At 51.3% G+C, this 51,879-nt stretch overlaps 3 protein-coding genes across 12 annotated transcripts; 1 reads left to right on the top strand and 2 right to left on the bottom strand.

Moving 5' to 3' along the window:
* The first annotated feature begins 20,088 nt into the window (after positions 1–20,088).
* Positions 20,089–26,626, top strand: TMEM9 (transmembrane protein 9). Of its 5 annotated transcripts, none has more exons than XR_005703960.2 (7): positions 20,089–20,144; positions 22,437–22,538; positions 22,633–22,724; positions 23,146–23,254; positions 24,111–24,242; positions 25,535–26,213; positions 26,314–26,626. XR_005703960.2 is itself a non-coding variant. In XM_040085316.1 (7 exons), exons 3-7 carry the CDS (start codon positions 22,446–22,448, stop codon positions 25,682–25,684), a joined length of 576 nt encoding a protein of 191 aa, XP_039941250.1. In that variant the 5' UTR covers positions 21,957–22,069; positions 22,198–22,346; positions 22,437–22,445; the 3' UTR covers positions 25,685–26,626. The 5 variants fall into 5 exon arrangements, 4 of the variants coding, with proteins under 4 accessions (XP_039941249.1, XP_039941250.1, XP_058279404.1 ...); XM_040085316.1 differs by lacking the exon at positions 20,089–20,144 and adding exons at positions 21,957–22,069; positions 22,198–22,346 and having other exon boundaries at positions 25,535–26,626; XM_040085315.1 differs by having other exon boundaries at positions 25,535–26,626.
* A 30-nt stretch (positions 26,627–26,656) lies between these two features.
* Positions 26,657–37,973, bottom strand: LOC120762679 (alpha-1,6-mannosyl-glycoprotein 4-beta-N-acetylglucosaminyltransferase-like). 5 transcript variants are annotated; one of them, XM_040085309.1, is made up of 5 exons: positions 36,998–37,973; positions 34,162–34,262; positions 30,413–30,542; positions 29,972–30,116; positions 26,657–29,051 (listed from the first exon to the last, which is right to left on the bottom strand). In XM_040085309.1, the coding sequence occupies exons 3-5, from the start codon at positions 30,521–30,523 to the stop codon at positions 27,910–27,912; spliced, it is 1,398 nt and encodes a 465-aa protein (XP_039941243.1). In that variant the 5' UTR covers positions 30,524–30,542; positions 34,162–34,262; positions 36,998–37,973; the 3' UTR covers positions 26,657–27,909. The 5 variants fall into 5 exon arrangements, with proteins under 5 accessions (XP_039941243.1, XP_039941244.1, XP_058279403.1 ...); XM_040085310.1 differs by lacking the exons at positions 34,162–34,262; positions 36,998–37,973 and adding an exon at positions 33,217–33,340; XM_058423420.1 differs by lacking the exons at positions 30,413–30,542; positions 36,998–37,973 and having other exon boundaries at positions 34,162–34,203.
* Positions 37,974–38,125: 152 nt separating this feature from the next.
* On the bottom strand, positions 38,126–51,432 carry TMEM183A (transmembrane protein 183A). 2 transcript variants are annotated; one of them, XM_040085312.1, is made up of 8 exons: positions 51,304–51,432; positions 50,517–50,606; positions 47,461–47,616; positions 45,171–45,330; positions 43,578–43,758; positions 40,310–40,390; positions 39,508–39,663; positions 38,126–38,606 (listed from the first exon to the last, which is right to left on the bottom strand). In XM_040085312.1, the coding sequence occupies exons 1-8, from the start codon at positions 51,398–51,400 to the stop codon at positions 38,421–38,423; spliced, it is 1,107 nt and encodes a 368-aa protein (XP_039941246.1). In that variant the 5' UTR covers positions 51,401–51,432; the 3' UTR covers positions 38,126–38,420. The 2 variants fall into 2 exon arrangements, with proteins under 2 accessions (XP_039941246.1, XP_039941247.1); XM_040085313.1 differs by having other exon boundaries at positions 45,171–45,327; positions 51,304–51,405.
* Between the last annotated feature and the right edge of the window lie 447 nt (positions 51,433–51,879).

Here is a 51,879-nt window from a genome sequence, read left to right as displayed (position 1 = left end):
TTGAAGTGACTCACACCTGAGGCACATCAGGTGCTGGAGGAGGTTCAGCGAGCCCTTTCTGCTCACCAAGTTTATCGCATTGACCCCTCTGTTGATGTCACTGTTTTCATCACCACTCCAGATTTGCATCCCACAGGGATCATTGGCCAATGGTCCAATTCCTTGCACGTCTTGGAATGGGTGTTCCTGCCCCATCAGCTGCAGAAGACAGCAACTGCCTTGTTTGAGCTGATCGCTCATTCAATAATCAAATGCCGGCAACGGTGTTTGCAATTGATGGGTGCAGATCCCGCAAAGATCGTACTCCCGATACAGCGGAAGGACTTTGACTGGAGCTTTGCAACAGTATTTCTCTGCAAAGTGCTCTGGAAAACTTTTCTGGACAAATCGCTTATCATCTGCCCAGCCGCAAGCTGTCGCACATGGCAAAACTCACAGAAATTTCTTCGTGGCTCAAAATTTGTCAGGAGCCTGTCCAAGGACCCACTGTCTTTACTGATGGTTCGAGAAGGACAGGGAAGGCCATTGTTACTTGGAGGGATGGATCTGAGTGGCAGGTTCTGGAAGGTCATGAGGATGGGTCAGCCCAATTGGTTAAATTGAGGGCTGCTGTCATGGCATTTCAAAAATTTTCCCAGGAATCTTTCAATTTGGTCACGGATTCTGCCTATGTGGTCGACATGATGCAGCAGCTGCGTCATTCAGTTTTGAAGGAAGTCAGCAATGCTGCTTTGTTTCATTTGCTGAGGACCCTGTGGTGTGCCATTTAGGCCCAAGTTAATTTATACTATATTCTGCATGTAAGGAGTCATACTAGCTTGCCAGGGTTTGTAGCGGAAGGTAATGTGAGCGCTGACAATTTGGCTAACTCGGCATGGGTTACACCTCAGCCTGATACACTCACGCAGGCCAAGGCATCGCATGGGTTTTTCCATCAGAACACACATACGTTGCAGAAGCAGTTTCAGCTGACGCCAACTCAGGCCCGTGACATTGTCAAGTTGTGTGATGACTGTCACATGCTTGCTGCGCCTTTGCCGGCAGGGGCAAACCCCAGAGGCCTTCGGGCCTTGGAGCTTTGGCAGACCGATGTCACCCAGGTTGCCGAGTTCGGCTGGCTCAAGTATGTGCATCTCCCTGTCGACACTTTCTCCTCTTTGATGTGGGCTTCTGCTCACACTGGAAGAAAGACTCGCGATGTCATGGCCCACTGGAGGCAGGCCTTTGCTGTTCTAGGCATACCTTCTGCTGTGAAGGCCAACAATGGTCCTGCTTACACCTCACAGAAGGTATGGCAATTCCTGCAGTTGTGGGGTGTGTCACATAACTTTGGCATCCCTCATTCTCTGACTGGTCAAGCTATTGTAGAACGTGCTCATGGTACTCTAAAGTGGGTTCTTCAAAAACAAAAATGAGGAATGCAGGGTGAGACCCCACACAGTCGGTTGGCAAGGCTTTGTATACCATCAATCACCTTACAGTGCTGCAGAATTCCAATAATCCTGTCATTTTGAACCATCATCTCTCGTTGCAGGCTTCGGACGAGATGCATCAGCCTCGAGCAAAGGTTCGTGTGCGGAATTTAGTCACCAAACAGTGGGAAGGTCCCTACGACCTTATTGCTTCAGGGAGCGGGTATGTGTGTGTATCCACAGATACTGGGGTACGCTGGGTACCTGCGAAGGGTGTTCGTCCTGACCTGCGACCGCAGAGGGAAAATCTGGCCGATAGGCAAGCTGGAGACCGTGACCAAAATGAAAGTCATCAAGTGGAGGAACCATCGAGTGATGACTCAGATGGAGATGATGCGAGTGATCACTCTGATGGTCCCTCCACAAGCAGACACTGAACATTGTTCATTTTTCTTTTTTCTTTTTCTTTTATTTAATGGAAAAAGGGTGAGATGTCATCCTGATTTTCAGCCTTCTGATATTTTGCATTTTTGTTTCCGAGTTTCTCACAGATTGTAACATAAACAAAGTGATTGTTTTTGCATTCCTCTCTGGAGGAAGGACAATTGATGGACTTCTTGTTTGACCAGTGGGGTCGGAGAGGTGGCAACCTCATTCTCCAATCCCTGGTCATTGTCCAGAATTGATATAAATCGAGGTCAAGAAATAAACGCCCCTTTTTTGCTCTGACAACCTGACTGTGTGAGTGTCATTCTTTTCTTGTTTGTCTAGTGATAGGAGAGTGTTTTGAGTTTCATTTTGATTCTTATTTTCTTCTTCTAGTGTTTGTTAATAAATCTATCTTTAAGTTGGGCCTGCCTGCCTTTTTTCCTAATCCTATCTCACAGCAGAAAAAAAATATTCAAACCACTATACTAAATTTGGCAGACAGAAATAGGGGAATGTGAAACCACTACACCTGACCATTGCACCTGGCAGAGACACTGCAGCTATCCTAGTTGAGTTCACATGGAAAAAAAGGCCATCAGCATAAAAAAGGCCAAAAGCGCAAATAATTTTTCTTCAATAAACAGGTGGATTTATCCAGGCTCTGATTTCTTGTAGGAGCCATGTGCATCAGCTTACACTGCTGCCCCCCCCTCCCTCCCCCCCTGCTTTGGTTCTCAGGGTCTTTAGGAGATTCCAGGCTTGTCTGTGCTGGCAAGAGCTGAGTGTCTGCCCCTCTAGGCTGTGGAGATGTGCCAGTGGCATGGGCTTCTCCTGGGACAAGAGAAAATGCCGTGTTTTTTTGTTGGCAAGTGAAAGGCACAAGCAGTCGCTGTCACTGATCTGGCCACTGCTGTCACTGATGGAGGACACTGCCACATTCACACCGTGGGCTGCACGTAGGATTTGTGAGAAAGATGACAAATAGGATTGGTAACTACTGTTAAAGGCCCTCAGCAGTTACCCACCCAACAGCACAGGGACAGTGACTAGAGGAAGGCAACATCATATCAGGATTTGCTATCAGCATCCCCCAAAACTTTCCAGGTTTAGCAAAAGCTCTTTGGCCACAGCCACCTGCTCTTCCTATACCCAGCTGGGTCCTTAGCTGCACGAGTGCTGTCCAGCCCTTGGGATCATGGAAAGGACAGTTCTCCCGAAGAAAAGGGACAATAGGACTGGGCATGCCTAGGATACCTCCCCTTCTTTCCAGGGTGGGCAGCCTCCTTTTGCTTTAACAGTTGTAAAAGGGAAACACAGAGGCAAATTTTTCTTTCTACAAGAACAGAGTGTACTGAGAGAGCTAGGGGCTACTCCAGCCAGCAGAGCTCAGTAGTGACACACACAAACACACATACACTCGTCTGTTTTTTCAGGTGGGACAGCAGCCGGACGCACAGAGCGGTGTATCCAGAGCCATGTCCCTGGGCATGCCTAGCCCATGTGTGCACCCAGAGACATGTGCAGAGCCAGTGCACATTGGCACCTACAGGCACAGCACGTGCAGACTCACACATGCTGGCACACAAACAAAGAGCACTCCCCAGAGCCCTCCTGGAAAGAGAATAGCCAAAGAAAGACCATGATGGATTCCTGCTTCCTGCCTCTTACCTTACAAGGCGGGAGGGCACAAAATGGAGCTCCTTTTTGCTGTCTTGTCTTCTCCAAGAGCTTGACCATCACGAAGGGGAGGATTAGAGGGATTTATTGAGGATCACTGTCAGTGGTTTTTGAGAAGAGGCAAAGGGGAGGTATGAGTGACAGTAGCTAAACTGTTGTGTTTTTCCCTTTACTTGAAGGGGGGAGTACCTGTGATCCTTATTACTGTGGAGGGCAGCTCACAGTCCCCTGGGGATCAGGAACACAGGCACACATGGTAAGGAAAACTCCAGGCTTCTCTGCAGGGATGACAGTGACTTTGAAACAGCGTTGTTGGGGATTAGGTTTGTTCCTTTTTTTTTTCTTATAGAATTTTTCCCCATGAATTGCAAGGAGACTAAGTACTGGTATTAAGGGGTGCTTGACAAACACAAAAGAGGTGGCTGAAAGCCAGGAGGGGGAAGATCATGTGAGTTTTGGGGCAGGAAAAGGACAGAGCTGGGGGCAGCTTCACTTCTTCCTGCTTTCAGCATCAGAGGGAGGATGGCCAGGCTGCTGCTTGCTGCAGGAGTCCGCTGTCAACAGAAAGTCCGGTCCTGGGAAATCTACCATCATCTTCTCGTGTGCTCAGGAATTCTGAGCTCCTTCGCCTGCCCTGCTGGAGCTAGGCCGGACTTGTCCAGCTGTCTGACTTCTCCAGCACTGCTCTCTTTTTGCTATGCTGTAGCCCTGCACTCCCCTGCCTGCCAGGACATCCTGGTGTTCCAGCCACCAGCCCGGGAGTTTCCACCGTTCCAGCTTGGTGTTCTCGGAGTCCCAAGAGATCAGACTGCCCTGGGCTTTGTGAAACAAAGCCCCTCGAGGTTCATGGTTCTGTTTATTATTAATGCTGTAGTTGTTGTTGTTTGTTTGCGTCGTTATACTTACTAGTAAAGAACTGTCATTCCTCCCCACATACCTCTGCCTGAAAGCCCCTTTAATTTTCTAAATTATAATAATTTGGATGGAGGGGATTTGAATTCTCCATTCCTAGAGAGGCCCTGCCCCTCCCTAACAGATACCTGTCTTTCAAACTGAGACAAGAGTTTATCAAGATATTATCTTGGACTGAAAGAGGGAAAGGTAAATTACTGCATATGCATGGAAAACCATCTAAGCCTTTGACACCTAAGCTCCTCAACTTGAAAGAGGACTAGTACTTGTTAGTGTTAAACTTGAGTGGAGAACAACTGTTCTGTGTTACACTTGATTAAAAATCAGTGTTAACAGTGAACGAGGAAAAGGTGGGAGATGGCAAAAGGAAGGAGTAAACCAAAGCATACTCTAAGCTAGTGTTTTTCTCAAATGTAGGGTTTATTTTGAACAGAGTGGAGTGTAGAGTAGCTGTAGCAGTGTGGGTAGATGGTGGGTTACCGCTACCTTCCAAAAGTGCCTTCTCAGGAAGCTGTTCAGGCAGGCACACAGACAGTCACTTAATACACATGCAAATACTACACATGGGTCAGCAAAGGAAAGACAGGAAGGGTCTTCTGTATAGAGTTTCAGCAGGGCTTATTGCAGCCACATGGAAGGGGTCCTGGGACAAAAGACAGAGATCAAAGGAGGATCCAAGTTTAAGTACAAAGACAAGTGGGGACAGAGCAGAGCATCACGGGCCAGTGATGAGAGAGCACAGGGGTGGTGCACAGGCAGGGCAAAGGGCAATAATCAATAGGGAATATGAGGGCGGACAATCAGTGATACTAAAACCAATGTGAAACAATGAAAGGAGAACCCTCTAGAACTGGGACATACATGAACAATACAGGTGGGCAAGGCCAACAGGCCAATGGGAACAGCATAACTGAGGTAATTAACATCGTTGCTGCAGAGCACCATGGGGGGAAGCCCTTTTCTCTGTCCCTAAGTAGTGAGACATTCTTGAAGCCCATGGTAGATTCTTCCAGGCCATTGCCCTGGAGGTTCCCCTGATGGGCTCAAGGGCTTCCACAACTGCTTTCTTTTGGGATTCATGACTGAGAAGCTAGAGATAGAAGGCTTGTTCAGTAGGAAATCTCTCCCTGGTCTGTACTGGGGTTGTCATTTAGCTTTTACATGCATGTTTAAAACTTGACACACCCATTCTTCATCTGATTCACACCACTGTAGCAATATGCTTTTTAGGTGTGGAGCTGCTACCCATATCCCAGTAACCATCTCCAGTGGAAAAGTCACTTGGGAGGAATTCAGGCAGAGGAGTCAAGGTCACACATCCACACAAGCTACTGCTAGGCTCAGCAAAGAGAGGCAAGAAGGGCCTTTTGTATGATAAAATCCCTGTGAGGTTTATTTCGGGTGCTGAAGGGAATCCGGAATAAAAGACCTGGCCACGTGCTGTGCACGCACTTAAGTATGGGGTCAGTGGCCAATGACCTGCAGGCACAGGGGTGGGACAAGGGGCAGGGCAGAGGTCAGTGGCCTATAGGGAGAATGGGGCCGGCCACCCAGGGTGCCACCAGCAATAGGGAAACAAGGAAAGGAGAAACCACAGGAACCAGAGGCATGGGGAGAGAAGAGACTGGGGCAGGCCACCGTATGCAAAGCACCATTGGGAAGATTTTCTCTTTCAGGCTAGGCAGGGAAGAGTCTGTGATACATCGTTCCAAGGCAAGACCCTGGGGATTGTCCTGAGGGACAATCCAGGGACACCGCACACCACAGCCAGTACACGTGATTGAACTTAATTTCCTCCTCAGTACGCTCTATCACACAATACTGTATAACTTTATCTTCATCCTTGGTGTTAGGGTCACATCTCCACTAGGCTAGTCTTCTTCCCAGGGGGCTGTTTAGGAGTATCCTTTAATTTCTCCCTCCCTCTGGGGATTTTTTATTTGCTCTTAGTCCCATTCTTCTAGCAGCTCTTTACTACAAAAGCCTGCCTTCCTAACAGCCATGATGTTATAAGTAAGTTCTATTCGAATAATCTATGTTTTAGTTACTTAATTGTTAAGTAATTTCATTAAGATTGTTAATGCTAGTTCTGTATAAAGAATTTGCCTTATTCCTGCTTTAATATTGATTTATCACCTTATTTACTTGTTTGTTAATTAAGAATTCACCTTATTACCTGTATCTCTGCTCCCATTCGCTGGATAGTGTCTGAATATGCAAATAAAAAGAACACTGGAATTCTGGGAACAACTCAAGAACAAGAGACTCTAAAAAGCAGAAAACCAAAGTAAAATCCAGGACTGAAGTCGCACTTCAGACTAGTGCAAAAGGTACGGGGGTCTGCCGAAGCAGTTTTATTTAGTCGCCGTGACCTGAGAAGGAGTCCCCCCATCGCTGGATGACCCCTGATCAGCGACGCGAAACGGACTCCCCGGCAAGGAAAAAGCCCGTGAGGGGGGGTGGGAGTCCCCAGCTTTGCTGTGAAGCGAAGCTGTGTGTACCTCCTCCTCTGCGTCGCCAAGAGAGCAGGCAAGCTCTCCCCCAAGGCCGAGCTTGATAATAAAGCAACATACAAAAAGAGCAAGTCTCTGAATCTCTCTCTTTTTTTTTCCAGAACAATGAGAAGAAAAATAAAAGGAAAAAAGAAAAAGAGAAAAAGGAACCTTGCCTTCTTCTAGGAGAGCAAAAACAAACTTGGCAAGGTTTGGAGAACCAGCAAGGGACTAAGGCTATCTCTGCCCCGTTCTAATCGCTTACTGCTCACACTAGCCCACTCTGCCCCTCTCTCTCTACTCACAGCAGCGCCTTCAAAGCCATCCTTTGCTCCCCCCCTCTGCCACTGCCACTGCACCGTGGCAAACCTGGGAAGGGCAAGCTTCACCCTAGCAGCTCGCTCTGGAGCGCAGTGGGGCTTGCAGACAGCTGCCCGTGCCAGGGACCCCGGGGGCTAGGCCCATGCCTCACCTTCCTCTCACCCTCTATCTCTCTCTCAACCCACCTGCAAGGGTCACGGCTGCTGCCCTGGACTTAGGACCTCAGCAAGCTGGGAGCCGCACCTGCATGCTGCCCCGCACACTCGAGTCTGCAACAGGCCAGGAGCCATCCCTGCATGCAGTTTGGAGATTCCTGTACAACTGGGCTGGTCCTTGATCGCCAGCAGCGCCAGGTGTAGCTACGCTTAGTACATCTAAGTTGCTGCCACCCCCTCTAGCTGGGCTGGCAGCGCCAGAAGTTACCACTCCGGGTGCACACAAGAAGCTTATCGTGCCAAGCACGCACTGGAAACTTATTGCCCCAAGAGACGCTGTGCACCTCTCCCCCACATGGGTTAGTCCCTGCCTGTGGTCTGGGGACACCCGTACTGCTGGGCTGGTCCCTAACTGCAGGCAACACCATCTGCAATCACGCTCAGCACACCAACTCGCTGCCACCCCCCTTCTTGTCAGGTCAGCAGAACAAGAAGCGCTGAGCATGAACCGGAAGCGTATTGCATCGAGGGCCGCTGCACACCACCGCTGGGCCAGCAAGTGCTGCAAAGTTTGGCAGCACCACGCACAACCATGCCCACCACTGCTACCGCCTCTGCTGGGCCAGCAAGCACTGGAAAGCTTGGCAGCACAACTATACTGTGCACAACCATGCCCAGCACCACTGCCATCTCTGTTGGGCCAGCAAGTGCTGGAAATCTTGGCAGCACCACACACAACCACGCTCAACACCGCAGCGCTGCCACTGCCCCCTCTGGCCGCTGCTCACTTGGTGCCCCTGTGGTCCCTGGTCTGAAACACTGCACAACTGGGTCAGCCCTACTGGGTGCCACCACCCTCAGCACCTCCCAGCTGCCACCAGCAGCCCTGCACAGGTGAGCCCATGGGGCTGGGCTCCACTGCGCCGAGCACCAGCAATCGCAGCCCATGTGGATCCCTGCGGTCCTGCGGCCTTATGCTGGTGGGTGTTACAGGGAAGATGCTGCAGTCCCATGCCCCAGACGAGCATGGTGGGCACTTCTTGGCTGTTCCTGGTGCCAGCAGCCCCCAGGCCCCTGTTGAGCATGGTCGGCACCACTCGTCTGTTCCCACTACCAGCAGCCCCATGCGCCCAGAACCTTCCCTTCCAATCTGCATGCACAGCCCTCACTGATCGGCGGTTCCTGCTGCTGGCAGCCCTGTGCCCCCAGAACCTTCCCTTACGGTCTATGCACATGGCCCTCACCAATCAGTGATTCCCACCACCAGCTCCCACTGCCCTCACCGATCTAACACCCCCGAAATCCTGTAACTCTCAACCTGACGTTCCCTGGTGCTTGAGTTCTGCCCCCTGCTCGTGGTTTTCCCTGATAACGGGTCCCACCCAACCATCCTATTGTCCTCAAGCTCCAACGGGGACCCCCAGTACGGATCTTGTGCAGTCCTACCTGAAGCTGGGTTTGTGGACTCAGATTACAGGTGATTAAACAGGCCAAATCAATTATGAGGATAGTGCTTTTTCTTCCAGGTTTCACTAAGACACTAACTCACTCACACCCCAAGCACACTCCCGGCTCCATCTTATACACACACAATACTCACACTCCTACAGATCGTCTGCAGTATTTCCCCAGGGGGCTTTTTCCCTTCTTCTCCCTCTTCTTTTTTCTTATTCAGTCCTCCGCTGTCCCCAGGGTGTTGACCTGCAAATCACCACTGACCCGAAGAGAAGTCGATTGAGCCGCTGAACTTGCGGTTGGATGCGCATCCCTTTCAAAATCTCTCAGGGCCACAGAGACAAGATTTTTATCCTGGGCTGAGACCCTGTTTTTGAGAAATTATGTTCACTGTAATATATGTGCTAAAGTTAATTTGTGTTATCAAATTATAAAGGGTAAATGTTAACTGTATGAATATGAGTGTCAAAGATGTGCTCAAACTAACATAGGTAAAAGTAAAATGTAAAAACCAAAAATGGAAAATTTCCTCAGCTTGGGAAGCACAGGAGGGACACGAGGAAAGTATGATTGGAATTACCAGAGAGGGGGCCTTGAAACTATCGCTGCCGGGAATCCCTGAAAAGAGACAAAGAACCACGGAAGACGGAGATACAAGTCCAGAGACCAAGATAATCACTTCAGATGGATATCTCTACTCGTCTCCGTCAAAATTAACATATCCACGACACACCCGGGCTCGGCCATCAACTGCATTGTTCCACCCTACCGGTCCATTCAGACTCCCGATACCGGGACTTGAATAATTAATGAAGACGCCTCGAAGAGGATAACGTCAGAATTTCGGACTTCACTCCGCGATCTAGTGTATAAAAAAGGGTGGCTGGAGACCAAAATTGTGAACTTGGGGGGATACCAGGCTGGCAGAAGCTGATATCCGTGTTCACCCAGCGGCGATCCCGGGCTCGACGCTGTCCTTTTAATTGTGGCTTTCTGAGACTGATATTTTGTCTCACAATAAAATTCTAAATTTTTGATACATCGAATCTGGTCCATTTATTTATAACATTCACTTTTTAAAGTTTCAAAGGTTTATTAAAAACCTTAACAAAATACAACAAAGGACTGAATAGGGAAAAAGGACAGAGCGCTGGGAGTTGGTGACCTGGCAGCCACGAGCTCATCTACAAAATGGCTGCTCCACCTTTATACCTTTGTTGTTACATCAGGCAACCCTGGCCCCTCCCAAAGTCTGTCAGTCAACTCTTCTTTGCTGTCCATCAGTGGACTCTGCTTTCTTGCCACTTGACTGGAGCTCAGGTGTTGTCATGCCATGCCTCCTAGTAACAAGCCTTCCCTCCTCCCAAATGCCAGATGCAAGGCGCACAGGCATGCCCTTCTTCCACATGTCCCGACTACCAAGGTCGTCCCTTGGCAACCATACAGGGAGAAAGGGGACTATGGGGAGAACAGAGGATGTCTAAACAACACATCACAATGACATAACTATACATCAATACATCTTCTTCATATATATCAATAAAACTTCTCTCAACATACACATATTCATCTCTTATTCATATATTCATCCTTTAATTGCGAGTGCCAACCATCGCATTACCCATCTATAACAGGAGCAAACATTAAAACCAGCAGTGGTTTGTAGGATCACAGCTCTCTGCACCAGTAAGAGCTGGATACTGTAAAGACAATGAAAATGCCTGCTCCTGGAACACCCTGCAGAGCTGGAACCACTCCTAGGGACTGTCTGGTCATTCCTGTGTTACTCATTGTGAGCATTCCCCAACGAGGAAAGCCTGGAAAGGGGCTGTGAAATCTGCCTATTGCAGCAAGGTCAGTTTCAGGAGAATTTCCCCTATAATCTAACGGGCATGGGGGCTGTAAAGATACTCTCTCCACAGTCTTTAAACCTTTCCACAGGAGACATTTGACCTATGGCTGAGTGGTTTCCCCCCCACAGCTTTCCCTTGCATGGAAAAGACAAATTACACAACTCTGGGAGATCAGACTGCTGAAGTAAAAAGGGAGTGAAGTCATCTTAGCCCTCAGGAGAAATGTTCTGATATGTGACTGCCCTCCATGCGATGATAACAGGGTATAATTTATATGGGTAGAAATCCCTCTTCCCACTCTAACATTTTGTTTGCTTTGTCCTGAATAATGAGCCCACTTGTGCCCTGGAAATGATGGTTCAGAACACATGTGCAGAGTTCCTAACCCTAGGCAATGACAACAAGTTTCATCAACTCAAATAATTATCCCTGCCTCACCAGGACAGGCTCTCATGCTTCAAATGTCACATTTCCCTACCTGCCAACATTGAAACTCCATAAATAGGGGCAACTGAGAGGGGAGCTGGGATGTGCACTGCCACCCACGAGATACCTGTGAGGCCAGGACAGATGCCTGGAGGGAGCTTGGGTAAGTAAAGAGCACAGCACCAGGCAGGAGAGGCCTGGCCCCCAAGGCTGGGGCAGCCTGGTGGATCACTGCACAATCAAGAGCTCCCTCTGGAGCAAGCTGGCTCTGGGCATTTCTCTGTTCTCACAGCACCTCTGCACTGCTCCAACACCTGCAGCAAGACTCCAGTGGAGACTTCACATCCCTGCAGCAGACTGTGGTTCAGGACATGCTCAGAACATCCAGTGCAGTGCTTGCTGGTGCCAGTCTTTCCATCCCTGCCAGCGCATTCCAAAGCAGGACATGACCACCTCCTGCCAGCACCTTCCCAGAACCTACCAGTATCTTCCAGTGCTGCACCAGATTCCTGCTGGCACAACAGCTCCCACCCCCTCTCCCAGCACAAGGGCTGCTCTGAGAGGTTTGTGATTCCCAGCACTGTAGGTCCTCCATGTTTCCACAGAAAGGGCAAGCACAGCCCTCCACAGATGTTCTTCACTCCTACAGCCATGGGCTGAATCTTGCTCTGCATTACACACCCCTCCCAGCCCTCTGTCACTGAGCCCAAAACACCAGTGGAAGGAAATGGGACTTTTGGCTCTCTCCCATTGTTCGTGAGCCCATCTGTTCCGCAGGGCCAGAAGTCCAAAACCGTCCAGCACAGTGTCAGTGATGTGGAAGCACTCACTGGTGATGTGTCCCATTTGTGCAGGTCATTCTTGACAAAGAACACCACTTGGAACCAATTCTTGAAATAATCCTGCCCAAAGAGAAAGCGAGCACAGCAGAAATGTAGAGCAGGAGCAGGTTTTGTGTCCAGGCCCTCCTTTGTCTTCCCTTCCAAAGAGAAGGCTCTTCGACAAGTAGGGAATAACCGCTATCCAATCAGGGCCTGCATGCTGGAGAAGCTGTTAATTGCCTCTTGAAGTCTTCTGTCAGCAACATTATCCTGTCCTGCCCTGCCCAGACTGGCCAGGGATTGTCCTGCTCAGTGGCTGCAGTGGGACATGGAGAAGGGGAAGGTGAAATACGATACAAGAAATAAAACCTACGGCAGCAAGCAATGCTAATCAAAAAATCGTGAGGGAAGCAGCATTCCAAGGAGAGGAGAATGCTGGGGGAGGAAAAGCATGGACCTCTCTTGACAAAGGTCCAGGTCATTTTAAAAGTACCCAAGAAATTATATTTTAATGTCTATTTTTAATACAACCTACATGGGTGCTGAGAGCATTGCCTGCCATGCCACTATCTTGTTACTTCCCAAATTAGCAGCAAAAAGATTAATTTAGACAGGAGGGAATAATTTTTAACGAAAGTGTCACTGCCTTCTGGGGAAGACGTCTGACCTGAAAAGATCATGTCCAGGGAAACCCCACACCACCGACAATCCCTCAAGGCTAGGAGCCCCACAGCTGGAAACACAACAGTTTGGGTTAGTTCAGCACAGCTGGGTGACTGATGATGATGACAGGTGAGTGTAACACATCACTTTAATTGAACATAAATATACGTTTGTCACTTCAGCTGACAACAAAAGGTGTAGAGATAAAAATGACCAGTGCATTACTGGGAGCCTCCAGCAGCTTCCCACCTGTATGCCTGTGTTTGTTTTTCTGGTTTACATTTTATTTCGTCCAAGCAATACAGAAATGAAAAGCTTGTGTTCATTTCCCTGTCCCTTTTCCAAGGGCTTCCTGACAAACCCCCAGCCTTCTCTGGGCTGAACCCCACAGGAACCAGTTACGGTAGCTGGAGCTTCCCTGGCTCTCCTCCTCCCCGAGGTTAGCCCTGCAGGAAGAGTCAAAACTCCCACCCACACTGCTGGATCCACAGGGATAACCCATTTGGGCCCCTGTTATAGATACATATTATAAAGTTGGCTTTTCACAAATAATAAAATGAATGCTATATGTATAATGTTGGAAGGCATTTGCTGTATTAATATAGTTTCTTTTATTTTCTGCTATTCACAGGGCTTAGAAATGGTGGTGTGATGGATGTATATATATAAAGTTGTAGCATAATATTAAAATAGAAACTATGTGATGTAAGATGCTTTTTGTAGCTAACTCAGAAGAATGGGAAAGATAATCAGGAAATTCCCCACATTCTTGGATTATCTGGATGAAGATAATGGGGACAGACCCCAAAGCTCCAAGGGAAGAATTTATTGATCCTCTGTTATCAGGGAGTGGGACATGAGATGACAAGCGGTGCCACAAAGAGATTTATCTGCAAGGAGTAATAAAATGTTGAATTGATGAAATGGTGGCAGGTTGGGGGGGCAGGGATTTGAAAATAAGAGAACATCTAAACTCAGAGGAATGTTTGAGTAATGCATTAGGTTCTTTGACTGTATAACATGCTGGTCCTTTTAAAGAAGTGTTCTGAGATGGTAAGGTGTGTTTTTGACTGTATGCCAGGCACCCCAGCTGAGATCCTTTGGTTTATTTCTGTTTCCTAATTTTCTTAATTTTTATTAAACCCTTGTTTGTTTGTTTGTTTGTTTTAGTTTGTTTGTTGGGTTTGTTGGGTTTGTTGTTTTTTTTTTTTGTTTTGTTTACCAAGAAAGTGAACCTTGTTTTTCACAGCCCCCAAAGTAAAGGCTGATGACTGCTGAGAAAGCACAACATTTAGTTGTACTGAGGGAATCTGCCCACCTATTAACATTCTGTGTTCTCTTCTGTGCCAGAGGAAATGAGCACATACTTTACTTGCACTGAAATCACCTCCTCTAAACACAACAGAGTCACTTCTCCAAGTCACTACTGAGGTTTCTGGAGAGCATCCTGCTGCAAGGGGGGTAAATACAGGGGGGATCCTATAACCACAGTGCTATCCTGGTCCCACCAAAGAGAGAAATTCATCCTGCCCATGGGTTTCCCCAGGAATCCTTTTCCCCTTTCTGAAACAGAGCAGCTGTTTAACAGCAATTCAGCATGGCAGGTCAGAAGATGATGAATTCTGTATCCACTTGGGAATTTTTAGGGAAACAAAACCCCAACTGTGCAAATTGAAAGAAGGCTGAGACATGTGATCCAATACTGCACTGAGCAGCCCTTCCAAATGATAAGGTCTTGGCCAAAACTGCCCCAAAGGCAGTGACCTCTATTAGCAAAGACTTCCTTGATGTCACATGCAGAATTTTCCCCCATTGTTCCTGCTGTTGGGACTTGTGAATGAATCTCTTGTTTTACTTTGTGTGCATGGTTTTTGCTTTACTTATTAACTGATTTATCTCAACCCACAAGATGTCCCACTTTCACTCCTCTGACTCCCCGCCCAGCACACTGTGCAGGAGTGGGTGAGTGTGGGGCTGACTTGGCAGCTGGGTTAATCCAGAACACCCACTGGGAGGCAGAAGTGGTCCGTGACCATCAGCTCAGCCCAACAGCTCCAAGCTGGCCAGGTTTAAGGAGCAGGCACAGCATGAGGTGTACTGGGGTGACTGCAGCCCTCCTGCACAACCTTAGAAGGCAAAACCAAGGCCCAGAAGGCCTGATGCCAAAAATACACAGGCATAATTGTTCATGCAATTCCATCAAAAGTCTTGGAGAAACTTCTTTTTGGCTGAATCAGGTGTTACAGAAAAGGGTGTCAACGGCAGTGATTCTCTGCCAAGTAAGGAGGAGCCAGACTTCCCAGGACACCCATGCAGAACAGGAATGGGTGCAGCACAGAGCAGTCCCCAGAGGCCACAGCCACTCAGCCTCACAAATAGAATCCAGCACAGCCACCCTGATTCTATTCCTTCTCCTCTCCCCTCACATCACACACATGGTAGGGGGAGAACAGCAGGGAGGGTGGCATTGGAGCTTCACAGACATCTCTACACCCAAGGAGCTGGAAGCACCCCCACTCTGGGCAGTGCTCTACACCCCTGGCTTGGAAGATGAAAATATTTTGGGTCTGGCTTTGCCAAGTCTTCACCTGCCTCAGTTCCCTCAGAGCACAATTCCCTACCTCTTCCCATGGCAGCTCCTTCCCAGGAGGCTCAAGCTCTTGTTTGCTTCACAGCAGGACTGCACCATCACACAGGATCCCTGGCTCCAGGACAGAGCAGCGGCTCTTGAAAAATACCTCAGGCCACAGAGAATTCCCTTTCCCTCTGTTTCCTTGGGAAAGCACAATGAAATCAGGCAGAGGGAAGCAGTGTGGGCGAGAGCACTGCTCTGGGGTGCAGCCACTCTCTCCTTTAGTCTCAGCACTGCAGAAGTCTTGGTTGAACCCAGAGGAGGCCCTGCTCCTCAGCCATCCTGTTTCACAGAATCACAGAACCACAGAATCACTGAGGCTGGAAAAGACCCCTGAGATTATTGAGTCTAACCTGTGATCAATGCCCACCTTGTTAACCAGACCATGGCACTGAGTGTCACTCCAAGCTTTCCTGAAACACCTCCAGGCATAGTGACTCCACCACCTACCTCCCTGGGAACCCCATTCCAATATCTAATTACCCTTTCTGTGAAGAAATTCTCCCTAATGTCTAACCTGAGCCTTCCTTGGTACATGATTTGTGACTGGCAGTGGTCTCCTGTCTAGAGGCAGAAATGATTAACATAGCACAGGTAGAGAAAGAGTCCCCTCTTTGAGAGTCAGCCATGAGTGGGTTGGTTCCCTCTCACCACCCCAGAGCCATCCCATCACCAACACTGGGAGTGTCCTCCCCATCACACCTTCATGGCTGCACAGCTGTGACCCACGAGGACCAGCTCCAAATTTCATTGTCCAGAGTCATCCCTCATGGCTGGACATGAACGGCTGTTCTCTGCCTGTCCATGCCACAGGAGGTCCTGCTGGACAGAGGGCCCTGCTCAACCCCAGACTGTGTGTGCATGGCCCAAGGGCACACACTGACACTGGATCTCCCAGGTTATCAGAGCCCAGCCGCCTGGGCAGCCATATCTCCTGTCAGCTCCCACGCACACAGCAGCTGCTCCTGCCTGGGACTGACACTGTTCATTAATGTGTACTCACAAATCTCCATGAGGCTTTTTAAGATCATCAGGTCTTTCAGGGTGAGAGAAGCCCTCAAGAACTGACCGTCACAAGCAGCTCTTGTGACCCTCATGAGCTCTTCAGCCACCCTCACAGAACCCCTCCCAGTGCTGTGGTACCATCTGACTGAGGAAACTGAGGCACGACACCACAAACCACTTCCTTGGAGCTGGAAGGGAACCGGCAGCATAAAGAGAAGGAGAATTGCCATTGTTTGGTCTAACACCCATCCTGCACGAGGAAGAGTGTCACAGCCACAGCTGATGTGAGGCTGTACAGATAAATTTGGCCGTAAGAAACCCACTTTGGCCAGCCTAGTTTGTAAAAGAATAGAAGTAAAGGAGTCCCTGGGTATGATAATGACAAGTTAGATTCAAACTCAAACCAGGGACCCCTGCCAATCCCATTCAACCCTGAATGCAGATGTAGCTCAGCCTTAGAAGTGCTAAGACCCTGACCAATCAAATGCTCAAGCGCAGGAATTTTGAATGCCCTTTAAAAGGGGGCGCTCAACAATTAACTTTGGCTGTTTGTCACATGGCCTTCGGTGAGTTCTGTCAGGTGCCTGTCTCCAACTGCAACCCTATTGTAACAGAAGAGAGCCCCGGAGGTTGGCCCAATGCCCAGGCACCCTGGAGTCTTCTCTTGTCAGTTTACAATTCCAAAAGCATTTCATTTCATAAGCAATAGAAAGACCAAATTATCTTGTTGCAGGTGAAGAATGAAATTTCTTCCCCCTCAATTACAGAATATTTTTTTTTATAATGGCAGGATGTATTTCTAGAATATTTACAAGTCAATGTGTCTGTTCACAATTTAAAATAAACTGCCCTTTAAATATGTGCCAGCTGCTGTGACCCCGGCGCTGGGCCGGAAGGAGGTTTGCAGTGTTGTCACCAACACCCATGTCCAGAGAGAACAAGGACAAGCTGTTCCTGTGTGTCCTCAGCCGCTGCTCTTGTTAACAAAAATGCCACCTGTCCTTCAGATTGACACCACAAGTGCCAGCAAGGCCTAATTACATGGGTAAGGGGACAGGAACAGGCCAGGGTATTAGCACCTGAAGCATTTCCCCTCTTTTACACATTTATGTTTGTTTCCCACCTCCCATTCCCTCTCCCTCTGTGCCACGTGAATTGTGTTTGGCCTCTATTCCCAGGGCACTGCCCATGGAAGGGCTCCTATGAGGCACCTCTCACCTTCGTGCTGCAGCAAAGTGAGAGGCAGAAATCAGGAATGAACAGCCCCATGGTGTCACTGCTAGTCCCAAGGTCTCCAAAGCCCCTTCCCAGACCCTGTGCAAGTCACAGATCCCTACAGGGTGGTGTCAGTGGCTAAAATCAACCCAAATTACTGGGAACTCAGGGCAAGATCTCTATAGGGTTTAGAACCCATTGCTGGAGAGATTTTTGAAGGGACCTGCATTCAACACACACAAAAATTCAGGAAACATGACCACATCTGTTGGATGTGTGCACTTAGGAATGAGGACAAGGCTAAGCAACAGGTAGGAAGAAATAAAGCAGTAAATCCTGCTCCCTCCAGGCAAACTTTTACTTTTCCCACTGCTGATGGGCTTTAAACACAGCAACAGGGATGACATCCAGGAGATAACTGAGCCTGCTGCATCCTACTTGTCAGGGACAAAAAGGCAGCTTTGCCAGAGGGATGTCAGCAAGGAAGGGAACAGGAAACAGATTCCTGGAAGTGTGTGTGAGATCTCCCACTCATCAGTGCAGGAACTGTACATGCAACTCACTCTCCCATCCAAGAATTCTGAAACCAGCTGCACTTCTGAAAAGGCGCTTGAACTGAAAAGCAGCTTGCAAACTCATCCCGTATTGGGTCAGTCTGTTTTTGAGGCAGTCACCCAAACCCCTGATCCCTGGATGTGGTCTCTCAGCTGCCTGGGCCATTCCTTTACTTCCTCCGTGGGCATTTCAGTCCAGGCTGCTTCCTCCAAGTGTGAATGCAGCCTTCTGTAGCCCCACAAGAAGCACGGGTATGGACCTTCGGGCTGCATAAGACACAGAAGAACAGATTTCTGCAACAGGCATGTCAGAGATAAAAACACCTCCTCACCAGCCTGAGGAAAGTCAGTCACAGAAAATCCCTGTGGCTTCGGGCTTTTAACCTGAACAAACTCAGCTGTGTCACAGCCCTGAGTGCCCCGCAAGCAGGCTCAGGGTTCTGCTCCGAAGGGATTTAGCACCAAAAAGCTTCTTCCACTCAGCAACACTGGAGTAGGAGGAAGGAATTAGAAGTCGTTTGTGCATCTAATACCCAGGATTATTCTCATGGAATATTTCCTTGGATCAGTCCAGCTGATTTAGACCACTATCCTATACAGACTCCAGTGAGTGGGGGTGGAATGCAGCCATGGCAGGGCCAGGATTTTAAACATAACAGCAATGGGGTGAGAAAATTCTTTAGAATATTATTTACAATGCTATGTACAAGAACATGCAATGACAGGACAAGGGGTGAATGAAACTGAAAGAGAGCAGAAGTATTAGATGAAGTATTGGGAAAAAATCTTCTTTGTGAGGGTGGTAAGGCCCTGGCACAAGCTGCCCAGAGAAACTTTGGCTGCCCCACCACTGGAGGTGTCCAAGGCCAGGCTGGATGGGGCTTGGAGCAACCTGGGATAGTGGAAGGTGTCCCTGCCCATGGCAGGGGGTGGAATGGGATGAGCTTTGAGGTTCAGGAAGGACATCGAGGGGCTTGAGAGAGTCCAGAGCTGGGAATGGACCTGGGAATGGAGCTGTGGAAGGGGCTGGAGTGCCAGAAGTGGCTGAGGAAGCTGTAGGAAGCTCAGGGGAGACCTTCTGGCTCTGCACAACTCCCTGAGAGGAGAGGACAGCCAGGTGAGTGGGGGGAGGGAGGGAACAAGGGACAGGACAAGAGGAAACAGCATCAAGTTGTACCAGGAAGGGTTCAGGCTGGACATCCAAAAGAATTTTTCCATGGAAAGGGTGGTGAGGCATTGGAAGGGGCTGCCCAGGGACTCCAGATGGTAGAGTCCGTATTCCTGGAGGTGTCCAAAGAATGCCTGGACGTGGCACTGAGTGCTCTGGACTGGATGACAAGGTGGTGGTCAGGCACAGGTTGGACTCGATAATCTCAGATTTTGATTTTATGATGCTATTTCTAGAAGTTAAACCGGGGGGGGGGTTGGGTTTCTGAAGCCTTTGAATCTGAAGGATTACTGATATAATCTATAACCATAAATCCGCCAAAAACATAAGCAAGGGCACCACCGCAGCCCGGGCTTTTCCCTCCGGTAGACACAGGACCACCATCGGCGTGAGGGGAGAGCAGGGCCATGACGGGAGAGCCGGGTGTGACGGGGGAATGGAGACTAGGAGAGAAGAGGGGCCACGACGGGAGAGTAGGGCCGCGGAGAGCCGTGTGTGAGGGGCGAACGGGGTCCGTGAGCGAAGAGAGGGGCCATTAGGGGCTGTGGAACTATGAGGGGAGAAGGGGCTGTGAGGGGAGAACGCGGCTGTGAGGGGAGAAGGGGCTGAGGAGTGGAGCTATCCCGCGGCTCAGCCCCAGGACGGGGCGGCGCTGCCCCGCACGGAGAGCCAGGCGGGAGCTGCCCGGGTCATGTCTGCCGAAGGCCCCGCCGCCACCGGCAACTGCCGCCACCGGCAACTGCCGCCACCGGCAACTGCCGCCACCGACAACTGCCGCCACCACATCCCCCGAGCTCTGCGGAAAGCGGGTCCGCCCTCAGTTACCGGCCGGGCTTCCTGTCCTCCGATTGGCCAGCGCTGTTGTCTGTCACTGAGCGTCCTGCTCTACAGCCAATGGGTGTGCGGGGTGGGGCCCACAGGGCGGGGCCGCGCCTGGGCCGGAGCGAGGGGCAGGTAAGGGGCATGTATGGGGTTCGTGCGGGGTAGGTGTGGGCGGGGGCCTGCGGGCGTCGGGCCCGGCCCTGGCCCTGGCCCTGCTCCGCTCCCCGGACCCGGGACGGGACTGTGCGGGACCCGGGACTCGGGGGGCGGCGGCGGCCTGCACTGCCGGAGGCATCCCAGGAGGCCGGGTGGGACCGGGCGGTGGAAGCCCCGGGAGGGCTGACGGAGCATCCGGGCCTTCCGCGGGTATTGAGGGATCCGGCCCTGCCTTGGGTCCGGTCTGTCGAAGGTGGTTCGAGCGCAGATCCGGGACGGGAAACTGGCTGGAGTCTTAGAAGGGCTCCAGGTGATGTTCACAGAATCAGTCCCAGAATGGTTTGGGTGTGAAAGGACCCTAAAGCTCATCCAGGGCCAACCCCTGCCATGGGATTCCTTCCACGAGACCAGGCTGCTCCAAGCCCCGTGCAGCCTGGCCTTGGACACTTCAGGGATGGGGATATTAAAGATGAGATGATTATTGGGCACTCCAGGGAGAAGGAGCACGGGGTGGTTGTGTGCAGCGGTGCTCTGGACAGCTTTTTGTGGGAGCTCATCCTGGGACCTGCCACACACAGCCCCTGAAAACTTCACCTAAACCACATACCCACTGCTGTGTTTACTGTGCTGGTGAGTTTTGGCCGAGATGCAGCCACTTTTGGCCACATGGCTGATGGTATGGAAAAAATAGCTCTAAGGCACGTGTGCATGTGTCTCTTTGCTGTCAAACCTGGAGATAAATATGCCTTAACTATCCTTTGTGTGGCTGAGGGTGTTCTGCAATTCATGGTGTGTGAACTCTGCCTAGATTCTAAGTTTTTGTTTATGGTTTAACAGATGACGCATTTCCCCCTACTATTATTGTGACATTCATGATATCATTCATTCAGTTCAGATATTCTGAACTGGTCTGAGAGGCTAAAACTGAATTCCAGGTACATGCCCCATTGCTGTGTTAAAAATTCAGACAGAAGTGCAGACCCACTTAAAATGGGGAATGTGCACTAGGCAGCTCAGATCAATCCTGTTCCCCAGATCTATGATGATCTGAATCCCTGATGGCAGGGGAGTCGCTCTGGAAAGGACCGGTGTTTGAGGAGATTTTTGAAACTGTGGTGCAAAACCTTAATAAATCATAGGACGAGGTGATAGGACCGGGATGCATTTTGGAGGTCTGACAGCTTGTTAGAAGTTGCTGATGTTTAGTTTAGATAAAGAAGAAAGGAACTTGGTGTTTGGAATACATTATGTGAATTTAAGGTGTTGACATAAGATAAAGCGACGGTGATGGAATATTGCAGTGATTTAAATCCCAATGGAATCAAGTCAGGTGATGGAGTACAAGTACCTGGAGTAAGCTGTGGGATTACCTGGGAGCTGATTAATGAAGGTGTAAATTCCCTTCCCCTGCCCCTGCTGAAGCAACTCTTCCATGCTGTCCCAAGGAATCCAACACTTGCTCCACCTTTTCTCTCTGAGAATGAATGCCAGCCTTGGCCAAGGCTAACTTGCCTTTTGTGGCACAGGGAATAAATTCACGTTCTTACAGATTTGTGGAAGCACACATCTCTGGAACAACTTTATCCACATACATGGGGGTTGGAAGGAGATGATCTTTAGGGTCCCTTCGAGCCCAAATGATTCTGTGATATGTAGCAAAAGGCATTAATGAATTCACCAAGCTATCAGCTTGAAGGAATTTTAAAATCAGGATTTACTGAACAGGTATCTTGAGAGGTTGAGGAATTGGTTTGGAATACTTAGGAATATTCCATCCCTTTCCCATAGCTCTTGACAGGAAAATACATCATTCCCTTCAGCAGCAAGACTTTGAGTATCAGAAGATGAATGATTTGCCATTCATGACAGTGCAGCAGGGAGGCCCCAGTGTACTGCCTTAGGTCAGTTCTGTGTCTTTTACTGAGCAAAACTGTCAGCACCAAAAATATCTGTTGCTGGGCAGTAGTAAGAGAGGAACGGGAGCTTTTGTGGAAGTCCAGTTTTAATGAAATCAGCAATATTTTTGCAGGGCTGGGATAGTTTGGATGTGTGGTTGTACAGGGTTGAAGCTCTTCTGACAGTAATGTTCTTGGGATCTGTGTTGAGTGTTTCCAAGAGTTCCTGGCTGGCATCAGCTGTGATTCAGGAACAAATTTCTTCTTCCTGGGCAAAACAGAGGCAAGTGGGCCAAAAAAAGTCTCTGACTACCTCGTTGTGGCTACTTTCAACCGAGATGCTCTATCCTGGATGTGAGTTTTGTTCCCTCAGGCTCACAGGATGTTTGCCCAGAGCTCCCAGAATTCTACGAGCCCCGTGCTGCTGCTGGTGCTGCTGGGCTGTGTCCTGTGTCCCCCAGTACAGGCCAGCAAGGTGGGTGACACAGCCACGTGTGGGGCATAGCAGAGGCGGGGTGTGAGGGGACAGAGCCGTGTTCTCTCCTTCACATGGCTCCTGTGCCCTGCAGAGCTCCGAGGACATTCGCTGCAAGTGCATCTGCCCCCCGTACCGCAACATCAGTGGGCACATCTACAACAAGAATGTGTCCCAGAAGGACTGGTGAGTGAGCAGGTGCAGCCTCAGGGGTCGCTCCATGACAGCCAAGCTCTGGAGTTCCCAGCTGGTGCTGAGGAAGGGTCAGTTTCCTGTATGTTTGCAGAAGGAGCTGCTTTGGTGGGTGATGTTCAACCCAGGCCAGGGGCATTTATTAAACAGAAATTGAGGAATCTGGGGTATGTTAACTCTTGGCAGATGTAGGGTGTGCCCTCCAATCCCTTCCACCTGGACTGGATCCCTGCAAAATGCATTGAACAGTCTACCCCAGGGACTTTGGGCCAGCTAGGCTGTGAGGGGAGCTCTTAACACCAGATCGGTGTTATCAGCCTGACACGAAAGCTGGGACAAAGTCACCCCAGTGTCCTTGCACGGAGCACTGGTTTCACCTTGTGCTGCTGCTGATTGTGGTTTGTTTGTGCTGCAGCAACTGTCTGCACGTGGTGGAGCCCATGCCAGTGCCTGGGAATGATGTGGAGGCCTACTGCCTGCTCTGTGAGTGCAAGTACGAGGAGCGCAGCACCACCACCATCAAGGTACCTGAGCTCAGTCCCCTGCCTGCACCCTGCTGCCTGACATGCCACAGCAGCCCAGGGTAACTGCAGTCACTCACTGCTTGTGCCCTGCCCCTTGCTGTGCCACAGCTGCCCAGGCACTGCCACGCTGGTAGGTTCCTGGAGAAGAGCCCAGAAAGAGAAAACTATCACAGCAAAGTACCTGGTGGCACTGCCAGGGGCTCACTCTCTGCAAGTCTCTGAAAGGAGGCTGTAGCCAGGTAGGGGTTGGCTTTTTCTCCTAGGCAGCCAGTGACAAGACAACATGGTCTTAAGCAGCACCAGGGGAGGTTTATGTTGAACACTAGAAAGAATTTCTTCACAAAAAGGGTCTTGGATACCGGATGGGGCTGCCCAGGGAGGTGGTGGAGTCACTGTACCTGGAGGTGTTTGAGAAACAACTGGATATGGCACTGAGTGCTCTGGGTGACAAGGTGGGGATTGTTACGGGTTGGAGTCCATGATCTCAGCCATCTCCAACCTCAGTGATTCAGGGATTCCGTGTCTGAGCCAGGGGCATTCCTGGTAGTGAAGAGCTGTGTGGGAGCCCAGTCTTCTTGCTGGGGATGTGTGACAGTGCCAAGCATCTCTGACAAGGGCCCCATCTCATTGTTCCTTATGTGCAGAACATGTCCTCAGTTGGCACAGTGAGAGCATCAGCACACTTTGTGCAGTGATGGCACAACCTCAGCCTCTTGGCAAGAGCAAGAGCCTCTTGTGAGCAAAATAAGAACAAGAGATCACACATCAGAGGAAGCTGCAAAGAACCTTCCTGACCTCTGTGGTGCTTCTTATCTACACTTCTTATCCTTTCCCCCTGCGCTGTCCTCAACTGCAGGTGATCATCATCATCTACCTGTCGGTGGTGGGGGCCCTGCTGCTCTACATGGCGTTCCTGGTGCTCGTGGACCCCCTGATCCGCAAGCCAGACCCCTACACCCAGCCTCTGCACAATGAAGAGGACAGTGAGGTGAGGGGGCACGGGGTGCAGACAGAGGGACAGGAGACTGGGGGACAGGGAAACAGTGAACTGCTTGTCTCCTCTGGTCCAGTGAGGGACCAGCACTGCTGCTTTGGGGGCACTTACACAGGTGAGCATTTGGACTCAGATCGCTGCAGGTCATTGAGAAGCATAAGGAATATTCAAAGCTCTGTGTAATGAGCCCAAGGCAAGCCCTGCTCTCAGAGGCAGAGGGGGCTTTGTAGCAATTGGCCTGAATTTGGTTTGTCCATCTAGAGGGAACAAAAAAACAAGATTCTGTTTATGAAGTGCCCCAAGTGGAGTTCTGTGGTGCGGAGCTTCCAGGGAAGGATGAGCTTAAGTGTTGGCTGAAACATCTTCTAGACATTTAAAACACCAGCCTATTAGGTGCTGTTTGATCCTGCTCTGGGGCTGAGCCCTGGATTATATCCAGGCCATTGGTCCTCATGCTCCTTCCCAGAGCACAATTTCATTCAAACATCACCGTTTTGTGGGATGCTGACATACAAACCATGGGCAAAATGATTAGGACCCAGTAGCAAAGAAAGAGCCACTCTCTCCCTCTTTCTGTCTTCGTCACCAGTTTTGGAGGAGAACAAATTTCTTGCTGCATAAAATTAATGCAGTTGCAGCACTGGGTTGGATTGTCCTATTTGTACTTTTTTGTGAATATAAACTATTTGGCCCAATTCCTTCATACTCACATAAGTGAGGAGCAGCTGCTCCAGTGTTCACAGTCCATCCATTGCCTCCCTCTGCTGAAAAGGAGGTCCTGCAGGAGGAGATGAATTGTATCCCAAAGTCATGGGTTTGCATCCTGCTCTGAAGCAGTAATTCAGATACAGACCCAGATGCACATGGTAAATACCTGGTGTTAGGTGAAGTTTATCTCACTCCAGTATGCTAGATTAAGTCCTCTGGGATAGGCCTTGTTCCTGTGCTATGATGGATCTCCATCCATCATCGTCCTGGTTTTAGCATGGGGACGTGTTTCACTTCGGCCCTGTGTCTCCTTGCAGACTCCAAGAGGGGGATTTCCAGCAGAGCTCTACGCTTTGTACACTTCCTCTTCTGGGGACTTTTATCTGGAGTTGGGGGTGATCCCTGAGAGCAAGGACTTGGGGGCTGGTGTTGAGGAGCTCTGAAAAGGAGGTTTTCCATCAGAACACCTCAAACCTTGAACTGGTCTTTGAGGTGCTGTTTCTCCCCAAATCAGCTGCCTCCCTCTGTGCTCAGGGCTGGGCATTGCCTGGTCTCCAGCCCCATTCCTTTCCTTGCAGGACACTCGCTCCCTGGCCACAGTGCCCACCCTGGCTGGTGCCAGGGCCAACACAGTGCTGGAGCGGGTGGAGGGGGCGCAGCAGCGCTGGAAACGGCAGGTGCAGGAGCAGAGGAAGACGGTGTTTGACCGGCACAAGATGCTGAGCTAGGCTCTGCTGGGCTCTGCCACATCAGGACACCCAGCATTGGAATGGAACCTCCAGCCCTCCCTGATTCACCATCTCCAGAGGTAGCATCAGCCCCAAAGGTTTCTCTGGTTGTGTCCCCTGCCCTTCCCCTGTCCAGCCATGCTGGCTCCTTGGCTATGGCTGCCACGTGGGGCTTGGCCAAACACAGGACTCCATCAGCCCACCCTAGCAGGGACAGGGGCTGGGAACAGAGCACTGGCAGCTGGCTCAGTCTTCTGGGATAAAAATAGTGGGACAATTTTGATGTGGGATAAATTATGTGATGTTTCTCCAGATGCAGCAGCCACTTCCTCCTCCAGTGTGCACTGATGGTCCCTGGGCATTGTGGTACTGAGCCATGTGTGCAGCACAGGAACAAAGGGGAGGGGGTTTCTGCCAGTAGGCTCTGCTGCTTCTGCTTATCCTGATGTAAACGGAGAGATTTCCATACCTCTGGAGTCTGTCCAGGTTTACACCAGCATAACTGAGACTGCAGCTTGCTTCTAGACAGGTGAATATTACAAAACCTGTTAGTACAAACTACAAACCATCAGTAAGAGTCGAACAGGTAAAAAGCTGATTTACATTTCTATCTTTTTGTGCTTTACTAGTAGATAATAACCTCCTGGGGTGAAACCTCTCCATTTGTACTCACACTGGTGACCCTTGGTGTTCTCCCAGGGTAGGCAGCTGCATTTCTGTCCAAGAGAACTGGGGCAAACTGCTCTCCTGGAGCACTGAAAACACCTGTCAGGGCCCTGGGAAGTGGACACTTCTGCCACTCTGAACACTCCAAGAGCTCTGACAGGGCTTGGGCTGTGTGGAGGAATCTGCAGTGGTTCTGCCATATGTATTGATCCCACTGAGAACATTTGGAGTTTATGGTGTAGCACCTCCGTATTAAAAGCAGACAAAGATCTACTACCTGAGTGGCTTTTTTTTAGGGGAAAAATCCCATTATGCTGGGTCTGGGGCTCTCCATCTGCCTCCCACTGCCCAGCAGGTGAGCTGATGCCACCTCAAGCCAGAGCTGTGGTTATGGCACTGCAGGAGTGTCCATGGCTCCACTGCTCCCTGCTGACAGCAACTGTCCTGCTCCAGGAGAGCCAGGCTTGGAACATGGGCAGACCAGAGTGCTGCTTGGCACAGGTTAGTGACTTAACTTCTCTGGGCCATCCCACAAGAAAACTGAGCAGACTGGAATTCTTCCTTTGCAGGAAGCTGAGAAATTGTTGCTAAAAGCCTAATTGGGAGGGGTGCCAGTCACTGCCCTGTGTGCTGGGGCCAGCAGCTGCTAGTAGAGCATCCAGCCCTCCAAGATGACCCTGCCAGACAAACCCAAACAGCATGTTTGGCAGCCTGTGTGTACCCCAGTTACCCTTCAGCACCACACTAGGCTAAAAAGGACCCAGAACTTCACATTATATGAAGGTCACATTTTCCTTGGCTCATCTTCGTTCCCTGGTGCTCAATTCTGGGCCTTCCTTCCCTTTGTAGAAGCCCCATCTTACTTGTCTTTCCCTCTCCATGTGAATTCCACATGGACTCGAGGTGAGGTCCCAGGGAACTGATTTTTTCCCTTCGAGGGCAGGAACAAGCAGCGCTGCTGGGAGGTGCTGCCCAGGGCCAGGCCGATGGGTCCATCTGGTGGCCCCGATCGGCACCGGGAAATGGGCGGGCATCAGTGCGAGCTTGCTGCTGCCACGAACCGGCTGAGCCTGCAGGGTGAGGAGTGTGGTGAGCAGCACCCCCAGACCTTCCCCTGAGCCCTCCAGGAGCAGCTAGGAAATGGGATCAGAGAGGAGGGAGTTAGAAATCAAGAGTTTTGGAAAACTTACAGCAAGTATGGTGTGGAGAGGCTGAAAAAAATACCACTGCCTGATTAATTACCTGGTTTGTTAATTAGCTGATTAGCTTTGCACTGTACACCATCCTCCCCAGGAGGAAAGGTTTTCTACTGCCTAGCCTTCAATTCCCAAGCCCCTTCTCCTTTCTGTGCCCCTCACTGGGGCATCTCCCAGCAGGAGCATCCTGATGGGCCCCACTCCCAGACCCATCCACAGCCCACAGTAGTGGTTCCCATCTCTCCAGACACGACGCTGTGGGAGTCAATGACTTAATTTCTTATGCAGAAAGGGAATGTGAAAAATAAAGGACCTCTTAGAACCAAATCCAGCTGTTTTGACATCCTGCCACAGGTGTTATCCTCAAGTGCCTGCTGTGGTCCAGATATCGATGCTCTGGATGATGAGCCACTCGGTTTGGTCCTGGGTCACCCGGATCCTCACGCACTCCACGGGCCCAGGCAGGACCCTCTCCAGGCCCCGCTGCTCCAGGGTCCCCTTCTCAAAGGAGCCCACGGGGATGTAGGACGAGCAGTCCTGACTGCGGCCCTGGTGCTGGCCCAGCTCCAGGAGCCCCGCGCGCAGGAAATCACCTGGGCGCTCTGCAGAGCCCGTGCGCACCCGGACACGGCTGACTCGGGCTGGCTGCTGGAACACAATGGAAAAAGTACTGCCAGCTACTGGGTCTTTGCCCCAAAAGTACCCCTGTGCCGAGCTGTAGGCCTTGAGGGGCTCGTAGTTCTCGAAGACTGACATGCTGGTGTACAGGGATGCTGGCGGGTTGTCCGGGAGGTCCAAGGCATCAGCCTGGAAATCCTCGTCCTCCAGGCGGTTGACGGTGCCCTGGAAGGAGGAGTAGAGGCCCATGTGCTGGAAGAGGGATGGCTGGAAGCGGATCACGTCCTTCTGGGTGAGCAGTTGGCGGAAGTGGACCAGCAGCCAGTCACAGGGCATTTCCTGGTAGAAGAGAAAGAGGAAGCGAGCCAGGCGAGGAAGGTCACTGGAGCGGTAGAGCTTTCCAATGTAGCCCAGCTTGGAGAATTCAAGGGTGGCCCAGTTGGAGCCCTCCTGGGAAGCCAGTGCCCTGCGGATGGCTGTCAGGAAGGACCTGGCACTCCACACATCATCCTCTATCATCAGGTAGTAGGAGGAGAGGTTGGCAGCAAAGTTGAGCAGGAAAGCGTAGTCTATGTTCTGCTTGGAGCGGAACCTCACCCGCTCCTCTGCATCGTTGAAGTTCCTCTTCAGGCCTTCCAGGGTGGGGTAGAACTCATGGGGAGTGTGGATGAGCAGGAGCCGGTGCAGCAGGATGTGGCGAGAGAACTTCTGGGCGATGGTGGCAGCAACACGCACGTTCCAGCTAGGATTGGTGTCAGCCAGGTGCACCACCACCACCATCTCCTGCAGCTCTTCCTCCGTGGACTGGCTGAAGAGGGATTGGAGTGTGGCCAGGAGGTAGAAACCACGCGGCCTCCGTACAGATGCCATTCCCACTGCCAGGAATTCTGCAAGGCAAAGGAAAGGCATGAACAGGCAGAGAGGCTACCTGAGATCACCACAGTGACATTCTTCCCTGCAAGATGTAATGAAAGGGCTCCAAAACCTCTTTCCATGGCCAGCCTGGAGGGTCAGTGCTGTTTGTAACCTGGTCCTTCCTGAAGCTGAAGCCTTCAGTGTCTCAGGAAGGACCCAAAATTGGCCCAAATAGCAGCAAGAGGCAGGCTGAGGAGGCAGGGGCTCCTCTGAAGAAATATTCCTGAAAAACACCTTAAAAAAGACAAACCCAGGCAAGTAACAGTGCAGAGCAAGTCTATAGAGCAGGAATGGCTTATTGGAAGTGTTCCCCACTCCACACCTGATGGAGATGCACCCACACTGGGATCAGGCACCTTCTGTCCTCCCCATGGCCCAGCACTGGCTGCCTTGGTTCAGCTTCTCTTCTGCCAGTCGGGACAGCACCATTCCTGTGCTGGCTCCAGCACAGCCTCACAGGTTGCCCTGAGCTCCTTCACACAGGGTTTGCATGAGAATTACTTCTTGTGCACCTGTCCAAGAGCTTGACCTACTTCTCCCACACTGTGGGGTTGTCCTAGTGGTCCAGCTCACCATCTCCACTGGAACCTCAACCCCAGGGAGATGGGATCTCAGCAACCCTCCTCAGGGAGGTCTGAGAAGCCCAAAACACCTGCGGTCACCCCAGTCTCAAGGTGCAGAAACTTGGACCCTGCGTGGAGCACGTGGAGCTTCCCCAACTCCTCCATCCCCAGAGCGAGCAATGAAGGTTGTGGAGGTTTTCGAGGAGGTTGTGGCAGGTCCCCCTCCAAAAAGGTTGGACACAGCCTCTCCCTGCCCCAGCAGCAGTGAGGGGGCAGGTCCATGCTCGGACATGCAGCTGTGCATACCCAGAGGGGCCAAGACCACTCACTTTTTTGGGGAGCCAGGGAGCCAGCGAGGATCTGGTATGAGACGTTGAGTGCAGAGAGCTCGACTGTGTCCCTGAAGATGCGCTGGGCTCCCTCTGGCTGCAGCAGCTGCAGGATCGTGTCAGGAGCCAGGCCTCTGAGCTCCACCTGCATGGGAGTCACAGGCAACCAGGTCACACCCCAGAGCACCATGCAGCAAGGCCGGATGACAACAGGGGGACCCAGAAGCAAAGGGGAGCCCCTGTCCTGCCCTCCAGCTCCTGGATTCAGGGGGGTAAAGCTGCCCAGGCAACCCCAGGGAGAGGAGAAGGCAAAGCTGGGGGTTGGGGGTGACATGGGGGAGGGAAGAGAACAGAGCTGAGGTTGAGGTCCATGTGGGGCAGGAAGGGAGAGAGGATGCTCCAATGGCCTCTCCAGTGGGGCATCACTGGTTGGGGACTCACCTCCAGGGGATCCTGTTCCTGCCGGCTGTCCCCATGGAGGTGGAGGAGGAGGAGGAGAAGGAAAGAGGCAGCGAGCAGAACCGTGAGGGAGCGTTTCAAGGAGCATCGCATGGCCCCTGCTGGCTGAGGCCTGGGGAGAGGGGACATGTCAGGGCACAGCCTGGGGAAAGCCACCACCCCCTGGATGGGACAGTGCAACAGCACCTGGATACAACCCTGGGACTCCAACCCTGTCCCAAACACCCACAGGTGCACACCTGAGGGCAGCCATGGGGCATCAGGGGCCACCTGTGCACTGTCCCCTTTGGGCAGGCAGGGACAGGGACATCGTAACCTGACCAGGACAAAATCAGCCAGGTACAAAATCCCCCCAAACCAGCCCCAGGACACCTCAGCTGCCCTGGGACATCCCAAGCAGCACCCCAGAGCTGGAAGCAGAAGAAATGCAGGTGACAGTGCCTCAGGAAAAACTTTTGAGTCATGGGTACATGCCAGGACCAGTCACCAACACCCCAGGACTTGTCACCAAGGCCTGGGAAACACTCAGGTCTCAAACGGGCCCAGGCTGCTCTTCCTGCACTGTGAGGAGGAATCAGCTCCCCACCTTCCTCCAGGCAGGCACCAGCTCACCCTGTCCCAGCCCCACCCCCTGTTTGGTAGGACAAGAAAGGCGTCCCTGAGGGGACAGTGTCACCTTCCAGAAGTTGCAGTGAGCTTGAGATATTTTACCTTGTAGCAGAGGTGTGGGAGGAGGCTAAAAGGCTCCTGTGTTTGCCTGGGTTTTTTCCATTATAAATATGACAGTGCTGCCCTGGAAGACAAGCAGCTGAGCCTGGGTGAATCCCCAGCCTGACAGGACAAACACCCTCAGCCCCATCCAAAGAGCTCACAGTGCCTTGGCTTGGTCAAAGCAGCTTTGAATGCAAATGTGGAGGAAAAGCCCTCCTAAGCCTTCCTAAACCAAGGCTGGGCTGCCCAGGACAGCGTCCTAAACACTTTTCTGTCCTAACCACTGCTGTGCAGGGGATGCTCCAAGCCCACCCGTGTGCCCCACAGATGGGAGCACAGCACCTCTGGGGCTGCTGTCCTGGAGCGTGTGCTGGGTTTATTTAAGGAGAACCCTCCAGTTTTTGTGCCCAGGAGTCCTTTGGAGGGGCAGTCAGCTCCTCGAGGCTGGCACCGAGCAGGTGACCCCGATCTGATCCACAGCCACTCCGTCCTTGGTCCTTGGAGCACTGACCCCGCCCAGGGACACAGGTCGTTCCTTGGAGGTAAACACTTGGAGTCAGAGAGCCACGCTCCCAGGGAGGGCAGGACTGACTCCCGGCAGAGACAACAAGCTCCTGGGGCTGCTCAAAAACTCTTTCCAGGTCCCAACAGAGAGTGAGGCCTCTCCATCCCTTACAGCTCTGGAGACGTGGGGGACCTCACCAGCTCATGGGGGGAACGGCATTAGGGATCTGTCTGAACCATGGAGACATCACACCCTAACACCACCCTGGATGTGGATTTCCAAGCCCTGAACTCTGTGATCTACCAGCTAGACCATGGGGTGAGCTGGAAAGGACGAGGCTTGGCCACATGCCAGGTTGGGCATTTGGCCACTCTGGGTGGCCAAAGGTTTTTCTGGCTGCTGGGGAATGTCTGGCTGCCAAAGGCCCATCCTTCATGGAAAACAAGATGCTGCTCAGCACCTCAGCTCTCACAGGCAGCAACTTCACCCAAGAAGCAGGCAGCCCACAGGGAACAGGGGTCACAGGCACAGAACAGAAGGTAACAAGTGCAGCCCCATAATTAACACCCTAATTGTGCTTTGGATTTCTGCCTCCATGGAGGAACAAAGCAGCCCAGGTAAGCGGGCACAACAAGGGATGCAGCATCCTCCTGCTCCAGCTCAAAGTGCCTCCCTGTACAGAGGGAGTGCCTGCAGAGTGTGGGGACAGAGTATCCCTGTCCCCACACCCTGCTCTAAGCACCTCATACCCCTTCCCCACAGCTCAGCATCCCACTGCAGATGCCCCCAAAAGCCACCCCGCTGTGGGGACATTGGCCAGGAGGAGCTGAAAGCCACTTGCTTGGAGCCAAACTCCACCCCAGCCTCAGTCCAGGGCAGGGGGAGGGAACAGTCCATTCCCGGCCTCAGTCCCACCAGGCCCCAAGGAAACTCCCGTTGCGCAGGCAGCTCCAGCTGCTTCCGCTGGCACTGGGGAGAGCAGGGCTGCTTGCACACGGAGGAGGAACAGCAAGAGCTTCCTTCCCACTGCCAGGAGCACCTTTCCATGCTGGTGGAAACTGAGGCACGGAAAAAGGCTATGTCGCCCAGCAGAGTAAACACCAGCTCTCCTGCAGCACAGCTCAGTGCCCCGCCCTGGAGGTCCCCGGGATGGAGAGGAGTGGGACGGACCCCAGCAGCAGAAATGGGCGGGGGACACTGCAAATTGTGGCAGCACAATGGCCCCCACGGGCAAGTTGTGGCCATTCGGGGCTGTGCAGAATGGGGTCTGCTGAGCCCCCTGGGAGTCAGACGAGGGTCGGGCCCCACTGTCCATGGGTGTCTCTGCTCCAGGGTTGTCCCACAGGGACAAAGGAGGGGAAATGCCCTGTTCAGTAGCACACAGCTCCGGGGGACAAAGCTTTTGGTCGGCTCAGTTGTGCCACAGCACAGGGGAGTCCCTGCAGGGAGGGACACTTACACCAATCCTGACCCCACCTCTGACAGCTGGGGAATCCCCAGCCCAGCCCCCTGCCCTCTCCCCCGGGTCCCTAAGCACCCTCTGGACGCACCCCCACGGGCAGAGACTCACTTGTGGGCGGCAGCCTCGCCTCTCCGCGCCGCTCGGCCCTGGCAACTTCTCCGGGCTCGCCGAACTCTTCTCACTCGTCAAAGCCCCACCCCGAGTCCCTGCCTGCCTCCCGCAGAGGAGGAGCGTCCGCCGGCGGCCTCTGATCCAGGAGAGAACCGGCGAAGCCGGCAGCGACCCACGTGGGACGGGCCAAGGGCCCCCAGCCCACCGTGGGAACTGTGGCAGCCTCACGGACGAGCATCCCAGGATGGCACCAGCTGTGTCCCACCGACCCCATCCTCGCAGGCAGCTCCAGGCCCCCGGGCAGCACCAGCCCCCGCTAGGGGCTCTTGCCAAGCTTCAGCATCCCAAAGTCTGGCACGAACCTATCACTTCACCGAGCCAGGAGCTGGTGACACAGAGCTGGTAACACGGAGCTGGCACAGCTTTTTGCCCATTTATTTTCCAGCTCTTGTGCTGAGGTGGCAAAAACCTCTGGGGTTGCAGAGCCAGAACTGCATGCCTGGCACCCCAGGCCGGGGCAGAACCCGGATCCCACCTGGGATGTAGCCCCAGGACTTCACAGCTTCCCCACACACTCCAGCTCCTCACTGGAGCATTGGGCATTGCAGCTGGGCTGGTAATGAAGCCCCTTCTGATCCCAATGAACCAATGTGGGCCACATGGGGCTCTTCTGTGGCCCGGTTTGTTCCTCCACCCTCCAAACCTTTTCTCCCATTTCTTCCCTCCTCCAGACCCAGAGCAGGAACATGGCTCTGGAACATCCACAAGTCACCAATGGCATCGCTTGTCCCCAGCTCCCAACCAGATCAGCTCCTTCACACAAGGCAACTCACCCACAGTATCCCAAGGGAGAAAACCCTTCCCTTCCCCCCACCCTATTTATTCACATAGAAACACGGATCCCACTTCCCTTCTCTCCTTGCTGGCCTGGACGTCTCCTACCTTCAGGGAGGCCTCACGTCTCTTGCCAGGCTCTGTCTTGTACAAATCTCCTCATGATGACTTCCAGCCCCGGCTGTTCCCCATGGGAGCACATGGAGCCTCTGCAAGAGAGAGATAAGGTAGAGCAGGAAGCAGGTGAGGGTGCCGGGAAGGTGGAAGAGACATCCCCAGGCTCCTGGATCTGCTGGCTTTCACTTTTCCTACATCGATTGGGTTTAAATCCTTACACTCCCATGGTGGCTGTGTCCCAGTGGGGTCCCAGGGGCTCAGTGGGGACAGCCCACCTGTGCTGGAGCAGAGGCAGTCTGGGATTCCCACCTGGGCAGGGGTTGGAGGACTCCAGGAGGGCCAAAGGACCCGGGACAGTGCAGTCCAGCAGAGCTTTGCTGCTCAGTGGCCCAGGGTGGGAAGGACTGTGGGGCTTGGCAGCAGCTGCAGGAGGGGGAGGGCTTTTCACACCACAGCTGCCCCGATTCCCACCCCTGCACAGGAAGGAAACCTGGTCCTTCCTGCCCCCACAGAAAGGAAGAGGGGGAGGGCTGTGACCCCCAGCACAGCCCTGGGTCCCTAATGCTCAGGGTGCAGCAGCCCTGCCATAGGAACAGCCAGCACTGCCAAAGGGAGCAGCAGAGCCACCCTTGTTGATCCCCATAGGCCACTTCAGGGTGCAGTGCTGGGGCAGGATTTTACCCTCTCCAGGCACATCCATGAGCCTGCCTGGAGCAGGAAAGGAATCCACAGGTAGGACACAGCTCGTGGTGCCTAGGCAAACATCCTGGGTCCTCTTGCCCTCAAAGCAGGTGTCACAAGCCCAGCCTGAACCAGTTCATCCAGTCATCCATTTGTGCTGTGGAGCAAGTCCCAAATGGTGTTTGGGTGCTGAAAAAGGGTCCCTCCACCTGCCCCCCTGTAAGGGCCACAGCACAGCCCCAGTGCCCAGGAACCAACCAGAGCCTGGTGCCCAAAGCTACTCTCAGACCTCCTTCTGGCCCCAAGCCCAAACACACTCGGCTTACTGAAATATCTGACATGGGGAAACAGGGAGGTGACTGAAATGAGGCCAAAAGTCATATTTTTGCTTGCATTTAGAACAAGCTGAAAAAGAAAGATAAGCCTCAGGTACAAAGGCTGCTCTGAAAGGGCCCCGTGGCTGCAGAGGCACACCCAGCTCAGGGGGCCAGTGGGAACCAGTTCCCCCAGTGGGGGCCAGAGCAGAGGGACTGGGATGGGACAGACACAAGAAGACCTACAGCAGGGCCCAGCCCCTTCCCCAAGCTCCCAGGCCTTTCCTTACCCAGCTCAGCTCCTGTTTTACTCTGGATCCCTGACAAGGACAGGAGCAGGGTGAGAGTGATGGCCAAGTCTCCCTGTCTCCCGTAGGAAACCAGAGAGCCAGGCAGGATCTGTTTACAGCCCGTCCATTATTCAGGAGCGGGACAAAGCAAAGGTAGAACAGGGCCTCACACAGCAAGAAGAGCCACCGTGATGCTGATCTGGGGCTCCATTTCCACACCACTGAGGACCCCTCTGAGCCATGTCCTACAGCAATGGGTGACACCAAACCACACCCACTCCTGCAGGTGCACTCACTGCACCCCACCGTGGAGGACACTGACAAGGACTTATTTGGCAATCAAGCTTCAAGAGAGGCTGGGCTCAGGGGCCAGGGTGGAAATCACTTGCTCAGGGCTGAGCTTTGGTATCAACCCCTCACTGAGAAAACCACAGCCCAGGGTTCATGGTCTGATGTTCTGGGTAAGGACCAAGGGGAACACCTGCACTTGCGGCTCTACACAGAGGCAAAATCCCTCCTCCACAGCATCCCTGCCACTCCCCAGCCTCCCAACATGGATCAGAACATGTTCCAAATCCCTGCCAGCACTGCCATTCAGCACAGCTCCAGCACCAGGATCACTGGGAGATTTGTAAACTAAAAGACTGAGAATTGTTCTTGTACATTTCATACACTTCAGCCTAGAAAAAGCCTGGCCTGGAAGAGGCACCTCTGGCTTAGGGGCATCTGTCTGTATCTAAATACCTATATTTGAATCCAGTAAGTCTGTTGGTAGCAGGAAGCATCCCATCCACCTGCTTCCTGCTGTCACAGCCTGTGCTGCCTGCTCCAGCTGCACCACCTGGGATCAGCCAGGGAATTCTGGGAGCTGCCAAGCACCTCTGGCCCCTGGATTTGCCATATGCCTGATGAGAAGGAATTCCTGCTTTGCCAGATGGCAGGAACACGCAGCCCTAGGAGCTGTCCTGTAGCTCTGCACAGGAGCCAAAGCAGGGCCAAGGCTGTCATTCCAGAGCAGCTCCCCACAGGTAAGGGCACAGCCACACAGACACCAGCCATGCTCCTGCCATCAGCCTGAGCCAGGAACCAAAGCCCTCTGCTCCCATCCTCCAGACACTGTATAAACAGCAATCAACAGGCCAGAGCCTTGGCATCATCATGGAGGGAGTTTTCAGAGAATGTAGCAGGAAACAGCCTGAAGCAGTCAGAACCAGGCTCTGAGTAAGCTGCCACCATCAGAAAACCAGAAACTGCAGCCTGACGACCTTTCACTGCCTGAGCTTCACCACCTGTCCCTACATTCACTGGTGTTTAACCCCACAGCAAAAGGAAGATTGTTGCCTCCCACTGTCCTGGAGCAGCTTCCTTGGGGATGGAGCCCCTGCAGCCCTTACACAGCTCCAGCCCCAACCCTGTACTGCTTCTCCTGCACCACAACAGCAACAGGCCAGGTTCTGCTGTCATGGTAGCCCCAAGAGCACAGAGACAGCTCAGTTTTCTTGCCTTTTATCTCTACTAAACCAATTTAGCTTCAAAACTTACCTGGTGGCATCAACAGAAGTTCAGCAGTAGTAGAAAGGGGAACTGTGAGGCAGGAGCTGTCCCAAATGTGTTTGGAGTCAAGATGAAGAGCCTCCTACACAGATCCGAGGTTGGGGCAGATGTCCTCAGTGGTGATTTAGAGTGGCAGAGGCACATGCAAGAAACTCCTGGGCAGCTACACCAGGGTCACGTGGGGTCACCAAATCACTGGATATTCTGAGCTGGAAGGGACCCACAAAGACCACCGAGTCCAAACCAAGATGGCAGAACTCCCTCCGCTTCAGGAGCTTCATTGAACATTCTACACAGACAAGAGCTGTTCCTCCTGCTTGGGACCAGATGTGATGTGCAGTAGGACTGAGGAACTGATACTGAGAGGCAGCAAAGCTTAGTCCAGGCTCTGTATCTGCACAGCTGCTGCCCTGCCCTGCAGCACCTCCTCTGCACCTCCCCAGGGAGCCAAGCATGCAATTAAATCTCCAGGCAGGCTCATTCTGGTCAGACCACAGTCCTGACAGGCCCAGCCCCGGCACCCCTCACCTCTCAGTCAGCCCAGAGCCACAGGAAGTTTCAGAGTTGCTTCTTCCTCACAGAAATCAACTTGTTTAGTCAAAAGCCAGATCAGTGGTTGTTTGGGGATTTTCAACAGAAAAGATTTCCACACTGCTCTTTGAAAAGACAGAGTCAAGTCCTACGTCACTGCTTCAGTTATTTTAGTTCAGCCCCTCCTCTCCCTCCCTGTTTATGTTCTCTGAAAAACACCTTCTGATTTTAAAAGTTTAGTTCTTTTCAAAGAAAAACACCAGTGAGAGAACTTGAGTATCTTTATGTTCAAGTGAGACTTCTGCCTTACAACTCCTCTCTGAATTAATTCCTTTGTTTGACCATTTATGCCTTTTTTTCCCTTAAAATCAGATCTGCTGGGCTGAGAATTAAGATTATCGTTGATCACTGCTGTCTTGCTCACAGCTTCTCAGACACTGAAATATCGCACTGTGCATGAACGCAATCCTGCTTCAATAAAACAAACATGGATTTTGTTTGTAACTTGTTCCTGGAAAGCAAAACAGAAAGTTCTTGGAAAGGAAAACCTCCTGCTTCTTCCCAAACAAGAGAACACAGGACCACTTTGATTAGCACCAAAAGGATTTTAAATGAACAGTTCCAGGGAGCTCCTTTCAAATCATAAAATGTCAATTTTACATAAAAGTGTGTTTACAAATAGTTTCTGCTTTACACTCAGCTCTGCTCATTACTGACCAGAAGTTATATACATATACAAACTAGCGCAGCAGCTTCAACCACTTGCAAGGAGACCGCAGAATTTATTTCAGAAATAAAAATAGGATTTCCTGGTTCCTAGAAATTCTCTTCAGCCTGCCAGATTCAGTCCCCTGTGGGCTCCTGCAGCCTCAGGAGAGCACTAAGCCTTTGCGGAGAAGGGGTACTGTGGGTGCCACCAATCCAGGAGCCTGACACTGTGCACGGGGTCCAGTACAACCTGCACCCCCTGCTCCACGCGTTGCTTCTTCCCATTGCGCACGGGCGCATCCTGGAACACCAGGCGCACGCGGTGGTGCCGCATGTCCGTGCTCACCGAGATGGAGAACTGCAAGAGAAGAGAACAGAGCTTCAGAAGGTCACAGTGACCAAGAGAGTTCTCAACACAACACTTCTAGATTTTATAATTCCTCTGAATTATACAAGTCTAAGGTGTTTCACAGTAACACTCTCAAGGCTACAGCACTGGATCCAAACTGGCTCTCTGGCTGGCAGCCCCAAGTAATCACACTGGAAGTAAGGGTTGGAAAAGAACACTGGAACTGCCAGGGCAGTGGTGGGGTCAGCATCCTTTGCACTGCTCAAAAGGCCTGCAGATGTGGCACTTGGCACATGGGTTAGGGGTGAACACGGCAGTGTGGGACTTGATCTTAAAAGTCTTTTCCAATCAAAGTAATTTTATGAGTCTGATTCTAAGTGAACCTGGAAGCAAGTGGCTGTCAGGAGAAGTCTGGAACTCACTGCCCAGCTCCTAAGTGAGGCCAGATTGAACCTCTCCTGAGCACTGGCCACTTCTGAGACCTTGACTTCCAATCTGGGACTGAACATTCAAAGAGTTTGCTCTTACGGGATTTTACTCTCAGAATTAATTGCCATAAAGAGATACTTTCCTGTGAGGGGCAGGCCTCCACTTCTGCTGCTCCATCTCCTGTACCTGCTGCAGTTCTGGTAATTGACCTGCCCCCACACACTGAACAACCACAGCTCGTGACAGATTACGAGCATTTCCTCTCTTCATTAACCATACCATTCCCAGAATGGGTTACTGATTGAGCAGTAGGATTTATACAGCCCAAAAGAGGCACTGGGTGGGATTCCTGGGGCTGTCCTGTGCAGGAGCAGGAGCTGGGCTCTATGATCCCTGATTCCAGCACAGGAGATTCCAGGTGCCCTCTTCATGTCCTTACAGGAACCTCATCTGCAAAGCCTGGCAGCTTTCTCCCACTCACCAAGGTGAAGGTCATGCCCATGACGATTGGCACAAAGATGAAGTTGAAGGTGGTGATCTGCAGCAGGCAGCAATCCTGATCTGGGTTTGTGTGCACTTCCTCATACTGGATTGGGGGCTGGAGACCCTTGCAACACTTGCTCTTAAATCTGGGAGACTTGAAAGAAAGAGGCTGATTTAGCAAAGCAGGAACCTCTGCTGGGTTTGACTGCTCCTCCCCAGTGCGGCCTGGCAGGGTCTTTCCTCCTCCCCAGGTGTTTGGGCAAAGTGTCACAATTAACATCAAAATGCAATCACTCAGGATGGGCAATTTTCAGGACCATTTCTTTAGAGGGGAAAGCTGCACAATTCCCAAGGTTGCCTAAAATTATTGGCTTCTCCCAAGACCCACTACTGGAGGCTTTTCCTGGCAGTGGTGGCTGTCTTCACTTCCCTGAGAAATCTTGGCAATGGCATAACAAGAAGTTTCAGATTTTGGTCAACATTTTGACCACTGCAGTCAGACAGTCTGGGTTTTGGTAACAGTAGTGATGACCCAACGGTGAGATTAATTGGTGTAAAAAATTATCCACATTTTATAGCAGAGAAAGGATACCAGAGGACGAAATAAAAATGTGGGATTCTAAATGTCTTGGTAACACAGACTGAAAACTGAGTGTAGTTCCACAACGTGCTTCAGTTTACCATGGGGTTCAGTTTGCATTTACTGTCTGAACGGACAAAAAGTTTCCACCTCCCCTCTACCCCCAGAAAAATAATTTCTGCTTCAAACAAAAGTCACAGCTGATCTGGTTCTTTCATACCTGCTTTTTGAACTTGAAGTTGAATTCCCACATTGCTTCTTGTCTGTTCCCTACAATCTTTTTGCACCAGAAAAGCAGACACTGAGGTGGAAAAAAGAAACAGAAAATTATGAAACCCTTAGAAGCATCACTTTAAATAAGTTTTAACAGATCATAAAGGCTTCCAATTGCAAACACAATTACATAGGAGCAATTAGGAGCCACTTATTCAAATTATGATCGAAGAACCCTCTCAGCAGTGTAGATCTCCCAGTTTCAAGCCGGCCAACTCCTCATGCAACACGTAGTCACTGAAGTGCCAAACAGCAAAATCCTGTTGTGCTATTTGGCCCTTTCCTAGGGCAGGGGTGAGTGGTGCAGATTCACCCATTCCCTCCACCCATCAGCAACTCCCATTAAACTGGGTTCCAAACAAGGTTAAAGTAAGGAACAACGGAGAACAGAATAAGGATCAAGAAGGAAAGGATCTTGAGGGAAATAAAAAGACAGTACAGGAGCTATAAGGGGATGAATGAAGAAGTTCCTAAGCCACCGTGGTGTCAAATGGAAACCCTGACCTCGCCATCACCAGCACTGACTGTCATCGCTTCAAATCCAAAACACTGCCAGGACACCACAGTCTGACCAACCTTCTGTCTCTTTTCAACAGAAAATGAAAAACCAGCCTCAAACAGACTCAGAAGTCACCAGCACTGCCCTCCCACGCAGACATACACCAGGACTGCTCCAGTTTCACTTAGTTATCACTGTGTGGGCCACAAGCTCCAGCCCAGGAGCTCGTTCTAGAGCATGAGGCTCAGAAGAACTTCTGCAGGAGGGAAATCCTTGCCTGCCACTCACAGTACAAGCAACCAGCCTTCAACAGCCAAGGAAAGAACCTGGCAAGTCAGTTCAGCCATCCCACAAAGCTTTTCCACATCACAGATGCCAGCCCACCACAGCTGGTCTTATCTTTCAAGAGTGTCAGCAGGAAAGGGAGAAATAATGTGGGTAAAGAGAACTCCCTGTGATCCATGCACAGTCTCTTCTGAAGAGTGAAGGCCTGACTGGGTTGCAGGGCAAAGAACACACTTAACTTCACTGCAGGATGGAATGATCCTAATAAAACAAAGCCAGAGCCCGCCTCCACCACAGGGACACTAAAGAGACCAAAACTGACTAACAAGACCCTCTACTTCAACTCAGAGTCATATCCATAAACAAGAGTCCTTAAAGGACTTTTTTTCTCCACAATCTCCATGAGGTGAACAACAAAGCTCTGTGGAGTAAAGCTCAGAAACATGCACGGAATAACTTCCACCCGGGAAGAAGCAGCACTCAGGTTTTTTCCACTAAAAACATTCTCGAGATCTTTCAACTCAGATGTGCAGCAGATGCTGCTGAGTTTAACTCCACCATCAGTGGCATTTGTAGTTCACCTGCAGAGACAGGCTGGTCTAGCAACCTGTTTGGTCATGGCAAGTAGTGAAGCACAAAAGGTCAGTACCTCCTAAGGGGCAGAGGATGTCGTCCTCGGGTCAGCCGTCCTGCCCTTCAGACGCGCCGTGCGGCTGCCGCTCCGCCCAAAATAATGGGGTGTCTTTAAAGGGCAAACACCTCTGCTGACACCATAACGGCTCCAGTGTCCCACACAAGCTAGGCTAGGGAAAGAAAAAAGGAAATTAAAGAGGAAAAGCTAGATTGGATCACACCCGGGGCTGGGCTCTCCTCTAGCCACATGCAGTTTAGGTAGGCGTTGCCGTTAGTTGTCAGCAACCCACAAAAGTACAACCAAAGCCCAGGAAAGCCAGAATGTGGGGAGGCAGTGCCAGGTCCTCCTCCAAACCCTCTGTGCTGAGGAATTGCTGTGCACAGTCCCACAGGTGGAGCTCAGTCCTGCAGTGCAATAGTACAGCAAGACCAGACTCAGAGTGGCTCTTTCATGCTGCAAGGGGTTAGGTTAAACCTCTACTGCTCTGACAAAGTCTTGTTCCCATTTAATTTCCTTTTTTAAAAGCTGAACAGTGAATGACTGCACTTAAAGGATCCTCCTCCAATTGTTAGTGCAGGAGAAACACTAGCAGTGGGCACCAAAGCCGTTATGATGTCACCAGGAAGCCTCTTGAAATGCTGACCCTGCCAGCACTGCCTCAGGGTTCCAGCTCCTACAGCCATGAGCAGTGAGAGCTTGGGCTCAGGACTACTGGAATTTCCTCAAAATTAATTGCTTTTTCAGTTGGTAAGAATGTAGATCCCCAGCCTGGGGACACAGGAAGAGAAGGAGGAGCTCTGGATGCAGAGGTCAGACCGCACCCAGAGCAATGTGCTTTTCCCTGTGCTGCAGCACCACCTCCTGTGTGCTGCTGGATGCTCCCCAGCCTATGACAGCCTGTGACAGGGAGAGGAAGGAAGAAAGTTGGGATGACACGTACAGATAGATGAGGCTCCTCTATTTTGAATAGAAAAGAAAGAATAACTCCTCAGCAAAACCCACTTCAGTGTGGCTCTAAAAACCTCATTCAACAGGTTTTTGACCTTGGGTTTGGAGGGTGGAGAATTCACATCATTGCTTAAGCTGCTCACAGAGTATCGGCCAGTTGCAAGTTAAAAACAAACAAGAGACACAAAAGCATTTCAGAGTTAATGGTCAACAGCAGTTAAAGAGCTATGATACGTAAGTGCTCCAAGCTGGGATAGTACAGGGAATTATCTGCCCACAGCACAGACAAACCCTTCAAATCCCAACGGAAGTTGAGCCCAGTCGCAGACACTGGCTCTGCACATTTGCCATGCTCAATCCAGTGTCACCACCCCACCTCACCCACACACGAGACTAGACCTGCAGGAAAGCAGGGTGACACAACTCCTGGCTTCAGTGTCACTCCTGAGCTCTCCAGAGGCCTGTTACAGAGAGATGTACTCTGGCAGACAGTGTCAGAATAAAGCAAAACATATACAAGCTGATTCTATGGAGCCTCGTTCTGAGGAGGGGAGTGCTGCAAACATCCCTGGCAGTTCTGCCATCCAGTGAAACCAGGGCCCTTTAGCTGGTTACAACGGTGTAATGTAGGACTTAGGCAGAAGTTACTCCAAAGCGTAACTCCACAGGTACAAGTAACCAGCCCACTTTTACAAATCCCACTGAGAATATCCAGTTAGTGACCATCTTACACCCCAGCTTCGCTGGTGACCATCACCACATCATCTGCTTTTCTTCCAGAAGAAAAAAAAACAAACAGAAACAGCAACACCTCTGATAAATCCTAGCATCCTGAGTGATGCCACTTACTCTGGAATTCTTTAAAGTGCTGGGAGTACTGTCTGGGATGGCGGGGTTCCTGGAGAGGCGGGCGGCAAAGGGCTCGTACATGTGGAACAGGGAGCGGATGACGCAGGCGCGCAGGCAGTGCAGCTTCTCCATGGACTCCGGGCGCAGGCGCAGGGGCAGGTATGCGTCCAGGCTGTAGTGCCTGCAGAACCCACAGGGATGGTGTCAACTCCAGGGCACAGCCAGGGCAGGGCCAGCTAGGGCTAGAGCCCTGTCAGAGGAAAACTCCACATCTGACCGACCACAGGACTCTGGGAAACCCTGAGGGCTGCGAGGGGGCTGTGCTGTTGACAGGACTTCACATGGTAGGCTCAAAGCCCCAATCTGCACCAGGCAGGCTTCCAGCTCACACACCCTGTTACAATTCCCACTAATTCCTAGTTTGCCTAAATACCAGCCAGGGATGTAGCTGCAGGCTGCACAAAAGGCTTCAGGTTCCCAGGGTCTCCCAGCTGAGCCGATTGCAGCTCTATGCAAGGCCTGAGCAGCCTGAATGCCTGCACTCAAGGGCTATTCCTTGATCACATTCCAAAGGAGCCTTTGCTATGGAATGTCGCACTAAAAACCATGCCTGAGGATGACTACAGCTCCTCTCTACTCTGTGTCCCTGCTGCTTGTGCCTCCTGGGCAACTGGTACAGCTGTGTAAAGAAAACATTTTCTCCTGAAGGAATATCCCAGTGGCATGCACTGGGACAGGAGGATTTGTGTCAAGTGTTGACCACCCCTCTGCCCTCCTTGCTTGCACTTACACCTGTCACTATACAGCTCCAAAATGGCCCAATTACAGGGAGGTGGCTGTGATCAGAGCTTGAGGCAGGGCAAGCTGTCCACCAGTGATGTTTGCCTTTCAGCACTGGCCATGCCATACACACTGGAGAGGCTGATATATACAAATGTTGGGCCACAGAAAGCAGAAAAGGACACAAAGCTCTGAGATTTTACAGGGAACATACGCCACAAAGATCCATTTCCAGACCCAAAGCAGATGTGATATTAGAATCTTATAATGGTTTGAGTTGGAAGGAACTTTAAAACCCAGTTCATGGGCTCCCTGCCATGGGCAGGGACACCTTCCACTATCCCAGTGTGCTCCAACCTGGCCTCGGACACTCCAGGGATGGGACAGCCACAGTTTCTCTGGGCAGTCTGTGCCAGGACTTCACTGCCTTCAGAGCCAAGAATTTTTTCCTAACATCCAAGATAACCCTGCCCTCAGTTTAAAACCATTGCTCCTTGTCCCATCACCACCCACCCATATAAGAAGTCCCTCTGCCTCCCTTCTATAAGCCCCCTTATGGTACTGGAAGACCACAGGGAGGTCTTCCCCAAGCCTTCTCTTCTCCAGGCTGAACAACCCCAGCTCTCCCAGCTCGTATTTGAGGGAGAAGAATATTTCACAACCCCTTGCCAAGGGAGGCCCACATCACCATGTCAATGTGCATAGACAGAGCCCAGGCCTACAGGAAATTATTCCCTTATTTCCAGCTCTGCAGAGAACTGCTCTCTACTGAAACCTCCCACAACCAGTTTAAAAAACCCTCTAGAGTCTGACCTTCTGTAGAGCCTTGTCCAAAAAGCAGCAGTGCAAGTGACAGTCCAGGCTTTCTTGCAGATCAGAGAGAACCGGACGATGTCCTCAGGGCGGATGTAGGAAGCCAGGAGCAGCCAGATGTCGATGGGATATTCCTCTCCTCCTCCCCCTTCTGTGTCTTCTAAAGTCAGTGAGGGTGTATTAGCACAGGACATCACATCTGCACCAATTCCCACCTAGACACACGTGTTGCACGCTGTGCCGCTGAATTACACACATAGAGTCAGCCAAGCCCCAGTCTGCACAACCTCAGTGGCCCTGCTCCCCATTCCCATCAGTGTCCACACACCTGCCACTGTTAACCCTGCTGCACAAATGGCAAAAGTGGCAGATTCATAAAGGCATTCAGGTTGAAAGGGTCCTCTGGAGGTTTCTAATCCAGCAGCTCAGCTCAAAGCACACAGAATTAGGTCATTTTGTTCAGCATCTTGTCCAAATGAGTTCTGTGTTGCAAGGATGGAAATCACAGCTTTTCTGGACCCTGTTTCAGTGCATGACCCTGTCACAGCTGAAATACCACACTGAGGTTGAGAAATAAAAACTGGATGTAAAATAAAGAGGCAACTTCAGGTAAAAGAGTGTCAAGCTCCTGCATTTTTAATCAAAAGGGCACATTCAACAGGTCACTAAACTTGCTTCTCACTTGAAGACCCTGATCATTGACACTGCCAGCCTTGTCAATGCTTTGTTCCAGTGCTCACAGTATTTTGGTAGGAATTCTGTCAGGGAGGGAAATTCTGTTCTGCATGTGGCAATCAGCTGCTTTTTTAAAAACAATTAATTTCACTAAAGCTTCTTCAATGGGAACTTTTAATGCAATTCAGATGGAGAGAATGGCCTGTTCTTCCTCTCAGAGGTGTCAGAACTGCGCAGCCAGAACTGAGGGCTCACACTTCTTTTATTCAGGAGTGTTTTGTAGTTAACACCACATGTTTTTCCACAGACACTGCTCCAAATTTAGGAGTTAAAAAATACTTTTAAAGAATATAAGTAGGTGAATAATACTGAGCATTAGGAAGGTTAAGAACAGAAAAGGAAAACACAACTTGTGCCCAGTGCTAAATAGGAAAAGCGGCTGTGAGGTCCCCAGCATGGAAGATGTGTTTGGGAACTTGAGGGTGCCAGATCTAACCCTGAGACAGCAGGTTAATATAAAGGGCAGTTCTTTAACCTCATGTGACACTTGCCGAAGAAAGCTCTGGATGTGGTAATTTCCCCATAGCACTTCAGCGTTACGGCAGCCACACCCACAACGGGCTGCTACACACACTGCTGGGTCAGCTCTGGCTCAAGAAGCCATCAAACTCCCCACTGCTGAACTCAGAGGCAGCCAGAAGCATCACTGTTCGATCACCTTTTTTCCTCCCTACACATGTAGCAGAAACGAGACAAGACAGAACAGAATATTGTCTTCCCCGACTCATAGCTCCAGCAACTCAGATATTATTTTGTCAGGATTCCAAAGAATGCCATAATAAAAGAGGTTATAATCTTTTAACTCTCTTCCCAGAGGAAGCATTGTCCACCTTCAGTCTGTGGTGGATGATCACATGCTACATAAATTGCTATTAAGCTCAAGAATACTCGTTAAAAATTGCTTCTCAGCCTGAAAGCAACCTGTTACTAGAAACTTCTGCAGGGTTCCCCAGTCCAGCAGAGCTGTCTGCTGCCTACACTGCATTGTTAATGGATTTCTATGGAGTTGCACAAAGTGTAAATGCTGAAGGATACATCTCCCTTGAACTAATGTATTATGATGCCACTAGGATCAAATGCACTTCCTTGCTGGAAAAAGAGCCCTTTAAACCCATTTGTAACAAACCACAACCTTGGAAACACAATGAAAGCAGAGCTTGTGTTTTGCCAACAACTGCATCATGGACAGCAGCACTTCAACCCCAAAGCAAGCCTGCTGCCACCACCCCTCATTCAGTGAGGCAGCACAGCCAGTGGCAAAGTTGCACAACTCTGGAATAACAGTGTTTGTTTTCCAAAGCTGAGGGACAGTTGCTAAAGGCAAGGAGCCCTCAGGCTTTGATTTCATCCCTCAGGCTCTGCCTTTGTGCAAATACAGCTCCTGTGACCAAGTGCCTGCAAATTTACAAGTGACCTTGGCATTTCTTTGTGCACACACAAATTCCAGAATGCTCCAAGAGCCCCATGACCATCCTGTAAATCACCAGCACGAGAATCCCCCGTGCAGGACATGCAGCAGGGCCCCACAGAGCCCCGGAAGGGCAAGTGACCACACCTTTGTGCCTTTTGCTCTTCTTTTTCCTCGAGGCAGCCCTCCCGCTGATGGTGTCCTTGGTATCCATCTCATCGCTGCTGTCACAGGACTCTCCCGACACGGAGAGAACTTCCTCAGTAGGGACACAGGAAGCTTCCAAACCACAGAGGGACTTTACTGGAATGAAAAATGACAGTAAGTCCAACAGCAGAGAGGAAAAGGTGATCCAAGTTCAGGAGATGCTTCAGTGCAACCACTGCCTTAACGCATTATGGTGAGTGACACAGCAAGTAAGTCCTGAGCTCAAGGATTACCTCATCAGGGAAAGATTAGCAGGGGTGAGTGAATGGGAAACATAATTATTCAGCTACTTGTTTTTAAAGAATGAACAATGAGGATGATTACCAGCACATTATGCAGTCCACACTGGTTTAGCTGAAGCTATTTACAATGCCAAATAAAACAACAGGCTCTTCCTAAGGGGTAACTGGTTTCCCTGAACAGCAGAGCTGCCTTGCATGGCCATGTTCAGCCTGGAGCCAGCACCTGCTCTAGAACTATTTTATAAGCACGGAGAAGACTCTCTCCCTTTGCAACAGGACAAACATCCTGTGGCAGATGACACAAACCACCACGGCTGGAACTCAGTGTTAAGTGCACAGGAGTTCCACTTAACCTGGAATTTAGTGAAGGGAAAGACTCTGGCCTATTGAGGAAAACAGCCACTTGAGTCAGCTGGCGTTAGTTTTGGGGTTTTTTTGGGGGGGTGGTTTTTTGTGGGATTTTTTTTTTTTTTCCCTGTATTAGGGGACACGTTTAGACATATCCCTGCTCAGAAATATTATTTTTAAAACTCTATCTGTAAATGGAGGGCGAATTAGGGCAGAAAAATCCACATGTGAGTCCGTAATGACAGTCTTGGAAAAAGAAAGGTGTGGTCCTACATTACAGCTGTGTGAGGCACAGCCACGGAGACCAGCACTGCCACAGCAGCACAAAGGCTTTGCAAACAGGTTGTGAAATTCATTCAAGAGCTGAATTTCAACCCAACATGCTGGGTGAAGAATAGAACATGACCATGAGGTCAAAGGAGGCTTAGTGTTCAAGCTTTTTTACCCAGCACAAACTGAAGCCCAGGAAGGGTTTATACATCCCAGTTCCAGATATTGCAGTCACCAGAGCCACTGAAGAGCAAAATGTGCTGTTTGAATCACAGGGACAGAGTAGCAGAAAAACAAGTAACAACAACAATCAACTGAACAGAAACTCAAGTGAAAAATATTCTCGTTTCTAGCCACCAAACAAGGTTTTAAAATGAAAAGACAGCAGATGGTAAGACAGTCTTCAGAGAGGGCTTGACTGTACCCACTAACTAGACACACCTCAGTGCTTTGCTAAACCAGTTCTACCTCACTTTGCACAGTTTGTTCTGTAAACTGGATTCTTTCCTGCCACCTGGATGTATTCATGGCAGTTATTTTCCCCACTGCCCTCTCCACATGACCTTTGATAGGTAAAAAGAGAGGGAAATAGGTGGCAACACAAATGACAGTGAGTTAAGACATCAAATACAGCCAAGCAAGAGAGGACAAAACTGACAGGGACTCAGAGTGGGGTTTAGAAGACAAGCCCACTCCACTAAGGAAAAGTCAACCTCTGAGTCAACAGGACAAGCCCACTGAATAGAGGCACCCTCTTTTCAGCTCACTGTTGTAATCCTCCCATCCTGGGCATTAGAATGGGGAGGAGAAAAGGCTAGAAAAATTCCTCCTGGCCGTGGCTTCCCTGTCAGTGAAGCTCCCACGGGATGTGTGCTGTGGGGAGCACCTCAGCCCTACAGTCACTCTAAGCCAAGCTCCTGGAGGGCAGCAAGGCCAAAGGTTGGAGCTCCTGTCTCCACGTGGCACCCCATGATGCACAGATAAGGCTGGGCTAGATAAGGCTGCACAGTCATGGCTGCACCAGATAAGGCTGGAGCACAGCCTTGGGGCTGGGGAGGAGAGATCCCAAAGATCCCTGAATCCAGAGGGGAAACCCCTGAGACTGCACCGCAAAGACCTGGGAAGGGGGTGGGCAGGGAACTGCTGTGACTTGGAGTCACCAGGATGAGGTGGAGGTGAGCCAGAAACACAGCAGGAAAGGGGATAAACTGGATGAAGCAGATGATGCTGGGGGCAGGGAGCACAGAACACCAGCAGTTTGCCAGCATGATGCTGAAGTGCCGGACTTTGCCTCAAGGAGACAGAACACAGATGGGTGAACAGGAGCAGGAATGGGAGGAGGAATCCCCAAACAAAGGAGACCACAAAAGAGGTAGGTGCCCTGATCTTAAAAACTTGAGAAGTAGCTTTTAAGCAACTCAAGCTGGAGAGGATGTTCAAGAGCACCACTGCCCGACAGGCACTCATGCCAAGTGCATACTGTCTCCAACAATGCAAGATTTCAGCAGCAAACCAAGAGTTTCCCTTTATGAAAAGTTCAATCATCACTGTCAACACAACAACATCCACCTCCAACATGTGTGACCAGCTACATTTAAAAGGCCTAACCATTTCTCAAGCAAGGGGGGTGTGTTCTTTCAGAAAGCTCCCATACAAGGAAGAAGCAGATAACAAAATACTGCACTACCTTTCCAGGAAAACTCGTTTACAGAGTTCACCAAATAAACAGCAACACCCTCCCAAGACCTCCTTGCAACACGTTTGACAGAACTATCACAACCTTACTCCCCCTGCAAAGAACTTTACCTGCTAATAAAGTTATCTATAGTTTTATATGTGGTAATAAAGTAATAAAGACTTTTATCATGTTATTTTCTGCTTCGAGCAGGAGATGACACGCAAGCCTTTCCATCTCAGGCACTAACAAAGGCTCAGCAACTCTAGCAGTAGGCTTTCTGCAAAACCTCCTGTCTAAATCCTTAACACCCGATTGTCTACAGAGTCGCACAGGCTCATTTTCAGGACTAAAGGACACACATCTTCTCAGCTTAAGGAAAAGGAGTTTCCCATGTCATGCAGAGGCCAGCAAAACCTGAAGGCAGTATGGGGAAGGCTGGGGCCCCAGGGCAGACCCACCTTCCTGCTGCACTGCGTTGGCCACAGCTTTCTTCACCCGTCCAGATTTCACGACAGCTGGGTCTGAGTTGGCATAATCTGCCACTGTCACTGCAGAGAGAGGGAAACAGGGGTCAGAGGGATTAGGGGTTATAGGGTGGGGACAGAAGGGCTAAGAGTCATAATGCCTAAAGGGAACAGCTCCCAGAGAAGCAGAGGCTCGAGGAGCTGCACAAGCAGGAAAATGAGCCTCAGCAGTGAGGCGCAGACCAGGAATCCCCAGGAAGTCTCTACTCCATACCATTGGTCTACCAGGCTCAGAAGACCCATACTCCTGCCCAGCCCAGTGCAATTCTCCTTCTCTCACTACCTCAGCCAACGATAATCCCATTCTCCCTCACACAATCCAATTCCAGCCTGGCTGATCCTCTGGTCCCAGGCTCCTCCTCCACAGGTAAAGAGGTCTCATTGCCACACATCCGTCCAGAACCCCACTGGGGGATCCCTGCTGGACGCAGCTCTCTGCCTGCACAAACCCGCGAGGGCCCACCTCACTCTTAAGTGAGACTAGACCGCCCTCCTTCCCCGCATTCCCCCTCACCCGGGCCAAGCCCATGCCCTTCAAAGACCTCCCTCATCAGGCCCTAATGCAGGTCCAGGTCTCCTCTCAAGCCTGCACCAGCAGGGCCGAGCTCGGCCCGGCTCACTTCAGGCCCGCCTTCCCTCACAGTCCCCACTTCCCTCACCAGCCCCCGCCTCCGTCAACCGCGACACAGGCCCAGCCCCGCCGGCCCGGCCCGGCTCTCACCCCGCTCGGAGCACACGTCGTCGGCGCGAAACTTGAGGCGTTTGCGGGCGCCCCTGCGGGGCATGGCGGCGGCGGCGGGGCGGCCGCGCGGGGCCATGTCCGGCCGGGCCCCGCGGGGACAGCGGGGACAGCGCCACAGCGCCCGCCCCGCGCGCGTCACCCCGCGACACCGCGCGCCGCTCTGACGTCACCAGGGCGGTGGGAGGGGGCTGTGACGTAATGCCCCAGTCCTCCCGGTACTGAGGGGATCCGTCCGCGGTACTGCCAGTAATGGCGACCCCTGACGTGATTCCCCATCCCCGTTCTCCCAGTACTGAGAATCCTTGAGGGTTTCTCCCTCCCCCCCACAGTCTTCTCACAGTAACAAGAGCACTTCAGGAGATTTCCCCCCGTTCAAGTTCTCCTAGTAACAGGGATCCCTGAGGAGATCCCCCTGTTAGTGAAGATCTGTGAAGTAATTGCCCCCTCTTAGTAATGGGGGTGTTTGTGGGATTGCCCCCTCCCAGTTCTCCCATTAACAGAGGCCTTGAGGGGCTTCCCCCCTACCCAGTCCTCTCAGTATTGGGGGGTGATTCC

This window comes from Hirundo rustica, chromosome 24 (genome assembly GCF_015227805.2).
Source record: "Hirundo rustica isolate bHirRus1 chromosome 24, bHirRus1.pri.v3, whole genome shotgun sequence".
Taxonomy (NCBI): Eukaryota; Metazoa; Chordata; class Aves; order Passeriformes; family Hirundinidae; genus Hirundo; species Hirundo rustica.
Note: the sequence above shows the minus strand (reverse complement) of the source record. Positions and strands in the feature narration are given on the sequence as shown.

Bases quoted from the DNA above. Each gene is read 5' to 3' on its own strand.
- TMEM9 (XM_040085315.1), top strand. From the start codon at position 22,446: ATGTTTGCCCAGAGCTCCCAGAATTCTACGAGCCCCGTGCTGCTGCTG. The intron at 22,539-22,632 runs GTGGGTGACACA...TGTGCCCTGCAG, and splicing joins CCCCAGTACAGGCCAGCAAG to AGCTCCGAGGACATTCGCTG. The intron at 22,725-23,145 runs GTGAGTGAGCAG...TTTGTGCTGCAG, and splicing joins AATGTGTCCCAGAAGGACTG to CAACTGTCTGCACGTGGTGG.
- TMEM183A (XM_040085312.1), bottom strand. From the start codon at position 51,400: ATGGCCCCGCGCGGCCGCCCCGCCGCCGCCGCCATGCCCCGCAGGGGC. The intron at 47,617-50,516 runs GTGGGTCTGCCC...TTTTCATTCCAG, and splicing joins CAACGCAGTGCAGCAGGAAG to TAAAGTCCCTCTGTGGTTTG. The intron at 38,607-39,507 runs GTGAGTGGGAGA...CTTCTCTTGCAG, and splicing joins TGGGCATGACCTTCACCTTG to TTCTCCATCTCGGTGAGCAC.
- LOC120762679 (XM_040085309.1), bottom strand. From the start codon at position 30,523: ATGCGATGCTCCTTGAAACGCTCCCTCACGGTTCTGCTCGCTGCCTCT. The intron at 30,117-30,412 runs GTGAGTCCCCAA...ACTCCCATGCAG, and splicing joins AGGAACAGGATCCCCTGGAG to GTGGAGCTCAGAGGCCTGGC. The intron at 29,052-29,971 runs GTGAGTGGTCTT...TTTGCCTTGCAG, and splicing joins CTCCCTGGCTCCCCAAAAAA to AATTCCTGGCAGTGGGAATG.